The sequence below is a fragment of the Ahaetulla prasina genome, chromosome 6 (genome assembly GCF_028640845.1).
Source record: "Ahaetulla prasina isolate Xishuangbanna chromosome 6, ASM2864084v1, whole genome shotgun sequence".
NCBI classification, from domain to species: Eukaryota; Metazoa; Chordata; class Lepidosauria; order Squamata; family Colubridae; genus Ahaetulla; species Ahaetulla prasina.
This window is the reverse complement of record NC_080544.1, coordinates 78,539,914-78,612,002: the sequence shown is the minus strand read 5'-3', so window position 1 is coordinate 78,612,002 and position 72,089 is coordinate 78,539,914. Positions and strand designations below refer to the sequence as shown.

Here is a 72,089-nt window from a genome sequence, read left to right as displayed (position 1 = left end):
AATAAAAGAGGGTTTATGAAAAAGGTGTATGTCTGTCTGTCCTGAAAGTGAGAGGAAAAAAAGGTGTTATATAAGAGATGTGGAAAAATCTGGTCTCAGCTGAGCTATTCTTGAAGTTACACTTTTTGTAGTAGGCATATTTCTCTCAATCCATATTTCACCGTTATGTCAGTGTTTTCTCTGCTTTTGCAGATCCTAGAACACCGCATTAAAAAATACTGCATTAATGTAACGTGATATCTGTATCCTTTTTTTTAAATACAAGGAATTAAATCTTATCTTTGTGAAGTTTTAAGAGTTATGCTTTTGTTTTGTTTTTCCATACCATTCCTATGCTTAAATTAAAACTACATTTTTCACTGGATTCAGTAATTGACGCGATATAATAGAATAAAACTTGGCATTCCTATATCTTATTCACTACAGCACAGAGCTTAAGGAAGATAGCAAGAAAACTGTGCATAAAGTTTCTTCAGTATATTATGTTACTGAGATGCAACTGGTTATGTTTGTTTAATTTATAAAGAAAGAATGCTAGTAGCTCTGCTGAGGAATAGAAATTGACAATAGCTATTTAGTTAATGCCTCCCATGAAATACTACGGGAGAGTCTCATTTCTGGAATCATAATTATATAAATTAGAAAAATTGAATTCATATTGTATGTTTTAAGCTTTCTATGGGGAAATACGCTACAATTCCTTCCTACAGTATAGCTAACACAAAATGTCACATTGTGCATTTGGAGAAGGGACGAGTATAATAAATCCAGCTTCAATGATTGACAGAGCATGCTCTTAATGAAGTAAAAGTTGAGAATTATTTTTTTTCAGGATTTTAGATATCTATATTGCTAAATTGAGGAATACAGAAAAAATATTCTGTTTTTCTATTTATACTCCATAATTTAGGTATGCTATACTGGATTGTATTCTGTGATTTCTTTTAGATATGCCTAAAGGAACGTATTGCCTGAACTAGTGTTAAATTCTGTAAAATAAGGTTCCACTTTGATAATAAATGGGAACACTGTTGTTTTAAAGTTAAGGTAATATATATGTTGTGTATATTGCATATGGACAGAGCATCAGTGGCGGGTTGCTACCGGTTCGCCCTGAATTGAGTGAACTGGTAGCGGCAGCGGCAGGAGGCTCCGCCCATCTGCCTGGACACTTCTGTGCAAGGCAAGTGTTGCATGAGTGCATGAGCACACATGCATGCCCAAGCGAACTGGTAGAAAACTAAATTGAAACCCACTACTGCAGTGCATGATGGTCATTTTTCCAGAGTTTATAATTTGTCTGAGTTTATATGATGCGTTTGAAAATTCTGTCTTTAAATCTAGTAATGCCTTAATCACACATGCCACATGTATGTTGGGTTTTTTTTGTTGACAGGCTATGAATATATGTATGTGAATCAAACAGGTCATTATAAAATTTAGTGATATGTAAGTTTTAGATATAACATGGAAAACACTGTTTGCTGTGTAAATTGATTATTTTCTTTTTAATATTTTGTATTGTATATAATGTGTGCTGATTAGTGTACATTTAAAGTGACAATAAAGTTGTGTTGTGTTGTATTGTATTGCATTCCATTGCACTGCATTGTATTGCATTCCATTGCATTCCATTCCATTCTACTCTATTCCTAGTGAAAATTCTATGTGTAGATAGTGAAGCAGCCTTAGCAGCAGGGCAGAAGGTTATCTCCTCTATCAGCCAACAGTCCAGCAAAGCAACACTGTGCTACCCACAATCACTGTGCTACCCCTCATGCATTTAACGAGGCAGATGAATATAACTCATCTTCATCTGAAAAAATATATACCACCATTGAAATTTTGCCCTTATATATTTTTATAATGTTCTTTAGGTAAAGGTAAAGGTTCCCCTCGCACATACGTGCTAGTCGTTGCTGGCTCACACATTATACTTCTTTAATTGTATTTAAAGAGGTCTAAAGAAAAGATGCATCTCATATCAGAGAGATTGAAAGCTGTTTATAAATGTGCACAGAAGGTATACCAATACAAAGCAAACAAGCAATATGGTAAGTGATTAAACTATATAAGGATTCAAAGCTTCTTAACAGACAAATGAACTTTTCAGAAGATTAATTATCATTGTGGCATGATATGGCCTTCCTAATACTCTAGGCCCATGTCTACACAGAAGATTGTACAGAAAAAAAATGAATGTCTTATTCACTTTAATTGGATCACTTATTTACCCTATGTTTGGTTTAATCCTCACATTATTTGCAGACTTAACAGTTAAGTATGTGTATTTTACTCTGGCCTTTGTTAAAGTGTTTGAGGAAAGACAAATAGTGCAAATATTTAAAGAAACTACAGAGCTATTCAAAGTATTAAAAAGAGGAAAGGTAGATAATAATACATTTCCACAACTTTAAAAAATCTGTTTTCAACTTTTTAAAAAATGTAACAATAAATCCATAACCATATGTTTGTTTGTTTATTTATTTATTTATTTATTTATTTATTTATTTTGTCACAACAATATATGTAGGAATCATACAAAAGATTATATAGTATATAAACATATATGGGTAAATATAAGGAGGTATAAGCATATATATAGAAAGAAGAAAAGAAAAACAATAGGACAGGAACGGTAGGCACGTTTGTGCGCTTATGCACGCCCCTTATGGTCCTCTTAGGAATGGGGTGAGGTCAATAGTAGAAAGTTTTTGGATAAAGCTTTTAGGATTATGGGAAGAGACCACAGAGTCAGGTAAAGTGTTCCAAGCACTGATGATTCTGTTACAGAAGTCATATTTTCTGCAATCTAGATTAAAGCGGTTGACATTAAGTTTAAATCTATTAGTTGCTCTAGTATTATTGCAATTAAACCTGAAGTAGTCTTTAACCCTGAAGGACATTACAATAGATGATTCTGTGAGTTAAGCTTAGGTCTTGTCGAAGGCGACGGAGTTCCAAGTTTTCTAAGCCTAGGATTTCAAGTCTGGTGGGATAGGGTATTCTATTGTTTTCAGAGGAATGGAGAACTCTTCTTGTAAAATATTTCTGGACACGTTCAATTGTATTGATGTCAGAGATGTGGTGAGGGTTCCAAACAGGCGAGCTGTATTCTAGAATTGGTCTAGCAAATGTTTTATACGCACTGGTTAATAGTGTGGTGTTTTTGGAAAAGAAACTACGCAAGATTAGGTTTACAACTCTTAGAGCTTTTTTTGCTATGTAATTGCAGTGGGCTTTGGCACTTAGATCATTTGACATGAAAACTCCAAGGTCTTTAACGGGATGGGGGTCATCTGTAAGGTAATGTCCATCTAGTATATACTTAGTTTTTGGGTTCTTTTTTCCTATATGTAAGACTGAGCATTTGCTGGTTGAAATTTGGAGCTGCCAATTTTTAGACCAAGCGGTTAGATGATCAAGGTCGTTTTGAATGATAGAAGTATTGTCTGTGATGTTAAATAGTTTGACATCATCAGCAAAGAGAACACAATTACTTGAGATATGGTCACAAAGATCATTAATGTATAGTATAAAGAGTGTTGGTCCAAGAACACTGCCTTGAGGAATGCCACTCTTGACAGGAACAGGATTTGATAAAGCATTGCCAATTTTGACCACTTGTTGTGTGTAGTGCTAATTAGATAACAAACTCCAATTTCTTCAGAGAAATGGCATGGATAGGAATATATCATTGCTCTTGATTAAAGATTGTTAATAATTTTTTTTTAAAAAATAAACCATTTGAACCAAAAGCATTGTGTTTTGTATTAAGGCTAATGAAAGAAATATTTTGTGTTGGTATGATTTGATTGCTTATTTATACCCTATGACTAACATTGTTGTACCTTATGATTCTTGATGAACGTATCTTTTCTTTTATGTACACTGAGAGCATATGCACCAAGACAAATTCCTTGTGTGTCCAATCACACTTGGCCAATAAAGAATTCAATTCAATTCAATTCAATATTCTATCCTATCCTATCCTATCCTATCCTATCCTATCCTATCCTATCCTATCCTATCCTATCCTACCCTACCCTACCCTACCCTACCCTACCCTATCTCAGTAGGTATTAAGAACTGTATCTGAAGCTAAGCAGGGCTGGTGTAGTTACCATTGATCAGAGACTGTCAAAGGTTTCCAAAGAAATAAGCTATATTGGGAAGTTCGGAAAAAATCTGAAAGAAACTATTTTTGGTTACTATTTTTGTCCTCTTTGCCACGTCTACCCGCTTCCACAATCCAAAAAGCATAGCTATGTTAACAGGTCCTCAAGAGTCCATCTTGACTTTAGGATTTATTTTAGGTCCAAGCATAGATGGTTAAATAGGAACACCTTTAACTGATGTTCTATGTCAGAATCTTATCCAATGAGATAAAGAATACTGAACCTTTAAAATGTTACATGTGGCCCAATAGCATGCATCACCTTTTGGTTCTTTTAAAAGGAACACTAGAGATAGTCTGTCTTTCATCATAAGTCATATAGCAAATAATTTTGACCCAAGAATGTGGCTATTATGAAGTGCAAAAAATAGCCAGTATAAAGTCTGGGGTGTAGCTAAGAGTAGATCTCTGAACTTCATTGCAGAACTTGTTTTTAATTCTTACTTGGAAATGAATCAAACATTTTGTTTACAATTGTCCAATTCTCTGCAGAAAGCAAAACTACAAAAGGCACCGCAGCTAAAATATGAATTTATTACAAAATCATAGGAAGTGCGACCTGTGGCCAATGTTCTGATACTCTACTTTAGATTTTAACGAACATTTGATCCAGCTTTAGAAATGAGCTTTTTGAAACAAAGCTTTACGTGGAATATTGGCTGCTTATGATTCAAGAGGAAATAATTTCTATAGATTGCTACATTTAACATACATTTTACATACATGCAATATTAAATTGGTTACATTTTCGTGCTCTAATTTTTTAGCATGTATTTACTCTTTTGCATGACTCTAGTTATGATAAAGTGAAGTGCAAAAGTGAGGCAGGGCAGAAGAGTCCTTAGCTCTGTTGTCTATTATGTTTGCCTGAGATCCCAAGCAGTTATATTCATATATATAATTCTGTAATGGGTAGTAGAAATAACTTTGACAAACCGGAGGAAGGGCAGCAACCAAGGCAGGGGACGGGTAAAACAACTTCAACTCTCAGAAATATAAAGGCAGTGAGGGAAGGAGGGATGAAGCACATTCGGGTTTGCAGTTCTCTTGTTACTGTAACTGTACAATAAAACTAGTATAAGCATTCATAACTTTGGTTAGCATCTACCTCAAAAGGCTTACAGATTCTAAGAAAGCTGTGTCTCTTAAGAGTCCTGACCCCAACCCTACCATAATTTTGGGATACATTTATTCTGTATTATTTTATTGGCAGGAGAAACACATTGCTAAAGTTTATATATATATTTTAAAGTCTGTAAATTTGGAATAATTAAAATAAAATGGTTGCTTATAAAATATTTCCTATTTATGTTTGCACCAATTTTAGAAATTTACTCTGAGCCTAGACATTATAAACGATTCTGAAATATTCTTTATAATGCTTCTAAGCTGAATCTATTATCTCTTATAAACAGGTAGTTCTCAACTTACAACCACAATTGAACCAAACATTTCTGTCGTTCAGTGAAAAATTTGTTGAATGAGTTGAGTTTAAACGAGTTGCTCCATTTTATGATTTTCTTTGCCACAGTTGTTATATGAATCACTGAAGTTGTTAAGTTGGTAATATTGTTGTTAAGTGAGTCTGGATTCCCCACTGACTTTTCTTGTCAGAAGGTCAGAGAAGGTGATCACGTGATTCCAGGACAATGAAACTGTCATATATATGAGTCAATTGCCAAGCATTTGAATTTTGATCACAGGATCATTAGAATGTGGTAACAGTCATAAGTGTCAAAAATGGTCATAAGTCACTTTTTTCAATCCCTTTGTAACTTTGAACAGTCACCAAATGAACTGCTGTAAGTCAAGGACTACCTGTGCTTGTTTATGGAATATTTGGAGTGAGCGTTATCTTTTCACAAAAATGCCTTAATTCAAATTTAATTTTGCCATCAATAATTTTCATGCAAATTTAACATGCTGTAACTAATACAATTTAGATTTTAAAAGGTTTGTTTTTTTAAAAAAGTTAAATCTTGGAAAAGCATTAGAATATTATCAGTTTTATAAACTGAGCAGCTCTCTAACTGCACAAATACTTGGTTGATTAGACTTACCTAAGCAAACTTTACAGTGCAATTTCTCCCACTTAACTATGTGCATGTTTCTCGTTTTTTAAAACTTTGGCAGCATGGAAAATAGCAATGATCCCATAGGAAGCAGTAACAAACATTTTATCACCTCAAGAATGTAGCACAGAGGTATGTAAAAAGATCCAGCATATTGTGATGAGCTTTCTGTATGTCACAAATAAATATTCAGAAGTCTTAATGCTCTATTTTATAATTGCCAGCTGCTTTTACTTGCCCAATTGTTCTTCCTTTGTAGAGAAACTATTTTTCAATAATATTGTTAATGTCCCTTAATATATTCAGTTTATGTGGCTAATTAAAGTGAAAGAGTGGATATTTGAGTACTATAAGTTTAAAGTGGTTAGAATGCAGTATTGCAGGCAAACTCTACCCACAGCCCGGAGTTCAATCCTGATTGGCTCAAGGTTGTTTCAGCCTTCCATCCTTCCCAGATCAATAAAATGAGGACCCAGATTGTTGGAGGGAATATGTTAATTCTAAACTGCTCAAAGAGTGCTGTAAAGCACTATGGAGTGGTATATAAATCTAAGTGCTAATATTGCTATTAATACCTGGCAAGACAGGAAAAAGCACTTTAATTTTGAAATCTTTGCTAGTAGAAGTATAATGTGTCTGTAAAAATGTTATTTTGTCTTAGGGCTTCTTTTATAAATATATATTATTTTTTATGGAAAATTTATATAAAAAGACATTTCTGTATATTTCAAGTTATTTTTATATTATTAAAAGGTGAAATGAAGCATACAGAACAGAGCGTGTATTTGCATTTGACTGAAGTGAAAAGCATGCATATTCTGAGGAAAAATAATATCCAGCTGCTTGTGACTTGAGAAGTAAAACTAAACCGTACAGCGGAATAAAATAATTTAAAGACAACTGGGGTTGCTCTTGTTTTCAAGCAAAACACCATGGCAGAAGAAAGCAGTCAAAGGTTAGTGTTTGTTGCATGTGTTCTCCATCTCAGAAAATTATCTTACAGAGTAAACTACAGGGGAAATGGGGGTCAAGCCAAATTGATATTTTCAAAATAAATAGAAAGCTAAATTATTTTCAACACTTCATAAGCTCTTGCACACCATGCAATTGATTGTGGTTCTTAATTATGATTCCACTTCTCATTCCATTTTACATACCACTTGTAATTCAAATACAATAAAAATAGGATATTTTCTAAGAATTTAATTCTATTAATTTTTTACTTGAAATCAAGTCCTGCTGAGATTAGTGAGAAGTGTTCAGAAGTGCATTTGTGAGTGTAGCCAAAATAGATAACTTGGGTGAGAGCAATAAATATGCAAAAGTGAAATGCTCTAAGGATGAGTAAAATACGCCATTAAAAATGGTTGAATCATATAGTATTAATCCCATCTACACATTCTATTTGTTTGTTGATTTATGACCATAGTACTCAAGTTATGATCACAATTGGGACCAGAATCTCAATCGTTGAGCATCCATGTGATTGCTTGGCTCAACAACTGGAATCCCAACTCAGTTGTAGCCCTTAAGCCAATGGAGCAAAAGAGCTGCCTAGTGAAGGAGGGCAGAAGGGATCTCTTGTAATGTGCTATAGAAATCTCGTTAATCTCTTGTTAGGAGCTCTTGTAATGTGCTATATTTGTGCACCTCACCAGAGGAATTCATCTTCCCTTCATGTATGGAAGTGAGGACTGCAGTAACAGAGCTGGAATTGTCAGGATCTGAGTTCCATTTCTGGAACTCGATGGAGGAGTTCCCCTTTGGTCGGACCTTTCATTCTTGAAGGGATGCCCATGTCTGTGTGGGGGAGAGGGGAGGATATTAGCTTTATGCAGAGCTGAGATCCTCTCTTGGCTGAGATTCCCTCCTGGCAGGCAGCTCTTTCCATCTCAAAGAGAGGCTGCCAGGAGGGAATTTCAGCTCCACAACAGGTGGCATCTTCTCTTCTCCACTGACTTTCTGGGGAAGTCGGCAGCAATTACAAGTGGCAGTCACATGATCACAGGCTGCTTGGTAATTGTCATAAGTGCAGATTGCAACCACTTATATTGTGACCATGTGATCGGTGTGTGTGCTTGTTTTATGACAACCAAATGTGTTTTATGGGCCATAAAGCATCCTTTCCAAAGCTGTCATACTTTTGAACAGTCATAAAGTAACCAGTTGTAAGACAAGGACTACCTATAAGAAAGTCCATGTCTATGATCAAATATAAGGCAGCTCCTTTGTTGGAAGCTCCCATTGGATTATTCCTAAGAAGGAATTTTTGCGGTTTTGTTTGATCTGCTAATGAGAATTATAAAAATGATTTCTCAAATAACTATCATTTTTTTGGTGGTCTTTTAAATAAGTACAGTAAAAGTTCCATCTTGGTAAAAAGCAGTGCAAAAGTACAGGAACAGAAAATGAACAATACAATCCTAGATGTATTTTGGGCAGACTTTAGGCTTCATTTTTTGTGAGATCCTTGAATCCATCATGCAAACCTGGTGTAAAAGGCATAAATCTCTAACTTCCTTTTTCATTATTTTTAATTCTGAAGATGACAGTTGGAATGAACTACCAGCTCCAAGATATAAAATATTAAGTATATATTTCTTTTATTTAATTAACATAATTAACGAAGAAAAAATCATTTTAAACAGAAGTGGTAATCTTTGCTGATCAGCTTTTTGCTAGTCCCTATTGTACAACATACAGAAAATATATTATTGAATGGAAACATTAATTTTGAATATGAATTTAACTTTCACTAGCTTTTCTACAACCCATTTTGTGTGTGTGTGTGTGTGTGGTGTGTGTGTGTAAAATTTCATTCTTAGTGATCTGTGTTGTAGCTCTTCAGTTGCTCGGGGACTGTCAGTATAAGGCTGTTGCAAATAGTGAAAAGACTCCTTGTCTAACATATTAAAAATGACATATTGCCATTTTTAGCTGGCTAACAGCCGGTTAGCAACGTGTTGACCAAGTGAGGCTTTTTGCTCATAGAAAGGGATTAGTGCCATCAGACTGAGTCCTCTGAGTACATGTCAGTTTTGTATAACTACCCAAGCTTATGAAATAATTTCTGTTAAAAAGACTGATTTGCATCTATTTCATGCAAATAAGAACTGGGATAAATTTGTTTAGTTCCAGGGAAAATGGGAGTTGTATTCATCTTTATAGCAGCTGCATTCTTTTTGTCATATTATTTTGTAGGAAAGACTGCTGAATTTTGTATGTGGAATAATAGCTCAGCAAAAATGAATAGCAGTTCCATGGGTGCCCCCAAAATTGCAACACAATAAACACATAGAGATAAAAAGACAACAAATTAAGTAGAATTCACACTATAGAAATGTATTACTTCTGAATTTATATCTCAAAAATTCCTAGTGCAAAGTAAATACTAGCCAAATCTTTTTTTTTTAATCATCTTGTCAGTTTTGTTGTGTTGGTACAGACTAATGATTTATTAATTGCAATATCAAACAAAATGTTAGGTGCCACATTGAATAAAATATTTCTGGAAAAAGATATTTAACTGCAAGACATTTCTGGATTTTATACATGACTATGCCTGAAGTTACTATAAAATCCTTTCCGCAGATGGCAGCTGTACATATGAACTTTGATAATTCCTAAAGTTTGTGCAGTTGTACTTTTTTTTTAACGGAAGTGGTAGTCCCTATGAATGCTGAGAATGTCTAACATCCATTGCTAAACAATAAATACAAATCCTTTTATATTTCCCCTTCTGGGAATTCTTTTTTCTTTGTTTGGCAAATGCAAATACTGAAAAGCTATCATATTGTTTTATTTTAGTGAAAGGAAAGATATTCACTAAGCATGAAATGTGCAGGAAATGAGTCAGAAGACTTAGCTCTAATTAATGTATGCTTTGGGGAAATTGTTTGCCATTAATTTGACTACCCCTGCTCAGCACTACCTAACACTCTAGGCAAAAGCAGGTTATGACAATTATTGTAGCCGCTAGCATGGGCAAGTTAATTAGACACACTAAGAAACAGTTACCATAAGGGTGTGTACTTCCTGGAACATTCTGAAACCAGTACCAATTTAGGATTTACTTTAAAGTTTGATGCCAGAGAGTATGCCCCAACCTGTAGATACAGTTTTGGCTTTGGATACTGTACAATTACTCACACATACTCTAATTAAAAAGTCAAAATTACTGTCTTCAGAGATGGGGATTTATTATTGTGATAATGGAAATTGCATGTGCATTTTGTCATAAAATATTTGCTATAGAGTCTTTTTTAAAATGTGCATCATTTTAATACCTTGTTAGGGAGGGGAGAAAGGAAAAACACTCATCTAAAATTGATTACCTATTGTAGACTTTGTAGCTTTGAATTTACTAGAAATTCATGGAATAAAGACTGTAATGCTGGGAAAAGTGGAAAGTAAAAATGCAAGAGTGAAGGGAAGGGAGAGGGGAAGGGAAGCGAGGGAGGAAGGAAGGGACAACCAACAGCAAGGTGAATGGACCTGTGGTGATGCGTACACCCTTGGAACAGATCTTCCAGAAGACAAGGTTAAGGATAGAGGATCATGAAGAAAAATCGATGCAGTCACTACTGGTAGTAGTTGACAATGACATAGCACTTAATTAGACAATCACTCAAAGGTTCATTGCCTTAAAATATTGATACATGTAGCCAAAATAGCTAAAGCACTATTCTCCTTTGAAAATCTCTTAATTTTTTTTTAAAAGGATCAGGAAATCAATAACTGAAAATCTTATCAATGTTGTCTTATCTGTCTGGGGTTGTTTTGTTTTTACTTCGTTTAGAGGAGGATAATCATGAACAGCTTACCTTTGCTAGCAGTTATTGAAAAAAAATCACAACTGCTAGAACTAAAGTTTTGTCTATGTTGATTCAGGACTTGAGGATTCAAATGATTTAAAAAGTTGTTTTGAATATTTTTTTCTTCATGTGGCCTATGATTCCAACATTCAAGGAAACTCATGTCTAATAAACATGGGCAGCTTCCAAGTTTTAATTACTCACTAAAATGCTCTATCATCCATTCAGGCAAAGCAACATAGACTTACATTTTTCATTTTTCCTTGTGCATTTTTCATTCACAATCTGTTGAGAAACATTTTCATGTCATTTTCTCTAGGTTGGTTGTACATCTTTTACTATCTTTTGTACTATGTTCTAGTTTTGTCAGAAAAAGATAAAAATAATGTAGAAAAGTACATATAAACAGAGGCAACAAATAAAGCAGAATTCACAATACTGATTCAAACATTAGCATGCAAATACTTGGGAACAGGGCCAGAAGGATATGGCACTTGAATTGGAGGGGGGGGAGTACATTACTGCAAGGCGTTTATGTCTAATACAATAAATTGGGGTCCCCCAAACACTTTTTTCTAATAGCAGGATGAAACATTTTTGCCTTTATATTTTTGCTGGAATAAATTTGTTGTCCAGAACTAATAAGGTGCGGTAAATAAAAGGGTTCAGTGGTGCTGAGTCATCATAATACCAGGTGATCTAAGCCACAAATCTGGCTACACTTTAAGGAACAAAGCAGAGTTGTAAAACAATAGCCTCTTGTCTGGTCAAGTTTCTATCATGCCGCTAAATTGTTTTCTTTCCTTCCTAGATGAGAACATGTTATTATAGGTTTTTTGTCTGATTATATTTCATCCTCTTTCCTTCAGCATACTTTGACTCATTTGAGATGAATCTTAAGGGCTTCTATATATTTTTTAAAAAAATCTGGCAATGGAATTCTGTACCAAAAAAAATGGCTTTTATATACAGTAATGAACAGAAGATAAAAAACTAAAATGAACAGACTGCTTAGAATAGGGTAATGCATTCTTAATATGATTTGGAGTAAGAGCTTGGGCTCTTCTGTGAATTCGGAACAGTTCTGTTAGTCACTAAAGCTCTCCTTTCTGAGGGAAGCATGAAAAAGTATATCCGTTTTAAGACTGGTACAGTTGCTGGACTCATTTGCAAGATTCAGATAACTAATTTTGAACTTCTTTTCAAAGCAACTCCTTTCTCCCATTAGCTGAAAATGCTTTCATTGCATCAAAGAAAGCAAGTACTGCAACCATATACTTGGTGGGAAAGTCTTATAGATTTTCTGATCTGATCTGATCCTGATCTTTGGGGAGAAATATTGACAGCACTCCCTCATGCTGTGGGATACAAGAGGGAAATTTGCCTTTGTATGTATTAGCATAATGATGACATCTAGTTAAATCAATATTTACATCAAATCCAAGTAGACTGATAATCTATTAACAGCCATTTGTTTTCTTAGTAAATAGAAGTGATATGGCTTACTTTCTTAAATAAATGCATGAATACAGAACCAGAAAGAGGGCTGGGAAAATATCTAGACCCCTCACATCTAGACATAAACTGGACATGAACTGTTTCAACTTCTTCCCTCAAAATCTATAGGGCATTGCCTGCCAAAACAACTAGGACAGTTTTCCTCCATGCCAACTCTGCTAAACAACTACCATATTTTTCAGAGTATAAGACGCGCTCCCCCCACCAAAAAAGTGGGTGGAAATGTCTGTGCGTCTTATACAGCGAATATTGCCGAAGTCTCGCCCACCCTTTGGCCTCTGCCTCCCAGCAATTTGCCTCCTTGCAGCAAACAGTGTGGTCAGCTTCAGCACAGCCTGATTTATCATGAGCAGCTGATTGGCAGTTGGATCTGCCTCCCAGAATACCTCCTATCAGCTGTTATAGGCTGTGGGGATAGGCAGTGGCAGTGGCAATCCCTGCCGCCTGGAACAGGCAGAAAATGGGGCATGTGTAGGCTGAAAATGGGATGCGTGGAGACTGAAAAAGGGGCACGCGGAGGTGGCGATAGGTGGCAGCGGTGATGGATGGCACCGGCACCAATGGGCGATGGCAGTCCCTGCAGCCTGGAACAGCTGATAGGAGGTATTCCGGGAGGCAGATCCAACTGCCAATCAACTGCTCGTGCTAAATCAGGCTGTACTGAAACTGACCATGCTGTTTGCTGCAAGGAGGCAAATTGCTGGGAGGTAGAGGCAGATCTTTTTTCTTGTTTTCCTCCCCAAAAGCTAGGTGCGTCTTATACTTCAGAGCGTCTTATAGTCCGAAAAATACAGTAATTCCCACAACATTGTCTTATGTCCTGGGATGTCAAACCACCTAGAAGGGCTGCATTATTATCTTTCTCATCTTTCCTATTATCAATTTCCTTAGTTTATGAGTATAACTTTGTTCTTTGTATCTTATAATTTATGTCAATTGCTTTTATTAGTATCCTATTATGGTTTATGTTGATTGCTTATTTGGTATCCTATGACTATCACTGATTTATAATTGTACTTTATCATTATGATTTATCACTTTTTGTTTGTATGTACACTGACAGCCTATGCACCAGAGACAAATTCCTTGTGTGTCCAGTCACACTTGGTTCTATTCTATTCTGTTGCTGCCCATTTAACCAATGGAACGCTGGGGAACAGTGAAAACCTGATATAAGTAGGATGCAAAAATATTCTTTAGCATCCATTTGGGCTAGTGCAACATCATATTTATAAGTGTTTTTCTTCAATAGCCAAATAGAAAGAAATGTAAACAATAAGACTAAGCAGCCAATAATTTACGACACACATAAACCTTAAAAATCTACAATTTTTTTTTTTGTTTACATTTATACCCCGCCCTTCTCCGAAGACTCAGGGCGGCTTACAATGTATAAGGCAATAGTCTCATTCTATTTGTATATTTTTTTTTTTACAAAGTCAACTTATTGCCCCCCCAACAATCTGGGTTCTCATTTTACCTACCTTATAAAGGGTGGAAGGCTGAGTCAACCTTGGGCCGGGCTCGAACCTGCAGTAATTGCAGGCTTTGTGTTCTAATAACAGGCTTCTCTATTGCCTGAGCTATCCCGGCCCAACTGTCTAACTATTGTATACAATACTATACAACAGTTAGACAATTGTGCAAAAATGTGTAAATTAAGAACACTTTTTGAAGAAACTTAACAAGCTCCTTCAAAAATTGTGTGCAAATTACCTAGAAGAATTGATGTTGTTTTGAAGGCAAAGGGTGCTCACACCTAATATTTATTTGATTTGGATTTCTCTTCTGTTCATTTACTTTCTATTTTGCTAACTGATAAAAATAAACTACTAACACTTCTATTTCTAAAAGCATTAATTTACAGCATTTCTACACAACTTCCTAACACTTTTGCACAGTACTGTTAGCACACTGACATCTTAACAGCAGCAGTAACCGTTAATTAAATTGGTCTTGCATTTAACAGCTGCAGTTGAAGAAGATGCCACTCTCTTATTTTAAGTCTAAAATGGAATCAGACTTACTGATAAGTTTTTGTGCTGTAGTTTCACCATGAAAATTTGTTTTGGTGTGACTTATATTACCAGCAAAATCACCCTGGAAATTGAAATCTGACCAAAAATGGTTAGGGAAGTTTTCAGGAACGCTACAACATAAAACTGTTAAGATTGAAAAGTAGATTTGTTTATCTTCAGTCCCAAGAACAAGTTCCTGCTTAGTTTCAGTAACTGTACTAGCACAGTACAGAATAAGTTGCTTCAGTGCAGCCCTAAAAGAAAAGACATTTGTACTGGTGTGCAAAAACATTTCAAATTCAAAATGTTTCAAAAACTGTTCTGTCTAAACTGCTCTGACCATTCTGGAAGTCTTCCAAGCTCAGAACAGCGTCAGAACATTTCTGGTAAAGTTGGAACAACTTTGTTGTAGTTTCTTACCTAATGACAGGCATAGTGTATGCTATTTTCAATCCCTATTTTTTCTTTCTAAAAAGTGTATCTCTGATATCTGATTATCACAAAAATTGCATAAGGATCAATATTAAGATTTTAGCAGTAATTCTAGAACAGGGCTCCTTGGCAGCAAATTCTAGAAAAAGAATAGTTAACAATATACATATATTTAGTCAATTACAAATGGCCAAACTTAGAAATATCAGCATAAGAGATAATTTTATAGGAAAAGGCATTGAAGAACTTACATTTACACTTACACTTTTATAAAAACATAGAAAGTGTAAAAGAGGGTATTTTCACAGTGCCATGTGTTCTGGAGAGGACAGACCATAAAAGATGGCAGAAACAAGTTAAATTTGTTTCACAATCTTCCTTAAAGTTTTAAAAAAGATTCGAATGTTTTAAAAGTCTTGGAAACTTACTGACACCTATTTCCATGCAATGTAATATTCTGATTTATAACTAATTCCTATCAAGCAAGTAGTATTAACTTAACTCCATGTTCCATATGTCTTTAAGAAGATGCAACCCTCTTACACAAATAATCAGTGCAAATTTATTTAATTCCAAAGAGGACATGTTGGAAAACTGGCTTTTAAATATTTTAAAATCTTTTTTTCTGTTGAGGTTTTTTATAGAAAATATAAATAAGTAATGACAGAAAAAAATCCACTGGAGATAGTCAGGAATATCCTTTTAAAACTATCCAAGAATCTAGAGATTTCAAAATAGCTTTTGTTTTATTATCATTATAATTGCAAATGTGTGTGTCAATATGCATCTGTCCCATGTTCGAGACCCATAGCAATTTGAAACTGGCATTTATTTAACTTATTCAACTTGATTTGATTACTGTGTTCTACAAATGCAATTGTACATCTGCTGTGACTCTTCTCTCACTTCACAAACATTGGTGCACCTAATCAATGAATTAACCTTGATAATTAATGAAAATTATAAACTGCCTCTGGCAACTACTAGATTTGCTCTTCAAGGATGTGTTACTAAGTTTTCCATCACCAAGCTGCCCAATGAAGCAAGATCTGATCAGAACCAGTCAGCCAAATAAAACTGCTTTGTTCAGCCCTGTTTATTTCATAGCAGCAATTGTTAATCTTGGGATGAAGGAGAATTTAAAATATGGAGAAATTCTTAAAAAGTTTGCCAGTTGTTCCAGAGCAAGACTAATGCAATTGTATTTAAAGACAAGTTAGAAATTCTGTCTGTTTTTGCATTAAAAACATCATCGTATTCTCCCATATTTTTTTTAACTTACTCTCAGAAGGATGGCATTCACCTGATGTTTGCTCCGATGGAAATTTTCATGCAAGAAACACAGGAAAGTCTCCTGCTGTTATTTTCCACAAATTACAAATAAAACATGAAGAGAACTGAATGCCATCTGTGATTGTGTTCATATGACACCCTGAACCAAAATAATCAATGACACTTCTGCTCAACAAGTTGTGTAAACATAGCCTAGGTAGTTTAGGTGTCATACAGACTTAATGAATAAAATAAAGGCTAAGTAAAACAAAAGGTTAACATGTTATGTGAATAGTTTATGAGTCAAAGTGGTGTTACTATAGTTTTGTCTAGAAACTCCCACATTGTTCCCATCTGAAGTATGATTGACAGTGCACAAAAATAAGCATATATTCAATTTTTCTTTATAAAAATGTTCTCCAAGCTTGACAACAAACAGAACTTTTAGTCAGCTCAAACATAACTCAAAATACTTCAAGTATCATTAAAGTAGAAGTGGTAAAATTCCATGCTGAATGTTTATCACTTGATCTACAGAAACGCTGACCAACTTGCTAAACTTTAAACAATTAAAAAACATCACCTACAAAACTGCAAGATGCCTCCCCATAAGCAACAATAATGGAGTCCCTTCCTATGATACTACAAAATAATTTTTCACTAGTTCCATGAGGGTTCTTACAGTATATGCACATGCAGGTTTTTTTTGCAACTGAGAAGTTTTTTGAAAAAGAAAACCCATAACAGTCAGAGAATTCAGAGGGAAAGTAGCATTTCATATAATTACCGTATAGCAAGGGATTTTAAAAACCACAATAAACTTGCCTTCCATCAGGTAGAAGTCTGACTTATATTCAAAATTATTATGACTCATTGAAGAGATACTTAACTGACTCTCCCCTACCCAACCCCACCCAGCTCTCCTCTGAACTAGTGCCAGCCCATATGCTAGCAACAATGTAATCTTTGCTCATTGGCTAATGAACTCTCAATGGCTTGGAGAAAATAAAGGAAAAGCAAACAAGTCAATTACAGGATGTCAAAATACTTGAAACAACAAAAATTCCATTGTGTCTTAAGACTGGTACAAAAAATCAGAACAAGTGTCTGTTCCAAGCTTAAAACAAATGAAACAGCCATTTTGTGTTTGAAATGCTTTGCTCAGACTTTATAAAGGGTTCTGCAGATTAGCAAAACATGTATCTTTTCATGGAATTGCCACTGTATTATTCTAAGGACAGAAGAACATTCACAATTCTATTTTATCGCTTTAACTGCTATAAGCAATTCTTTAGAGCCTTGTAGAAAGCATTTTGGTCTCATGATTCAGTATGTATCAAGAAGACATCACATTTTTTTTTTACAATTCTTTAAAACAGAGAACCCAACACTTATGTGAAAAGTTTCGCTGACACATTTAACATGAATCAAGATCCAACTTGAATGAAAATTTATTTCCTAAGGCAGAATACCAACTAATTCTCCATAACTCAAGTTACATCATATTTTGACACTTGAGGTCAAAACTGTGTCCCATTCCTTCCATACTCTTACTCCCAAAGAGACACCATGCGTCTCATTCATGGTTTTAGAAAGCAGTTGAATAAATTGATAGGGAGCAGGTCTATCCAAGGCTATTAGACTTCAGTGAACTGGAATCACCATGCCTCTGAGTATTAGTTACAGTGGCACAAAAGCAGGAACTCCCTCCATATCCTGCTTGTGAGTGTACTGGAGAATTTAGCTATAATGGGAAAGGAAGTGCTGGACTGAGACAGGCTTTGGTCTGATCCAGCAAATTTCTAAAGTTCACCTGTCCACCTTGCAAGAGTATTTACTTCTTTTACACATATGACCTTTGAGGGGAACATGGTCTTTCAGGCAATAGTGAACTCATCCCTTATTCCTTTCTTGCCCCTGAGAAATACCAACTTTGCCCACGTTTGTGACTCCCCAATGCCACATCTTTTCAAAGACTTTACGTGCTATATTCTAAGCAGCCAGTTAGTTAAATTCATAACCAGAATTCTTTTGCTAGCCTTACCAGCATCTTGATTCAACTTATCTCCTATTTAAGTACTTTCTGTTATTTCAAAAAGCAGAAGTATTTAAAATATTACCTTTGAATAAAAATTCAAACCATATCTCAAGCTTCACTCTTTTTTCCTAATGCTTGACCTGCTCAAGCCTATGGCTATAGTACAGTGATGGCAAACCTATGGTACATGTGCCAGAAGTGGCACGCAGAGCCATTTCTCTGGGCACGGGAACTGTCGCCCATTGTTCTTCTGGGTTCCGTCGCACCAGCCATCTGTCTTCACGCACCCGGGAGCACTGGAAACTGGAAGAGCAGCTGCCTGGTGTGCATGCATGCACTGGGAACATGAGCTTCTGGTTTCCGCCACACACATGTGCACTGGCCACCTGGTCTTCTGGCGTGCATGCACGCGCAAAGACCAGCTGACTGGTGTGCGTGCGCACACAGGAAACTGGAAGATTGAAAAATTTCAGTTATGCAATAGAATTAGAGAAATGGCAACAACTATGGGAAAGGAATTATAACTTGACAATGGCAACTGCATATAAAGAAAACTTATATAAAATGTTTTATAGATGGCACATGCCACCAGAAAGACTAGCAAAAATGTTTAAAGATAAATCAGCTAAATGTTGAAAATGCTCACATTTGCTGGGATCATATTATCGTATGTGTTGGACATGTACAAAAGCAAAAAACTATTAGTTTAGAATACAGACATGGTTAAAGGAAATGTTACAAAAATCTATAAAATTAAAGCCAGAAAATTTTTTATTGGGTATTTTGCCAGAGATATAGTAAAGAAGATATGTACTTAATTATACACGTAATAACAGCAGCAAGAATTGTATTTATGCAAAATTGGAAGATAGAGAGAATTCCGTCAGAAGGTGAAGTAATAAAAAAGATTTTAGACTGTGCGGAAATGAATAGATTAACTCTAAGAATAAAAGATAAAGAGGAATCAGTATATTTCAAGACATGGGAAAGATTCTATGTATGGTTAGAAAAAAGATATGAATAAAAGACGATAGATAGAAAAACAATGTTAATAATGGAAAATTAAATGAGGGAAATGACAAAAAAGAAATAGAAATCCAGATAGGGCCAGAGTAAATGGAAAAGGGGGTTTGGGGGGAAGAAAGAAGATTATAAATATAAATGTACAATTATGAAATGATAGATTGGGTAAAATGGAAAAGAAACTGAAAAGAAAATATATAATATTAGAAAATTGGAGTTGCTCGGTTACCAAATAAGGGAAATATTATACAACAAAGGAGAAAGAAAAAAGAGAGGAATAGAGGGTAATATAGAGGAGGTGAAGGAGAGAGAGGGATGGAAGAAAGGGGAAGGAGAGGAAGATAGGATAGGGGATAAGAGTAGGTGAGAAGGTGAGAAAGAAGGGAAAGAGGAAAGGAGTGGGGGAGAGGAAGGGGAAGTAGGAAGGAGGGAAAGGAGGAGAAAGAAGGTAGGAAAGGCGAGGAGGGAAGGAGGAAAAAGAGGAGAAGAAGATTTGTTGTGAAATGAAGGGAAAGAAAGGGTAGAAGAGCAACCCCAAATGTAATTAAAGTGTTTTATCTTTGTGCTTTTAGAAAAAATATGTATGATTATTTACGGACAAGAGAATGTCTTATATACAATATGTATATAAGAAAAGAAAAAATAAAAAACTTTTTTTCAAAAAAAGGAAACTGGAAGATCATCTTCCAAGTACATGCATGCGCACTGGGAGGCTGCTTTTCTGGTTTCAGGTGCACAACTGGTCTAGATCATTTTCCTGGCGTGACCATATGCACCAGTCAGCTGCTCTTGTTTCCAGCATCTGCACCCTCCCGTTTCGCCACTCGGTGCCGAAAAGGTTTACCAACACTGCTATAGTAGAACCAATGATAGTTTTTACAACACAGATAAAAGTTCTAACAGGCCAAGTATAGCAAATATAGCATTAGAATCCTATTTAAAAAAAACAAAACACCAATAGCAAGTCATGCAGCATTGTGGCTCCTCAACTGCAAGAGAATTTTATTTCTTTTTGCTATTCTCTAGCTTATTTCATTCAGATTCACCAGGTCCAAATTCATACGTGTAATCTTTCTAGATCGGTTCTACCTTCATTGAACGCCTTTTCTAGCTACTTTGGATATGCTCAATATGGATCTTAAATATTTAAAACAATTCTAAACTTTTCCTCTCAGAACTTGTTCTATTGTTAATAGAGTTGTTCTTACTGTTACGTTCTTTTTTAAAAAACGAATAATTGCATAAAAGTTCATTGTGTATTTTAATGCACATTCTGAACCACTTATTTTTGGTTCTTAAATTGCCTGGAGTGAAGAGAAAAGAAGAAAGAAACATCAATAACAGATCCTGGAATATAGAGAGGTGTTTAAAATACATCTTGAAATGCAGACGATATTAATCTTTAATAGAAAGAATGCTTAATAGAAAAAAACCCAAATTTTAAATATTACTTACAGAGTACAAAATTCATCTGAAACGATATAAATTAAACAAAGGAATGTTTAATCGGGACAGTCCTTACTGAGTTTTAAAATGTTTAAACAGACATTTCTCCATTCTGGAATATTTTTTAATTGGAAATTGTACATCTAGTCTCATATTGTGAGGTCTTTTTTTTTATTTCAAGCAGCTTTGTAATATGACTGTTACCAAATCTCTAAACCATACACATTGTAAAGGACTTGTTTTATATTGATAATTCTCAATTAAAAAGTTTTAAAAAGTGACATTGTATTGGTTTTATCTGTGCTCCATGTAATAGCAATTAACACAATTTTGCAACTGAAATATCAAATCTAGACCAAACATTGCATGTACACACAATACTTGCACAATAAGCACAACATCTACTTCAGTATTTAAATAATGTCAAAAATCAATGCTAACACTTAAAATCCACATGAAGCTCCCCACTACCTCCCACCCGATACAGGATTTAAGGCATCTCTGCACAAACTTAATTCATGGTGTTGGATTGAATAGTCTGAAATATTTTACTTCTCATTCTAAGACTGTTGGTATTGATATGATAGTTAACCAGTGTTAAACCAATACAATATTTACATAGCACAGCACGTAAATTACAGACACTCACTTGGGGATAAAGCCCACATTTTGAACAGGTCAAAGACCACCATGATTACATGTCTGGAATCTATTTACAGGTCACTAAAATGATTATATCTGTACAGTGGTCCAATAGGCAAAAACATGATGGGCAGGTACATTGTGACAAATTGAAATCATGATTTGGAAGCACATTATGCTACCCTGAATGCCTTGTTCCACTCTAGGTTTCTTATGGATGGTCTCATCTTTCAGAATGGCAGGTCCTGCTGATAAGGTTGACTTTTTGGCGATATTGGTGACTTTTATTCAGATATCTGAAATTTGAATGAAACCCGTCCCAGAAATTTGTCTCGCTCATTGTCATTTTTTAAGTTGGGTGCTCCCATGATCTTGCATTCAATGGTTACGTCTTCTTTGGCACTGGTTGTATTAAATGCTAGCTGAATAGCCACTAGCGGCTGTAAGTAGTCAGGCTGGTTCAAAAGAGGCAGAAATAAAAATTGATTTTTTTTCAATACAAAAGTAGATTTAATATAACTGAAACAAGCTGTAATTGTTTGGTTAAAAACCAGGCATTTTAATTATACCAAATGCATATTAGTTCCATATAATTTAAGTAAACATGTATAAATACTACTTTCAAGTATTAACTCTGAGAAAATTATTAAAGCTATGGCAAAAGACAAGGAAGAAAGTAAAGGAAACCATCAGCCTTCCTAAAAAGCTAATGGCTTCTTCTCCAGAAAAGCCATTTAACCATTTTTGTGTTCAAGTAAGCTAGGATCTTTGTAATATTAAGAATATGGCTCATAAGTCTTCCCATTTTCTTTTTTTGCCATCCTTTTTTCTTCGTGCACTGCTCACAAGTCATCCCTAAGAATAGGAGTTTTGCAAGTTGTACTAGGAACCTTTTCAACCGAAACATAGGATGTAACTATTTTAAATAAATAGAAATATAAAATGAAAACAAGTATGTACTATTTAACTTTTTCCTACACTTTTGACTGTCAAAAGACTTTTCTAGAAAGATGCATCAAATTTAGTATCTGATTCCAAAAAAACTTAGTCTAATGGGGGTACATAAGGAATTATTTTTCAGGTTAAATGTATACATGAAAAAGAACACTTGTAAAATGTTTCTAAAGCGATCATCTTTGTAATCATATATGCTTGCATGCTTCTAGAGTGATTTGGAAAGGGTCTCTGTAATTACTGTTCTCTGATCTTGTAAAGATTAAGAGGAACACAATCCACATCACTTCTATGCCCAGTTGGATGATAGGGATCACTTTCTCTGTCATGTTTACAGCCTGCTCCGTTGCACACCAAGCCAGGCTCAGATCCCCATTAGGAATAGGAGCTATTGCTGCTTCTTTGCTAGAGCCTAGTTGTGCCTGCACCAGTGCAGCAGCAACAAAAGCTCTATGCCCTCTAACTCGCACAAGCTAATGCATAAGGTATCCTTATGAAAATCCTGCTGATGTATTTATTAGGTAAGAAGAGAAGGCAAGATAGGTCAACCAGATAAAAGTGGTTTTTCTTTTAAAGAAATCATTCAAAAGCTAAGGCTTCTCTATAGGAATAAAGACTAGGAGCTCCAGCAAAACTGGATTGCTTTGCTAACAAAGTAGAAGCTGGGAATTGGGCCAGCCCCCCACCCCCCCGGCCTTCTTTGCTCCAGAAGGACGGAGCATCCCACAGCCGCACATACTAATTTTTAGAAGAATGTAGTTGAGTAGAATGACACTATTAACAATGAACATGAACAAAGCAAATTCACAGATGCAGAATTAAGACAAACTCACATGTAGCTGTTTTCCAAAATATGGGAAATACATCAAATCAATTGTTCCATTAGCAGGAAAATAACTTATTGTAGCCTTGCCTTCTTCCTATAAAGGAAAAAAATTGTCAAAGATAAATGTAACATTTAAAAAAAAAATTCTTGTGGAATACATGGACAAATGTATAATAAGAATTTTAAGAGCCAATTGCCAATTCAAACTATAATAAAGTGAACTCTGAATTAGCATTACTAGAGAAAGGTCTGTATGTGTCATATAAAAATAAATAATAATCAGTTAATCAGCAAAAACCCCTTTTAACAGCATTACATCAATACCTTAAACTGTATACAAAAATAAATAGGAAATATGTTACTATTACAATAATATAATTTTGCCATACTGATTTGTAAAGTATTGTCTCGGAATATTTTAAAGTCTGTTCCAATTTCTTTAGGAACTTCTCATCTTAAACTCAAATTGACTAAAAGAGATCTGTTAGAAGAAAATATGCTTCATATTTGTCATCCTTCAAATATGAAAGGAAATCTACTCCTAACAACTGCAAATTCACACATATTTATTTATTTATTTTGTTGAATACATATTAAATAATATATATAAGTATAAACATGAATTGAATACATAAAATGAATACAATTAAAGGGAACATAGAACATATAAGAAAAACTAGGTGTGTTTTACACTGGAGGCAATGGAGAGTTTCACGTTTACTATCTAACTTGCTAAATTTGAAAATCTTTGGATTAGGATCCAAATGCTTTTCTAGAAAATTAGAAAAATGTCATTTAAGAGCCCAATTCATAACTTGGTGATACTTTTAATATCAAATATCACAGAATAGATAATCAAAACACCAGGTATTAAAAACCTGAAATACAATTTTAATCAAAACCAAAGACAAAACCATTCTCTTCTTCAAATAGGATGATTTGAAACCTCCAGTTATCAACCTTAATGTGCCAAAATAGGGATACACAGCACCTTATAAAAGTGTTCAACCAGATTCCTCACTTTTGAGCATCTGTATATGAAATCTTATAGCAGTTATCGATGAAAAAGTAAATACCACTATTAATATAACAAGCATTAATGTAGCCATAATAGGCAATTTGCAGTTTTTTAAAAAAACATGAATTTTAAAATTTCGGAGAGATTTTGACAGAATCATTAATTGATTTAATTTTTATAGTTAATTATTTTAATAAAAAGCCTGACCTTTATTTATTAAGCAAATTTATTTACCAGCTAGCTCACTAAGTAACTCTGGGCAGTTTACAAGTAAAACAAGTTCTGTTCAAGAGACATTAACTTGACTTTGGGAGGTAAAGCTATAAGAACAAGTAGTCCTTGTAAGTTTATTGATCATTCAATGTTACAATGGCAATGAAAAAAGTGACTTATGACCATTTTTCACACTTACGAGCATTGCAGCATGGTCAAGTGATAAAAATTCAGATGCTTGGCAAACGGTTCATATTTATGACAGTTGCAGCGTCCCAGGGTCATGTGATCATACCTTTCGCAACCTTCTGCCAATCAAAATCAATGGGGAAGCCAGATTCACTTAACAACTATTTTACTAACTTAACAACTGCACTGATTCACTTAACAATTGCAAAAAAAAACCCCATAAAATGGGGCAAAACTCACTCAGCAACAGAAATTTTTGGCTCGGTTGTGTTCATAAATTTAGGATTTTTCTGTATAGTAAGTTAAATTAAAAACAAAATTGTATATTTTGATGTGTAATTCTAGGACTACTATTCATAATTAAATTACATTACCATTTTTCCTGAATTGTTCAAGCACAAATAGATTTTAAATATTTGGATAAATGAATCGTTTTATATTGAATAATGGAACAAATGCAAATTATGCCTCCAAAGTGTTTGTGTTAATTGGGCTGACAAAATTTGACATTCAAAACAAATGAGATTGCTTACATTTGAAATAAGAAGATTCTAAGAATAATTATAAAAATGCTGCATTGAAATATAATACGTTACTAAATCTGATAAAATATTCTCAAAGAATACTCAAAGCAGTTTGGATTATAGGAGCAAATGAAAGGTTTATATGTAATAATAAACATTCAATAATAATATTTAAAACTCTTTAATAAATTAATTAGGATGCATAAAATTTAACAGTAGATATTAAAAATGCCAAATTGAAATATCCTCAGCTATAATAAAAGTTTAAAGAGTGTAACCTCAAGCTGTTTATATCTATATTTTATGATTGAAAGTTCAAGAATACAAAAAATTCTATCAGAAAGAATTTTGATCAACAGGAGCTATATACTAGCCAGATCACATGGAGTAGATGTCATACTTCAAAATAAGAATTTCATAAAAACTGACGCCATAAACTATGAGCAATGTTATGGCAATTATACATGTATTAGTGAAAAGCTCTACTGGCATTTAGCTGAAGAAGTTAGATACAATCCCAGGGGCAGGCATTTTTTGAGGAGGGTTTAATACAATGGGCTAAGCCTAATGACAGGTGTTCTTTATGGGGGGCTTTCTTCCTTTAGAAGAGCTTCTCCCAAACAAGGATGATTTGTACGGGGATTCTGAAGGGTGGAAAAAGATGCTGGTTATAGCATTATTTTGGTTTTGGTTTAATAAATGTAAGTACAGAAGAAATTTTTTTAAAAATAGTACAAGAATATTTCAGTATATAAGCAAAAGATGCATTTTGATTTAGGTATCATATGCATGTATGACAAGATTTAATACATCTTTTCAGCTTATTTTAATAAAAATAAAATTTAACTAAAATAAATTTTATTGACTAAATAAAATTTAGTCAACAGATGTGATTCAAACCACTTAATTTTGGTTTTCATAATTTGATTACAACAGATGATTACTGTACATGCACCCTACACTCACTTGCCTTTTATCAGTTTTGGTACTGTATGACCTCAGAGTTCAAATTAAAATAAAACTAGCTTGATATTAAATTGAACATCTTCATCTTAATATAGTTTGGCAAATATTACAACAATTCTAATGGGACATATGTGGAAAGCATCAGTGTGTGCTCTTGAAATCCAAATTCATTCAAATATAGACATTATATAAATTGGAAAACTGCCCAGAATCATGCAAGTATGATAGGCAATTTAGGAATTTGATAATAAAAATATTTTTTCTTAAAAAATATAGAAGTATATGGTAAAATCAACTATATAAAGGGAAACATTTTAAAACATATAACTTTTATAATGAATCAGTTTTGAAAATAATGGAATGCTTACAAGTGAACAATTTCACAATGCAAACACTAAGATTTCATATTCTGCTTCAGTGCTCATTTTCTTACCCATCCTACAAATATTGTGTAAGATGCATTTGCAGCATGGAGAGAAAAACAAAATGCGGGTTATGAAATGAAACAAAACAAAAAGCAAGTAATAATGAAGAAACCATATAGTTTTAAAATGGAGACCGTAACATAAAATTTTTAAATTAGTGAGCAGAAATCTAAAATACAGGGAAGTATCACAATTAAGGCTAATTTGTATTAAACCACTTGCTCTTTTAATAACATAAAAGTGGGCATATTTTTATTTTAAAATGCTTACCTTAGAATTACACTTTATGTATGGTTTACCATCAGGCTTTAATCCAATTATCTGAAATATAGAAAAAATGTTATACAACTTGGATTGGAATAAATAATAACAACAATTTAAATAAAGTAGCACTTTCTAATAGTCCAAATTTTTAATTTTAATATAATTAAAATATAGTTCATTATATAATTATTTCTGTGGTTTAACTTTACCCAGAAATTACTGTGTCCCATATTAGAAATCAATATATTCAAAATATAAGATAATGGTAAAAAAAGCATTTTTCAACCACATAAAAGTTTTTTATTTTCAGTACACGAATGGCTATCCATAATATTCATATATGTATGTCCTGTGGCTACTAAAAATATATATGCTGAACATATATACAAAACTTGAATTCTACAACAATCTCCACTGAGATACCCATTCAGTTTGAACGGTTTTGTAAGATATAACACAAATATACACCTTATCCATTAATTATGTTGTGTCTGCATTTGTTGGTAGGCAGAAAGTTCTCAGCAAGGAAGGAAAATAATTATCGGAATGCAGATGTATGTGTTTTAACATAATCCTGTTTTAAAATACACTCACAAAAGTATTCAAGAACGTTTCACTTCCATGTGATGATTCCAGCAACAGCCATTCATTATTTCAAATTAGACACACAACATTAATGGCTGAATTCAGAAGGCATATACAAATAACATGTCACATAACACATAATTAATTAATTAGAAAAAGAAATACTTAACTATAACTGTCCATCAGAAATTTTTAAGGAATCAAATTAAACCCTATTTTTTTTGGCAAAAATATACAGTATACTGTGTTTTCTTGTGATGAACATTTCTGATCAGTAGATAAACTCTTGCATGACATATACTTATGTGAGTTGTTCTTTACTGGCTATAATATTATTTGTTCAGACCAAAAACATACAACTGGAATTTTTCTTTTATAAGCAAAAATGTAACAATTTCTAAGCAATTGGAAATGATAAAATGCCATCCAACTTTAACATGAAAGGGCTGAATTAGAAACTCTAACACAGGCAGACAAAATCTTTTCCATGAGCTCCTATCTTCAACATAAAAATCAGTAAAGATCAGAAAAGAAGGAATTCTAAGAGCATCAAGAAACATACACAGAAATTTACCTTCAAGCAAGTACTATCCAGCTACAAATTTTGAACAACAGTTTTCCACAGGAAAAACTGAAAGCCTTATGAAATCCAAAAGAGTAACTGAACTTACTCTATTCATTTTTATAATAACACATGGTGTTCCTTTGTCATAACCAAAATTTTCATCTTGTAGTCCAGAGCAAGGTCCCAGGCTATCACGATTAAACTGGCACGCTGATTTATTTACAGATTTCTGGTCAAAGAGCTTTCCTGGAGAACACCGAATGTTTCTGGTTTGCTTTGATTCATTATATGCTAGAAAAAACAATTCAGTGCATGACATTAACTATTTAATAAATATACAGACTAAAGAATCATTTAGCAGGTGAAAATCTTTGGAGAATATTCATTTCCAAATTTTGAGAAAACATTACTGAGCAGAGGTGTTCAATTTGTCAAGAGCTGGGAACCATTTGAAGCGTGAACACAAACCCAATTCCAAGATTCATGCATTTAAGGGAATTACCAATGAGAAAAAAGCAATTCAAAGTGTTGCAAAATAGACCGTTATAACCAGATTAACTTCCAAACACTGCACAGTATTTGCCTTAATGACTACACTAACTGAAAGTTTCTGAAAAATCAATTTTTTTTCTTTCAATGTTTGATTCATTGTACTTTCTGGAATACAGTGAATGCTTTCTGGATATGATTTTTTTTTGGTTCATAATAAAATATGCTATTAAATCTGTCCTTAATTTTATTTGGCATAGAATACATGCTCTAAGATAAGTTGAACTTATATTTAATATAACAGAAGTGATCATAGCATCACTTACCATCTTTTTATTAACAGAAATCCAAATCAGTAAATTTTATTCCTGAATTTACAACTTTAATCTTGTGCCATAAATTCATAGAAGTTAAAGAGTCGAAAACATTTCTCTTCAATTAATCTCAGACTTCAGTATGTCTAAATCCACACTGTAAGCAAATTTACTCCATTTCATATCTTCACACAAACTTTGGTATAAAGGTATCAAACTGCTCCATATGTTGCATTACTTCTCCTTTGTGAAATTGTTCCAGCATTTTCTTGAACAGAAAAATTCTTATACAACCAAGAAGTATGACATTTCTCTGTATATCGATACATTAACAACTAAACCTGTTTGCAAGGTATACTTGTTTCAAAACCAGAACTTGTCAAATAAAAAAAAATAACCAATGGTTTGTTTCACCCAAGAAATCTTAAAATTAATATTTAAAATATTAAAATTATAAGAAATCTTAAAATTATGAACATTAATGTTAATATTAAAAATCCATTTGTTTCTATATTTGATTGTGATTATCTGTTTCAAATAGTTCTCTATTTATGAAGCTAATAAATCTATTTTACATTTAATAGTACTGAGCAAAGTAAATCAATAAAAAAAATTTAGAATGAAATTTCCTCAAAATTATTAGCTGACATAATTTTGGCAACCAATCTTTCTTTTTCTGAAATATATCTTAACTATGCAAGAATAATACAGTAATCTTCCTTTAATATACATTTGTTCAGTGGCCATTTGAAGTTATGATAACACTAAACAACGGGACTTATTACCTGTCCTTGAAGTTCCATCTGCTGCTACATCGTCCTAGTCATGTGAATAAAATTCAGACCCATGGGCTTTTATGATCACATTTTGGTCATCCACCTACCTTGCTGCCACTACTGCCTCTTGTTGCACTGCATTACTGTACCAGCTGGTACAGCTGGGTTTTCTTTATGCATCAGCCAGTATCTCTGTTTGCACCCTGCTGAGGTTCTCCTTTTGCCCCCTCCCTCCCGCCTTTCCTTCTTTCAAAAAGAAGGGCACAAATGGAGGCCCTGTTCAGGATGCTAAAGGAGGCCCTGGCCAGCAGGCAAGAAAAGCGCTGGCTACATTGGTGGAAAAGAAGGCAACATGAAAGAACACTGCCTACTGATACAGTGTGGTGTGTGATGTGTTGGGCATCATGGTTGACTCAGCCTTCCATCCTTTATAAGGTAGGTAAAATGAGGACCCAGATTGTTGGGGGCAATAAAAGCTGACTTTGTATATAATATACAAATGGATGAAGACTATTGCTTAACACAATGTAAGCCGCCCTGAGTCTTCAAAGAATTTTTTTTAAAATTTTTTTAAAAATGGTGGCAAGGGCAGCTGGTAGCAGGTGACCAAAATGCAAAGACTGGGGAGGAGATAAGGGAATGGGATAAGCTGAGGTGGAGGCAACCCTTATATTTTTCCAAAAATGGTTTGGATCTGGATAGGTCTTTATTTAACAACTGTGTAGGATTCACACAGTGACAGCAACTATGATTGCTAGAACTGCCATCCCTTAGCAGATATTATGTTTTGCTTAATGACTGTATTGCATAGCAATGGAGTTGTTGGTCAATTGGGTCATTAAGTAAGAACTATCCAGACACAATATTTATTGATTATTTTTAATGCATTACAAATGCTTTAGTTTTTATATGCTGACTATTTAGCGCAGGCATATTCAACCTGCAACTGTGGTCAGCCAGCTGTGGCCCCACAAGACAATAAAAAAATATTAAAAAACAAAGGAAGTTTGTCTTTACATACGTTAACTATATTGTATGTTTTATATGTGGCCCAATTCCTCTTCACTCAATGCAGTTTAGGAAGCCAAAAGGCTGGCACCCATGATCTATGGCCTGAAATCATTGAAAGTGTTCTCAGATATTTTTACCTGTGGTATTCAACAAAAATTCAGATTTCAATTTTGAAACCATTACTATATATTTCAGTATCCATATTAATTGCAGTTTGCAATATAAACCTCTTGAGTTTAGTTCAATTGTTCATTTTTTTCCACATGAGAATGTAGAGTTCTGCCACTTTTTAACTGTGGATTCTAGTGGATTTATGAAGTTGTAAAATACAGCAATTTTCATGCAAATCTCAAGGTTCCATCTATATTTTTTCTTTAAAAGCTTTTTATAGCTAGAGTGCTACCTTAACAGCTTTTGTGGTTTCAATATTTGAAATGTCATATTTGCCAATGTCTAATGTAGAACTCACATTGTGGCCTTGGCAATCTACTTCTTCCAGCACAAGTAATCCTGTACTTAATGGCAATTAAAGAAGTATTTTCACATTTGCACTTTCTTACCAAAAAGGCACCTGCAACCACTGAAATCTATTTCAGTTCACTTTTTTTTAGTTTGCTTTCTTTCCTCTATCTTCTTTTTCTTTAACTTTTTTCTCTCGTTTACCTTCTAGTCATCTTGTCTTTCACCTTCATCCTGCCACCGCCTTTGCCACTTTTGTTCATTTTTTCTGAATTTTATTCTCTTTTTTCCCACTTTGTCACCTTTCCTTGCCCTCTGACTTTCCTCTACCCTCTTACTTTCTCATGCCTGCAACATGTAAAATACAAAATATGAGGGTGCTCGAACAAATTAAGTTAATTGCAGCCGAATTATCTGTTTTCAATGAAGTTCTGACCCAGATTTTTGATGCTGATTCTCATACATGCTTTCCTTGCTCTTTCAACGTTTTCCTATGTTCCCTTTTCACCTAAATGCTGCAGTTAGTTTCAGCTCTCTGCACATTTATTTAAAGTAGGCTCCTCTGAACAGTGTGTAATTAACTTTTCCATAAATCTGCATAGGAAACAGTGACACTATTACCTGAGAAAGAATTCTACAGAAAAGCTTACTATCTTATCTATGCATGCTTTTGGTTAAACTGATCAAATGCCTGCTGCATAATAAAGCCCTTGTACAGCTTACAAAGGCCTGTAATATGGAAGGGATGAATGTGATTTTATTATCTTAATTGCCCTTTTTTCTTTCTTCCCTTTCTTTAAATGTTTAACAAACTGAATATATATAGATATATAGATATTCCTAAGTAGAGCAAAAAACAATATCACATTTCCACATCAAGCCATAAGCTAATAAATATTCATCTCAGCAAATTGAATAATATTAATAATAGTCAATCTAACTAATCTTCCAAAAGTTCCCAAAAGAATTTATTTTTTTTAGCAGAATATAAACAAATGTGGCCACATTTTAAATTCAGGATCTTTACTTGTTCACAAAAAAAAATTGCTTTTCAAGTGTCAGTAAGCCTGACAATCTTTTAAAAATTTCCTAGTCATCACAAAAATAGCAGCTTTTACCAACAATTATTATTAGTGCTAGAAAAACATAACAAGGATCCTTAGTACTTTATATAAATTTCTTGGAAAAAAGAGAAAGTATACATACCTCCTAGAAATTTATGAAGGGCTTCTACATAACGATTATAATTATAGTTTCCTGAGTTATTTTTGCTTATTGAAAATTCCAGTGCAGTTTCTGGTTTTGGTGAAATCATTAGTCCTACAAAAATAAAAAAACAAATTGTTTATCCAAAGTATCCCTCAAAAATCGTAATTTCTAAATGTATAAAAATAGTTTGAAGAAATAGTTTGAAGAAATAGTTTGAGCTGGGTTTTACATGACTACATAAGATTAAATAGCTGAATCTTGTCATTATTTTACATTAAATTATCCACTGTTACATCACTGAATTAGCAATACTAAAATTATTTAACACTTACCCTACCTAACAAAGCACAATTTACTTTTACTTACCTATTTGTATGGTAAGTATGGTTGCTCAAGCAATACACAATTCTGAACAGTTAAAAAACAATAAAATAACTATCCTCACAATTAAAAATCAGGCTTATTCAATACAGGCTCAAACCTCAAAATAAAATTGGAGGTTTTATTATCTTATGGAAGGCCAGCAAGGTCAGAATCATCCATAGAGCAAGTGCCGTGACAAAGAAAGTGTATTTCTTGGATCCAGGCACTGTTTAATAAAAAGGACCCAAAAGGTATCTATGCCAATTATGCAGCCATAATTGGAGATCAGAAGTCCCACAAATAATCCATCCCTGATCCTATAGCTTTAAGGGCTTTAGAAGATGGCTAGCATCTTGAATTGTGTCCAGAAGTGCACTGGAGTCCACTTTCAGTGTATATTGTTCTATATTTTTGCATGAGATATAGCAAATTTATCCAAGAACATTCTTAATCCATTAATAACAAGTAGGATATTTTACTGGATAAATTGTACCTTATGGCTCAAGTAGCAGGGCATGGCTATTTTAGAGACAGTCTGATATCTGTCATAGCACATGACTGTCATATATAGAACTATATTTACAATAGACATCTATCTTTTGTTGACATTACCTATATGAAGAAGTGGACAATTGAAGACAGAGAAAAGGATGCTGAAGTTACTAAATTATAAATTTTATTATGAAATAAGGGAATCATTAAATCAATTGCGTGAGTGTAATCATATTAATATTATTTAACTGAAATCAACTTTGGCTTTTGTCATGATTCTATCCATTATTTTTGAGAATACAGTCTTCAGGAGGTAGCTCAAAACCCAACATGACTCTCAGCATGAAGAAAGTTGCTTGTGTGACATATTCGATAATCCAGATTTTATTTTAAATCAGTCCATTAATAATATATTCATCTTTAGCTCTGGTTTATAATTTCAGTTAAGGATTGATTAGTTTTTTAAAACTTTGCCCATCTGCGCATGCAAACTGTAAATGCCTGTAACACGTTATATTCTGTAGAGACTGTCTGTCAATTAAACAAAGTTCATTTGAACTATGTAATTAATTTGCACTAGCCACCTCAAAGAGAAAGCTGAAAGGGTTTTGTATTAATTCCATGATAAACATATATTAAGAAGTCAAATCTTAATGATCCATTCAAAAATGTTTTTAAATGTAGAATATGCACTGAAGACCTACATTAATCACAAATACACTCAAACAATTAAATTACTACAACAATGGGTAGTATAGAATGACAAGAACTGTGATGGCGAATCTATGGCACGCGTGCCACAGGTGGCAGACGTAGCCCTTTCAGTGGCATGCGCGCTCAGCTCCAGCGCACATGTGCGTGCCGGCCAGCTGATTTTCGGGCCTTCTGGGTCCACCAGAAGTAGGCTGTTTACTGCATCTGGAGGGCCTCGGGTGGGGGTGGGAAGGCCCATTCTTCTCTCACACCTGGCTCCAGACCCGCTCTAGGTTTCTGGGGGGCCCCTGAAAATGGCCTTCTCCACCCCCACCCCTCTGGTAGGACCAGAAGGCCTATTTTTTGCTGTCCCCAGCCTCCAGGGCCTCTCTAGGAGACTGGAGAGGGTGAAAACAGCCTTCCCCACTGCCCTGGAGGACCTCCAGAGGCTGAAAACAGCCCATTTGCCAACTTCTGGTCCCACCGGAAGTTGGCAAATAGGCTGTTTTCGGCCTCCAGAGAACCTCCGGGGGGGGGGGAAGGCTGTTTTCGCTCCCCTGACTCCTAGAAACGCTCTGGAGCCAGGTGAGAGAGAAAAACAGGCCTACAGGGCCATCATGTACCAGGAGCGGGAGTGGTCGTGGTTGTGCACGCATGTGGGGGTGAGGCGCATAGGATTATGGGTGTGGGCACACATGCTCGCAACCCCTCCCACCCCCCCTTCTGGCACGCAATGGCAAAAAGGTTAGCCATCACTGCACTAGAATGAAACTCCAGTTTCCTTCCTTTACATACCACCAAATCTACAAAACATGTATTTTCTGCAACAGCTCCGTGCTTTGTGCAACATCCTGCCCCAGGGATTCCACACGCCCCATCCTTTGGCTCTCTGGAACACCATAATAGCTGGCTCTTACACCAACCGTTGGAATAGGGCGAGATTGGAGTTGGAGATTGTATCATTGAATTTTATTGGAGAATGCTACTTGAAGTGCCCTGTTTGGTTATACTAGTTTCTATATTTTTGTAAGCCATGCAGTTATATTTGAGAAAGAACTAGAAATTAATTATTATGATTACATGGTAAATGTTGAGAAAATTAACATAAGTAAAATACCTTTTCTATTAATTTATATTGATAATTTCATTTGGACATACTTACCTGGACTAAAAATCCGGTCACGATACTTGGGTATATCACTTCTTAATGTCTGGAGCATAACCCACATTGTGAATGAGAAAAGTGCAGCTAAGAAGCCATAGAAGACGAGATAAAATAGCAAAATTAAGCCTAAAAAAATAAAAAATGTAAAAAATGTGAACAAAACATACATTGAATAATTTAATTTAGTCACTTACATTGCAAAGACTGACATTCAACTGAAATCTGACATAATATGAGACTCAATATTATTTTAAATAACATTAATACTATTTAGCCAAATATTTCAACTGGTTTATCTTCTAAATAATACTAGCTTCTAAAAGGATAGTCATGGTAACCTTCTGTACAAGACAGAGAATTTTGTCATACTTTCAAAATTCAACATATTTGATTATTATACATGGTGAAATCTGATATAATAAAAAAAACTGATTATTATTGAGGTTGCTCAAAATCTTTTGAGCAACCTCAATAATGGTTTTGAGCAAAAATGTTTTAAAAACAAAAGTCCAGATATTTTTTCCCTCACAGGTACAAAATAAATAATACACAAACCCTGTTGATTAAGTGACCCTATTTCCAAGGTATGAATTTTGGAAGACAAGTTATAATTAAATCTGCTTGTGTCAGCAGAACACAACTAACCTGGCACAGCAAAATAATTATATTGTATATGACTGTTATATCAAAGGCATGAAAAAGGAACGTAGAGCTAATTTGCATTTTATGGCTTTCACAACTGTTCTTCCCACTGCCTGTATCAAAATAATTAATATTATGTGATTAGTATCTCTGTTAAGGATGTAAAACAGTTTCAATAAAGAGGTAAGAAGGAAACAATATGTGCATCAAAGAACTCCAGCCCTAACATTTCATCATAGCTGTTTTTAAACCTAGAAAATATTGAGCTTGTCTAATTTGCTGCTGAAAATCAAATATGCATATTCTAACAATATTCCTATGTGGGCGGATGTGGGGCACCTGGGAGAAGTATGGTGAACTCTGCAAAAACGGAGCTGACAACTGCCACAAAGACCAAAGAATGGTCAGTAAAGACTTGCAAGAGCCTTCCCAGATAAATCAGACCAGGAAAACTTAATTAAATGTACTAATTCTACTTCATTGTAAGACTACATTAGCAGAATCTTGCAAGTCTAAAAGTCCCACTGCCGCTAACTGCTTGATCTATTAGGGCACATCCTTCCTAAGTTTCTTCCTCCAACTGTAAAGCCACTGGGACTCCTGATTCTCTTGCCTGATTGTCTCCTAGGGAGCATCTCTTTTCCTCATTCCCCAAGGTCATCCACACATTCCTTGACAGTTCCTGATCAGTAATTGCTGGGATTTCCAAAATGTAGTAATATCAGAAATATTAAAGAGGCTCTTTGAAGAATGGAGCCAGAGATACGTCAGTAATGATTTTTCTATGGGTAGACTATCTCCAAAAGATGTCGATAAAAGAATGACAGATGTGGAACAAATTTTATCTGGTAAAACAGATAAGTACTCAAACTGGAACTACAAATGACAGACCAAAAGAATGATTTCAAAATGATGTTGTACTGGCTACACAAAACAAATTGGCTGAAGATTTAAAATTAAAAGAGAAATACAAATGATAAACCAAGAGAATGACCTTGAAAATGTTTTTATTGGGTCTATAAAAGAAGCTTGTTGAAGCCTTGAAGAAATTTGTGATGGGATAAAAAATTCATGCAAAAGAGAAGTGAAATTAAACCATACAAAAATATTTGATTGGATTAAAGATTAGAACTAGAGGTTAAACGAAGCAATATAAAGTTGGTTTATTTGATCAAGATAAAAATAAGACCTTTTTTTGCAAATTTCTGGCAATCCTTTATGGACTTTTTGCTGACACCAGGATTTAAAAATTGATGTGTTATTCTGCTTAACAACTGCATTGGAAAGTAAGGTTGGAGGTCATTAAGTAGGTGATCATGTGGTCACCTCACTTAACAACTGTAATGACTTGTGACTGTAATGGGCAAGTTATCTATACATCCTTCCATCTTCTCTTTTGCATGAAATTATTCATGCTAACAAAAGTGCAGAAAGTCGAGCACAATAGAGCTAGAACTCTAGCAAGGAATTCAGTCATTTAATTTTGGTCACTGACCAGCAAATTCTGAAATAACTATCAGTAACTGGGCCGCGGTGTGGCTCAGGCTGTAAGAAGCCTGTTATTAAAACACAGCTGCCTGCAATTACTGCAGGTTCTAGTCCCACCAGGTCCAAGGTTGACTCAGCCTTCCATCCTTTATAAGGTAGGTAAAATGAGGACCCAGATTGTTGGGGGCAATAAGTTGACTTTGTATATAATATACAAATGGATGAAGACTATTGCCTTACACACTGTAAGCCGCCCTGAGTCTTCGGAGAAGGGCGGGATATAAATGTAAAAAAAAATAAAATACACTGCACATATAAAAGAAGTATGCTTCTAAGTGGCAAACTTTGCTCTTGCATTTAATTGTATCTTTATTCTACTTTTCTGTAACATATTAATAATATTAGTAAATTAGAGTGGCTAAAATTTTGGACTAGAACAGAAAGATCAATATTCAATTCCATTCGTAGCCATGGAAATTCAGAGTGACTTTGGGTTAATCATCATTTCTCAAGTCAACGTTATTTCAGGAGAATGTACATGTGTGCCCTATGGCTCCTGGACAAAAGATGGCATTGCAATCAAATTAATAAATATTAATAAATAAAGCATCATAAAATACTAACAGTATGTTAACTAAACAAAATAATGCAAATACATTATAATAGTATCAGCAGACAAAATATTAAAAAGTGTACATTAGATTTTCTTAAACCTAAAGGACACTAAAAAGCAAAAAAAAAAACAAAAAAAACTCCTGTCAAACCATTTGTTTTTCCTGTGGTGGTAGAAACTGAACTAAAGGCTTCTGAGAAAGCTCTTAATACAAGTCAAGCAGAGAAAGCAATTTTTCTGGTAATTGTTCAAGACTTTTGCCATCTACTCCTAAACTCCACAAATTGTTCCTAATCTGCATGTATTCATTATTACATGTAGCTTCTCCGATTTTAAACAGTGTGAGAACTTGTTCCAGATATTTAAATGCTGCATAAGAATTGTTTATTGATAAGGTAGATACCTTATCTTTATTTCTTACATATGATGACATGAATATAGTCTCAAGGACAAGAATTGCAGTATTTAGCCAATCTTAGTTGGGCCCTGAAGATAAGTGAGGTGATTAGTATTTGGTTTGGAAACCATTTTGGAATTCCAGACTACTTAGGTAGGCTGGATAGTTGAAAATATCTCAGAGGAAACCAGTACACACAATGTCCATAATACCGCCAAGAGAACTGCATGGATGCAATCACCAAAAGTTGATCTAAACATAAGTGGTACTTTTATTTTATGAATACTTATCCATTTCATTCAAAGTTAGTAATTCAAAATCATAGCTTCAGCACAAGAATTCTGACAGTATGCATAATATTGTTGTGAGGTGAATGCTAATTCATTTGTCACATTCTTTCAAAGTAGCATGAAAATGATCTTACTTTTTCTGAATTAGCAAGACTTTCAACTTTCTTCACCCATCTCAGACCACACAGAAAGAAGCAGGATATCAAGCTACCTCACTGCCAAAATGATAGAAAATTCCCTTAAGTTGATGAAATCTTATTTTGCTTCATAATCTAATTGTGATCTATAAATCGGGATACAATAATCATGTTCCTCTTTTCCCAGTGTTAGAGATGATTCTTGATGAGAGAATCTCATTATTATGATTGCTATCCCACAACTTTGGAAGAATTAGAAGTATTTCTTTGCTTTCTTAATAATTCTTAATAATATTCACAATTCTTATCAACTATCTATCTATCTATCTATCTTTATGTCAATTCTTAATAATAATGGAAGCTAAATGAAAAAGCTGCCTTTGCTCCAGTTTGTTTTTGCCTCAGATGTTGAATACTTTCAAAATTAATGAAGCTCAGAATAAAGAAGCCACGGAACCTTTCCAGATGAATTTTATAGCACAAGGAAGACTTATAATTTTCGCCATATTAGGAAAATTTTCCTTGTGCATCAACAGTAGAGAAATTTAAGTGCTTCTACAATCAAATCTATGTTTCAAAGTCACAATTCTACATCACTCGAGATAAGTCTCGCTATACTAAAATGTACTTTAACTTAAATAGGGCCTCTGTGGCTCAGACTGGTAAGACAGTCTGTTATTAACAGCAGCTGCTTGCAATTACTGCAGGTTCAAGCCCCACCAGGCCCAAGGTTGACTCAGCCTTCCATCCTTTATAACAGTGGTTCCCAACCTTTTCTTGTTTGAGGCACAACCTTTTCTTGTTTGAGGCACCCTTGGAAAGCCTTTCAAAAGTTCCCGGCACCCTTATAAGGAAATAGATATTTAAAATCTCCGTAGCTCAAAAGTTCCCGGCACCCTCAAAAGATCTCACGGCACCCCTTAGTGCCGCGGCACACTGGTTGGGAACCACTGCTTTATAAGGTAGGTAAAATGAGGACCCAGATTGTTGGGGGCAATAAGTTGACTTTGTATATAATATACAAATGGATGAAGACTATTGCTTGACACAGTGTAAGCCGCCCTGAGTCTTCGGAGAAGGGCGGGATATAAATGCAAATAAAAAAAAAATAGGCATATGCAGTGATAATAGGAGATAATCCAAAAATAGCGCTAACATGTTTTTTCCCAAGCAATATTTTATTTGCTTGGAGATGACCGTTTGGGGCTTAAGGATATTCAGTTCCTAGGGAAACTCTCCAGAGGTCTATGATTGAAGACTGATTTAATGTTGGTCAATGGTGAAGACATTATTTATTTTGAAATTTCAGAATTCAATGTTTAAATTACTTTTGTGTTTCTTTGTTGTTAATGTTTTATTGTTTTTATTGTTTTATAGCAGGTCTGTGGACTGACACCAGGCCATGGCATGCCAGAAACCAGGCCATGCAAACAAGCGAAGCCCCATTCATTGGAGGCAGGCAGCATGCGAAACCATGCCCCCTCCGGTCTGCAGAAAAACCTCTCTCCACGGAACCGGTCCCTAATGCCCAAAAGGTTGAGGGCCACTGTTTTACAGTGTTTTGAGCTATCTCAAAACATATGACATGGCAGGTTACAAATGGGAAAAAAATAAAAAATGAGAAAAAGGCATTAAACAGGAACAGCTGAAAGCTATTGCTTAGCACACATAAATACTCATATGTGAGAGAAACCATAGCTCACTGGTTTTATACAAGTTTCCTCAGCTTACAATTGAAATTGAATCTGTAATTGTAAGCTATTGCAGTAGTAAGTGAGGGCTTCAAGTGACTGGATTTTAAGTTATGACTCTTTTATATGAGTGTTTAAGAGACTATTTTCTTCAGTGGACATTTTTTTCCAGAAACCAGAAGTAAATGCCAGAAACAGGCACAAAACACTACAATTCATGGTCACATGACCTCAGGATGCTGCAAAAATATATAAAGACGAGTTGGTTGCTAAGTCCCAGAATGTAATCTCGTAACTTCAATGTGTATGTGTGTGGCTGTCGTAACTTTGAATTATCATCAAGTGACTGGTAATAAGTCAAGAATGTACAATAAAATGTAGCATTCACCTTTGCATTATCTATAATTTATATGCTTTCTAACACTTATTTTCTGGCTTCCAGCCTGAGGGCAATAAGATATCTGCATTATCAGTAAGTATCTTTTCCTATATAGGTCTCCTAAAATCTCCAGGAATCACAGTTTAAGTATATAGGCAGTTAGTTAGAACAGGCCCTGATCTGCAGCCCAGTGCTGGGCCACAGCCCATTCAGAACTGCATTTATGAAAATGGCACACTTGCGTGCGTGAAACCATTTCCTCTACCCACCATTGCTGTCGCTGCCGCTGCCTCCACCAGTCTGCCAAGTTGAAAGGTTGGCGATTGTTGGGTTAAAATATTATGTGTTATTTAAATTGAGCATGTTAAAAGGTCATGTAATTAGCAGGCATAAAGTTTAAGTAAGAAATCACCCACTAGGTAGGATCCTAAACAACTATTGAAACGTATCTTAGAAAATCAGGATCCTGGTTTCATGAATAGTAACTTACTGTGGATGTGCAAAATTTGTCAATTCAAAAACTGACTCTTTCCCTCTAGAACATTCTGTTCTAGGGATAGTTCAGTAGTTTCTACAAATATATCCTTCAAACCAGAAAAGGTTTGAGGGCATTCTGGTCAAAACAGGCCTGCAGGACTTTCTATCCTTGGAACACCTCAAGCAATTTCTGGTTCAAAAGATTTATTTGCAAAAGCTATTGAATGGCATGGTCCAGGAGTTGTATGTAGCAAAGCGTAGAGAAAATGTAACACTCGGATCTCAAAGAATTTTGTATGTATTAAATGAAATTTGGCATTTCACCATTCCTTAAAATTTCTCAAAAATAATTGGCAATGGTCAGGTTATTTCCTTCAGTACCATAAGATGCCATTCAGTTGACCATGTTTTTGTTTATCAACATCAAGTTTCAACCCGCTTCATCCTGCTCTTTCTTTCCAATTTCTTTTGAATGTATATAGAGAAATCTTTAGATACGTTATTCTTAGTAATTCTTCCAACCTCAGCTTCTTCTGAACTTTTCCTCTCCTGACACATGTAAGGTTGTGGGCCTACCTGTATGTCCGCTTCCTTTTTCTATTTTGCATCTTATATTCTTTTTTGACTCAGATATCCACTATATTACAGTCACACTTGTTTTAGTTTATTCTGACGGTTTTTTTTTTCTACATTACAATTATTTGCAGGTATGCTTTTAGTCTCTCTCTCTTTTTTTTAGGCATTTCAACTCATCTTGAGCCAGTTTTGTCCATTAGTTTGAAACATTCCTAGCCTTGGAATTCTAATTATCACTGTTAAGAGTTTATTAATTTTTTTTGGGAGTCCTATCTTGATTTTGATAATACATATAGACCTCGACTTTCAATAATTGAGCCCAAAATTTCTATTGCTATGCAACAGTTATTAAATGAGTTTTGCCCTTTCTTGCCTGAATCACTGCAGTTAAGTTAGTAACATTGTTAAATTGACTATGCTTGTCACAAGGTAGCAAAAAGTGATCACATGACCTGGGACACTGCAACTGTCCTAAATACACGCCAGTTGCCAAGCATCCAAATTTTGTAACTTTGAACTCTAAACGAATGGTTGTAACTTGAGGACTATCTGTATCACAGCAAGCTTTAACAGGTAAGTAGAACATTCTGCCAAACCACTGTGCCCACTCTAGATCAACATTTTTATAGACTGAATTCCAATAAGAATTGAAATGATGTAATAATAAAATCATATATTTTTATTACAACACAGTTATAAGAATCTTTTTCAAGGATATTAAAATATTGTTTGTGGATAATCTTGACTATCATTAAAGAAAACAAAGTTTTATAAATCAGTTCATACTATTAACCACAATTTAAATGAATTAGCTTATTGAGTCTGAATAATAATATAAACCCTCTTCATGGCAATACTAAAAGCAGAAGAGAAGCATAAAAATGCAAGGGTCAATGACAAAATAGTGTTTTCCATATATTTTCAACTAGAATTCTTATATTCATTACAACTCACATTGTCTCGGGCTGATATGAACATGTAAGTAAAGGAAGGCATATGAAACAGATTGCGGCACTCCAGCATGAAATAGATGACATATACAGGTAGTCCTCAACTTATGACAACAATTGAGCCCAGAATTTATGTTGCTAAGTGAGAAATTTGTTGAGTTTTGTCCAATTTTACATCTTTTCTTGCCATACTTGTTAAGTCAATCACTGCAGTTGTTAAGTTAGTAACACAGTTTGTTCAGTGAATCTGCCTTCCCCACTGACTTTGTTTGTCAAAAGGTCACAAAAGATGATCACATGGACCCAGGGACATTGCAACCATCATAAATATGAACCAGCTGTCAAGCATCTGAATATAAATCACGTGACCATGGGGATGCTGCAATGGTCGTAAGTGTGAAAAATGGTCATAAGCCACTTTTTTCAGTGCTGTTGTAACTTCGATCACTAAATGAACTGTTGTAAGTCGAGGACTGCGTGTACTACACTTTCTGTAAAAGGCAACTATTAAACATTCAATGCATTTTAAGCTTCCTTATGATCCAAATTTAACTTAACATTATTTTTCTTTTATCTAGACTGGTGTAGAAGAATCTGAAATCATCATATAGTTCTATGATGCTTGGTAAACAGATCTATACTTAATGGTTTGGTTTTCCAAAAACAAACATATTATTCTAGTGTGGGAAAAAACAGATGAATTTTCTGTATAATAGATTATAGGAGGGAAGTTCCCTCTCCTGATTCAGGAATCGTATCAGATCGGGCAGCCCCACTAATTCAGAGTAAATCAGGTTATATCTAAAGCTCAAGATCCAGACCTAAAATCAAAATGATTGCCTTCTCAATCATCCTAACAATAAATTGATGGAGCTAATTATTTAGGATATTCTCTCCTAGATACAAACTTCATAGGGAACTGTATAATCAGTTTGCCCTAACGACCTGCTTTCGATGAAGTTGATTACTCTTTGGAAGGTAAGAGCTGAATAACATTTAGAAACAGGTAAACAAAAGAGAAAAATGTTCTCTTAATGTTCTCTGATTAAACATGGTAGACCTACTTTCAAATGTTTATGGATTCATATATTTCATGATGGCATATTGTTTATAAATTTAAAGACCAGAAAAGAGGGGGGGAGATGTTTTCCCCCCAGGCGTTTTAAATCTTTCATGCTTCTAAAGCATATACACTTACTTTCAAGTAAGACTATTACATTGGGATTTACTTTTAAATAGACATATACCAGTAGAAGATTGTACAAGTTGTTTTTTTTTCATAGTGAGAGTAAAATGCTTTTAAATAACCATGTAATTAAGTTGAGACAATCTAAAAGTATTGAAGCTACAAATAACACAGAGAAGTAAGAACTATCATAGATCCTAAAGGCAAAACAGATTTCATAATATGTGTATCTGCTTTGTTCTCAATTTTTTTTCTTTAGCCTCTATAAAAAAACATTCCTTTGAGATTTCATTTCATAGCCAAAGCAGTAAATATCTCTCTACAACTAAATTTTATTCACTTCATGTATAAAATAATTTATACATGAAAAATATAGTGGCTCCATTTAAAAAATAATTGCTTACAATTTAGCAAGCTTTTAAAACAAACTAAATTCAAATGGTTTATTTGTTCATAGAATGTACATTAAGCATGAAGAACAATATCACACCCAAAGTAAGGTGGCATGTCAATTAGCAAATCATACCATATTACCATAAGGATATGCATTAAAAAAAGTTTACTGCACTTTAATACCCTTTAGAAAACCCATTCTCATCATTATTTTTATTTAAAAAAATAAAATATTCAAAGATTTAATTCATTACAGTTTTAAAATATTTATCTGTACCAGATTTATTTTTTCTTGAAAAAGATATCCATTCCATTGGGAATAATCAAAGGAAATCCCATTTATCTTACTTTGATATACATACATAACAAATAATTCAAATGGTAAAGAACATTGCACCATTTATCAATATACATATATTCCTCTATATTCCTTGTTAACATTCACTTGTGAGCACATACACTTTTAAGGTAAACCAGGGAAATCATTAGGGCAGAATGGAAATTTCCTTTCTAGTCCTCAATTAAAAAAAAGAGAGAAAAGAATCCCATTTCTGTATGAATGAAGAAAAATTTACAGCACAGTAAACAGATGTGACAGATGGTCTTGGCAATAGAATACACATGTGTGTTCTGTTTTCAATTATTCGACATCATTTTGACCATGTGCCTAAAGCACAAAAAGAGCAAAAATAAAAAATAAATATCTCACTGCACTGAAGCTGCAAATTATTCTTCAGGCAAGCGCGTCTTTTAATTCCATGCTTCTACTGTACTGGCATATTTCTGTAACTTCCCCATGTTACCCTTCCCCTCGATGAACTAATGTAATTGAAAGCAACACCCACGCACCAATTTAAAGTTTCCACGGCAAACCGCGATTCAAAACTTGTCACATTGAAACACTTCTATTAAGTAGACCATGGCTGGTAAATTCAAAGCATCGTGTCCAAAACATTACACGAGGGGAGGGGGGGAAAGAAAGAAAAAAAAGAGAAAAAAAAGGCTTGAAAACGAACGATGGGGATGAAAAGAAAAACGGGCTGTAGCAAAAACAACGAACGCCCCGTTGAGCTTTAAGGGTTTCTCCTCCATCCGTGCTGCTTCCAATAGCCAAGACCGAGCGAGGCATCTTCGAACTGTGTAGCACGTGGCAAGCAACAGCTCCCTAAAGGCGAAGCAGGCGAGGGGAGAGTCTTCTCCCTGCATAGCATGGGGGGGGGAGACACTGCCCCCCCCGCGCGCGCACTGACGCAGCTGCCAAAAGGGAGGAGCCTGCGGGTGGCAGGGGGTGGTCCCTTTGTAACCCCGACAGGGGAGTGGGACCAGCAGGAAGAGGAAGGCGGGCAGTCAGATGGGGACACGCGTTAAGAAAACACCCTCCTTTCCTTCAACTCGCATCTGCCGAGGCACTGCCCAGACGGTTTTCCCGTCCCCTCCCTGCAGAACTGGGAGGGGAGGGCCAAACTACCCCTCCGGCGAGGGGGGGTGTCTTCCAGCCACCTTCTCCCCCTCCCGCCTCCCTCAGCTTCGCGCTGTCACGCTTGAGCTATTTTTAGCTCGGCGCTCGCGGCACTTCCCGGCCCGCCGCTCGCCTCGTGGTCCCCCGTCAGTCCGGGGCTACCCAAAACGGCTGGGGTTCCAGATCGACCCAAGCCGGTTCCGCCGCCCCGTCCTCTGGGCTTCCGCCACTCGCCCTTACCCCAGCTCTTGGCCGTGCGCCCCAGAAACTCTCCGCTGTTTCGGTTGTAGATGAATTGCCGCCACTCGGCCATAGACTGGCGGAACGGTTTCTTCTCCTTCTTGGCCATAGCTGGCAGAAGCCAAAATGCGAGGGAGAGATGGGCAGGATGGAGCGGCTGCTTCCCGGGCACCCGAGCGGCGACGGCGGAGATCCGTTGCCGAACGAGAGCGGATCTTCCGAACCGCTAAGAAACTACCCCTCAGGCGCCCGGCGGGAGAGCAGAAGAGAGGAAAGGAAAGAGGGGCTGGGCCAGTCACACGCACTGAACAGCTCTCCTCGCCCCGCCTCTCCCCACCCCGACAGAGACGTCAATTCCTGGAGGAGCCAATCGCTGCCCGCGTCGTCTAATGGGTCTGATCAGCCAGAGTGCCCTCTACTGGAGGAATGGAAGGCGGTCGAAGGCGAGAGTTATTCTACTTCAGAGCGAATCTTGAAAGGAGAAGCGAGGAAGGGGAGGAGAGATGGCCAGTTGTTACCAACCTCTCTCGTTTTTTCTTCCCACCCTGGTGTGTGTGTGTGTGGGGGGGGGAGGTGGGCTCTCTGCATGCGGTGGGTCGCAGTGCAGCCGAGGTTATAAGTTCCAAGGGACAAAACTGAAGGCTAGTAGGTGAAGGCATCGCTCTGCCCTTTATCACGCTTGTAAGCCATATATGGCATGAAATGCTGCAGGACTTACCCCGAAAAGATTATAGTTAAGCACACACTCTCTTCTATGTCTAAACTCGGCATATTAGAACTAAAGTAAGAAATGTAACCAACGGAACAATATTCAAATAAACTTACAAAGGGCTTTCATGCATTCAGTGTTTTATTAATATACTTTCAAGTAATTTTTCATGTGCAGAGTTCTCAGTTGAAAAGCAAAATCAGTTCTGGAATCCTGACAGTTTTTGCATATGCAAAAATTGGACCGTTTCCTTACTAAACATAATTTGCCTGTACATGCAGGTGTAAATGGAGCTCAGTTGCAAAACAAAAGTTGGCAAGACTACAGTGGTTGTGTAACCAATCATTAGGAGGCAATTCATTCCAGGCTATGACCAACACAAGAGAGTTTGTCATGTTCCTGCCTATATCAAAGCTAAACACCCATTACATTTTTACATATCCATGCTACAATGAGGAGAATGCTATCTTTGCCTTGCTAAAAAATAAAGCAAAACATAACCATGCCACCATTGAAATGGTAAGGTAAAAATGCCATAGACATTCAAACTGCCTTACTTCAGGCTACTTTTAAGTTTGTAATGTTCCCCCAATTATTCCCAGTGTTATCTCGGGAATTTGCTGATTCAAGTGGAGTATGAAATGCTTCAGTGCTAAAGCTATTACTTTAAAACTCTTGTTTCTCCATTTGAACATCACTTTCTTCCTCTTAAGTTTGACTTTTTGACATAGCTACTTCATCTTGTTGCCTGACACAGCCAGCCCCAGCTTTTTGCAATATGTCATGGCAAAAGAGGAACTTTATCATATAACCAGGTTTCCATTTTCACGAGTTTGCTATGAGATAGTGCTTACTGCATAACAAGAAAAACAACCAAGTAGCAGATTGGAATATCTTAGATCAAATGTTTTCTCACTAAACATAGCAACATTAAGATTCAGAGAGGTGGCCTTCTACTTACAGCATCATAACCCAAAATGGAATAAATGCAGTTTCTCCTTTTTTTGTAGCATAAAATTAAGTCAGTAAGTGTGAATTGTAGACTTCTTTAAAAAGAAAATACAGTATGTGATAAGGTAAAGGTTCCCCTCGCACATATGTGCTAGTCATTCCCGACTCTAGGGGGCGGTGCTCATCTCTGTTTCAAAGCTGAAGGGCCAGCGCTGTCTGAAAACGTCTCCGTGGTCATGTGGCCGGCATGACTAAACACCAAAGGTGCACGGAACGCTGTTACCTTCCCACCAAAGGTGGTCCCTATTTTTCTACTTGCATTTTTTACGTGCTTTCAAACGGCTAGGTTGGCAGAAGCTGGGACAAGTAATGGGAGCTCACCCCGTTACGCAGCACTAGGGATCCAAACCGCTGAACTGCCAACCTTTCGATCAACAAGCTCAGCATCTTAGCCACTAAGCCACCCTTATGTGATACAAATGTATATATTGGGATCTTTATCCGCCAGTAGGAGGTACAAATAGAATTATTTTGTCTGATCTGTTAAATGAGCTAAGAAAAGAAATTAGTAACACATTATGGTTGCTTAGTGCAGGATAGCAGGATAGGTTCCCAGTATTTGTCACTTCCATTTTGTAGGGACAAAGACTAGAACAAATGAGCTTGCCAGCTCTCAGAGGAAAAGTATTCTACAGAATAGAGGCAGCTACAAAGAATGTGGATCTTCTAGGTCCCAGCAGAAGATAATATTAAGGGAAGGGACCAGGAATATACCCACCCTAATTGAATTGGGCAGGTAACATCAGGGAAGGCAGTCCTACACATAATCTGGTCTGTGCCATTCAAACCTTTAAAGCAGGCATGTCCAACCTGCAGCCCACGGTCCACACATGGCCTTGGACAGGTAGTAATGTGAAGTTGTGAACCCAGACCATTGTAAACCTTTTAACATTATTATGTGATTTATACTCATTAACCATATTATATATTTTATACGCAGCCCAAGACAATCCCTCTTCACTCTGTGCAACCTGGCAAGCACTCATGAACACTCATGCTTTAAAGGTAACTACCATTACCTTGAATTGTAAGAAGAAGAAACTGGAAGCCAATGCAAGTCATGCAGCAGCAGTGTAATATAAGTAATTGTATAGGTTTGTGTGATGATTATAACATGTTATAGAATTCCCATTTCCCCAGGGACATTCCACAGCTTGACATAATCAAAAACTTTTCTCAAGTCAGCAAAGCCAAATTTGCACTTACTTTTTGAATCTGAACATCCACTTCCTGATAATCTTTCTTCACACTTGTACATTGGTGGTATTGGAATTTATGGATAAATTAGTGGTAATTGGGGTATGTCACAATTCATAGAAATAGCACTTATCAAGGAAGCCCTTGATGGTTTTAATTCTTGTAGTAATTATGGTTATGAACAATAGAAACAATAGTTTTTCTTGTTGAGGCCTTGAACAAAAACATTGTCCAAAGCCTGAACATTATCTTGCTAGTGCCAATATAATTGAGGTAATAGCAGAAATAGCCCTGAACACATTGAAAAGAAATCTTCTCTGAAACTACCATGATTCTGAATTTTAGAGAGAAAGAAAACATTCATGAAAAAGTTGACTGATACAAATGCCTTTTTCAAAAAGAAGTAGTAAATCAAGCAAGCAGGGTGCTTTATGGAGCCATTGCTAGGTGAGGTTATTCTACTGGTGAGCTGTCTATTTGCTGGATAAACCATGGACCATGCTGAGAAAATTTATTTTTGCCATATTATCATACGGAGTAAACAGTTGGAAGACTAAAGCAAAGGTGATAGAACACAATAAATTCAGACATGAAAATTATACAGTTGGACAAGGTTGTTGTATCTGATTGTGTGAAATGGAGTTTGTTGATTCAAAAAATAGAGCCTGCGCCTGCAAGAAAATGCTAGGATGATAATGAAGAAGTAGATCAGATGGAATAATAGCAGAGCAAAATTACTAATGTTGGGACTACAGATGCTAGCCAACTGGATGATGAGAGACATGCCATCTTCAAAAAGCAGATTTGTCTGAGAAAGACAACATTAAGCTCCATAAACTATATAAGCCACCCCAAACCCCCAGTCATTGGATATGAAATGGGAGGCAAATAAATTTTATAAATGAATAAAGAAACAAATAAATAAATAAATTTCTGTGCTGCAGAGATTTTTAAGACCGATCTTACAAAATGAAACTGAAAAGAACAAACTAGATCTCATTTATTGGCCAAAGGAATTTCAACCATTTCTGACATTGCTGGCACTATCATCTTCATTAACACATGTGAATAATGCAAAAGGTCCAAATGATGTAACTACACATTGCAGGGGGGAAAATACTAAACTTTTGCTAAACAAAATGAAGTAGCATCAGGACCTATCACTCTGAAATGATCACAGTACCCTTTTATACAGGGGTGTACCTATTGTAGACTTTGTGTAAAGCATTGCAACTTTTCTAAGAACAGCAAAGCTAAAGTTGAGATGTATTTAGTAGTGCTATAGCTATTGTAAATGTCCCAGCATCTGTTTAGTTCTGCATCATTAAAGATCAACCAGTAAGGTTAAAAATGTGTTTTAATTTGTCTTTACTTCTGTCATCCTCTTTTTTTGAGTACTTGTTCAATTCTGTACCCACACTGTTGGTCAGAACCTTTTGGAGCTTCTCAGGATAAAAACAGCCCTTTACAGGCTTAGATTTGTAATCTTTTAATCTGTATATCATTCTTCACCCTTATCCCTTAACTTTTCAGACTAATATATCCCCCATATGGGTTTGCTAATAGCCGTTTTCAAATCTCCAATTCAGTCTCCATATTCTGATATGAATACTATGGAAATAAATGCTATTACATCCCTGAAAAATATACCAATAAATGTTTCTAGATATAAAATATCAATGTATTCACTTGTCAAATAAAGAAGTATCCGAAGTTTATTTTGATCACCAATAAGGAGGAGCATTTTTTGTGTTTCTTTGGAAACATTTTGTAATATCTATGATATCACACTGTTAGAAATAATCTAGGCAGAACATAGTATTTTATTTCTAGGGAACTGACCCTTGGGATTTATCAAGACTATAAGCCTCTTGTCCTGAAAGCTAGGTCTTGACCTGTTTATTCGGCAGCTTTTTATCATGTTTTCTTCTGTCTTGAAATAAGGAATTTCCACACCCCATAATTTCTTACGTGGCCAGGTATATAATAAATGTTTAGTTTCATAGTTCAATGTAACTGAAAGGCTATGTGGAAATGATCACTTATCTGCTTAAAAACGTATTATTAAATGTAAAAAATATTAAGATCAGAAGAGTATTTCTGATACTAGATGAAGTCCCCTGATAATTATCACCTTTTTCCAAAGAAATTAGATTACACACCAGTTTATAATATGCACCCCTTTGTAGCCTCTCCATAACCTCAAAATCAAACCTGCAATCATAAGCAAGCCAGTTTTCACTTGAATTACAGCACTTCGGACCACGGTCAAAATACATCAGCCTCTCTGATAGAATTGAACTACAGTCACATTCCAGACCTGAAAAATCCTTGTGATTTCTGACAACAACAGTCAGCACAGCAATATAAATGCACTCTCCTTTGAACTGCAGGCTTTCTAGATAATGTTAATTTAAAGACTGCAAAATATTTAAAAAATCTTTTAAGGTGAATACCAACCAACGGTACAGGTAGTCCTTGACTTACAACAGTTCATCTAGTGAGTGTTCAAAGTTACAACAGCACTGAAAAAGTGTCTTATGACTGCTCTTCACACTTACCACAGTTGCAACTTCCCTATGGTCACGTGATCAGAATTCAAACACTTGGCAACTGGCATGTCTTTATGATGGTTGCAGTGTCCTAGGATCATGTAATCATCTTTTGCAACCTTCTGGCTTCTCCATTGACTTGGGTGTAGGAAGCCAGCAAAGAAAGTCACAAATGTTGATTATGTGACTGCAGAGAAGCTTATTAGCAAGGATCGTCTGTATTTGGATATTTGCCTGAGCATTACAAATGTGTAAATGTGTACAATTAAAGCAGCATATAATAACTGTATCAGGATACAGGTAGTCCTTGACTTACAAGAATTCATTTGGTGACCCTTCAAAGTTACAACAGCACTGAAAAAAAGTTAGTCACGACCATCTTTCACAGTTTTTTCTAAATTTGAATTTATATCCCGCCCTTCTCCGAAGACTCAGGGCAGCTTACAACCTTTGTAGCATCTCCATGATCATGTGATCAAAATTCAGATGCTTGGCAACTGGTTCATACTTACGACCATTGCTGTATCCCAAGGTCACTTGATCACCTGTTGCAACCATTTGACAAGCAAAGTCAATGAGGAAATCAGATTCACTTAATTACCGTATTACTAACGTAACAACTGTAGTGATTCACTTAACAACTGTGGCAAGAAAGGTTGTAAAATGGAGCAAAATTCACTTAAAACTGTCTCACTTAGCAACAGAAATTTGGGGCTCAGTTGTAGTCTATATTCATGTAAGAAGTAAAACCAACCACTTACCTATCAGAGGTCCTTTACAGTAGCATAAAGGGGGCTGTTCACTATTTCAAAGACTGTCTGATAAGTACTGTATTATATTGTTCTCATGTTCTGCTACTGTTTCATGAAAATCGCTTATGGTAGACAAAGATCTGGGTGAAAAATCAACATTTCTATTTATCAAAATACTGATATTAGATTTCATAAGGGATGGTCAGCATTTGATATTCTTTTCATGGAGGCTGCACCTGGATACTGAAGAATATCTCCAATGATATAAAAAGAGTTGTAGAATGTTAAGCTCTTTTGTAATAGTCATGGGTTGCCAACATCAAAATTATAGCCTTTTATAATTCAAAAGCATGTGGGACTTTAAAAAGTCAAAGTCAAATATGATCTCTGCAAGTGTACCAGGCCACATAAAGCATGCTCCCTTCACTAAGTGACATTTTACCTTTCCAGGATATGTTCTGTATATGCATAGTGTATTTACTTTGAATGTGCTCAGACACATAACAAGCCTTCTCTTGCAGAACATGCTTTGGGCATGCCAAGAATATTTGTGCTGGACATGCCCAGACCCATAGTAAATCTTCTTTTGCATTTTTTCATTGTTTGCTGAAGGGTTGGAAGAATCTGCATTTCCAATTAAATTTTTGCAAATTTTTGCAAAAAGATTTGCCTTTAATATATGCGATTGAATGAAAAATAATGCTTCCAATGTTAAAAGTCTTATGCTTTCCCCAAATGAAAGGAATGCAGCACCCAATACATACACATACATACTATTGATACAGTGGACAAAATTTTGGTGAGCTTTTCAGAATGAGGAAAGATTGCCAGAACAGAAATTAAATATGTCCATAAGTCTTGTTCATTGCATATTTTTAACCAATACATGCTATTAGAAAATGCATACATTAATATCTAATCTGAAATATTTTTTCTTGTAGCAAGTAATCCTAGTCGAACAGTTATTTGTGTTATACCAGAAGCTTATTTTCTGATGGAAAAACACTGACGGTCCTGTTCTGTTACAATTGGTTTTTTTTTCTTTTCTTCTCCCTCCCTTCTTTCCTCCCTACCCACCTGCCTACCTACTTTCTTCCTTCTTTACTCCTCTTTCCTTACCCTTTCCCTTCGGGAGTGTTTGCCGAGCAGTCCCGACATTACACCATTCCAACTTGTTTAATTCTACCATTATTCCTGTACAATGGCAACCAATCAATTTATAGTCTTCCCCTTCCCCGCCTCATTCCCCCCCCCCCCCCGAGACTTCCCAGAACAGAATACAGGGTATTGTAACTAACAAACATAATCTAAAATATAACATAAAACATATTCCATTTCACACCATCACACTATCAATTCCCTTCTTTCTTAAACTAATACATAATAATTCCTAACTTCACTCAAAAACTAATTGATATTTTTTAATCTGATACTTATTTTGAATATAATCAATCCACTTCCTCCATTCCAAAATATATTTTTCTTGTGTACAGTCTTTCAAGTAGGCAGAAATTTTTGCCATTTCTGCTAAATTTGATACTTTACTAATCCATTCTCCAATTGTAGGTAAGTCTTCTTTCTTCCAATATTGTGCAATCAATAATCTTGCAGCAGTTATTAAATTCAGAATCAGTTTTGTCTCTATAACAGTGCAATCTGAGATTATTCCTAATAAAAGAACTGTGGAACAAACTTGATCTTCTTTTTCAAAATGTTCTGCATAATCCACCATATTTTAATCCAAAAGGCTTTAACTTTTTTGCAAGTCCACCATATATGATAATAGGTAGCATCCTCACAATCACATCTCCAACATTTTGCTTTCACATTTGGATACATACATGACAGTTTTTTAGGATCTAAATGCCATCTATAAAACATTTTATAAAATTTTCTCTTAAATTTTGTGCTTATGTGAATTTAACGTTCCTCACCCAAATTTTTCCCATGTCTCTAACATTATAGGTTGTTGAAAATTTTGTGCCCATTTTACCATACAATCTTTAACCAACTCCATTTCTGAATCAATTTCAACCAATACATTATATAATCTCTTTATATGCTGTTGACCTTGATCTTTTATTTGTTTTACCAGATTATCATCACTTTGCCTTATACCAATTTTCTGATCTATTTTCCATCTAGATTGCAATTGTCCATACTGGAACCATGTATAATTTCTTCCTTCATCCTCAATTTCTCCCTAGATTTTAACTGTAATTCCCTTTTCCATAGTCAAAAGCTCTTTGTAAGTGATAACTTCCATTTTTTGTAATATATTTATATTCTCTATCATATGTCTGGGGATGGTCCATATTGGTATCTTTCCATCTAACTTATATTGATATTTTTTCCAAATCCTCAACAACGCACTTCTGACCATATTATTCTTAAATGTCTTATCAATTTTCTTGTCATATATTACATATGCATGCCATCCATATAACAAACCATAACCTTCTATATTCAAAATCCTTTCCTCTGTTAAATTAATCCAATCAGAAATTAAAGTTAAAACAACTGCATCATAGTACAATTTCAAGTTAGGCATTTTTAAACCCCCTCTTTCCCTAACGTCTTGCATTATTTTTAACTTTATCCTCGGTTTTTTACCCTTCCATACAAAATTATTAATCCCTTTTTGCCATTCTTGTAAATTTGCATCTTTCTTCAATATTGGAATCATTTGAAACAAAAATAAAAATCTAGGCAAAACATTCATTTTTATAGCTGCCACTCTTCCCAACAATGATAATTGTAACTTCTTCCATTTCTCCATTTCTTTAATTACTTTTCCCCACAATACCTCATAATTATTTTTATATAATTTTACATTCGATGCTGTAATGTATACTCCTAAGTATTTAACCTTTTTAACTACTTCATATCCAGTTATTCTTTCTAATTCTTCCCTCTGATGTGTATTCATATTTTTAATTATCATTTTTGTCTTCTGTTGATTCACTTTAAACCCAGATACCTTACTATACTGATCAATTGTCTCCATCAAATATACAGCTGAATGTATTGGTTGAGATAAAGAAACAACCAAATCATCTGCAAACGCTCTTAATTTATAATCTTGATTTTTAATTCTAATTCCTTTTATTCGATCTAAACCACATATCTTACTCAATAATATTTCCAAAGTTAGAATGAATAATAATGGTGACAAGGGACATCCTTGTCTAGTCCCTTTCTCAATCTTGAAAGATTCTGTTAATCCACCATTTACTATTATTTGTGTTCTGTTACAATTGTTAATCTCACCTTTTGCTATCCCTTCTGCCCCAGCCCTCTTCTGTAAAACAAATGTTATAAGATATAAAATATGAAAACAAATGTTGTTTATAGTGGGGAACACATATGACAATATTCCCAGAAATAATAATAATAATAATAATAATAATAATAATAATAATAATAATAATAATAATTTATTTGATTTTTATACCGCCCTTCTCCCGAAGGACTCAGGGCGGTGTACAGGCAAAATAAAACAAACAATACAAAGTACAATTTAAAATGCAATTTAAAAAACTTATTTAAATTAGCCTGAAAATTTAAAATTTACCATACACTAAAAACCCCATTTAAAATTAATAAAAATTTGACATTTAAAATTCAATTCAAGCCAGCTCCGCGCGGATGAAAAGGTGTGTCTTCAGTTCGTGGCGGAAAGTCCGAAGGTCAGGTATTTGGCGTAAACCCAGGGGAAGCTCGTTCCAGAGTGTGGGAGCCCCCACAGAGAAGGACCTTCCCCTGGGGGCCGCCAGCCGACATTGTTTGGCGGACGGCACCCTGAGAAGTCCCTCTCTGTGAGAGCGTACGGGTCGGTGGGAGGCATGTGGTAACAGCAGGCGGTAAGCCATGGAGCGCTTTAAAGGTCGTAACCAACACCTTAAAATGCACTCGAAAGGCCACAGGTAGCCAGTGCAGTCTGCGCAGGAGCGGTGTTACATGGGAGCTACGCGTAGCTCCCTCTATCACCCGCGCAGCTGCATTCTGGACTAACTGAAGCCTCCGAGTGCACTTCAAGGGGAGCCCCATGTAAAAAGCATTACAATAATCCAAGCGAGAGGTAACGAGCGCATGAGTGACTGTGCACAAGGCATCCCGATCAAGGAAGGGGCGCAACTGCCGAACCAGGCGGACCTGGTGGAAGGCCCTCCTGGAGACAGCCGTCAAATGATCTTCAAAAGACAGCCGATCATCCAGGAGGACACCTAAGTTGCGCACCCTGTCCTTTGGGGCCAGTAACTCGCTTCCAACAGCCAGCCGCGGCTGCAGCTGACTGAATCGGGATGCCGGCATCCACAGCCACTCCGTCTTGGAGGGATTAAGCTTGAGCCTGTTTCTCCCCATCCAGACCCGTACGGCTTCCAAACACCGGGACGGCACTTCAACAACTTCATTGGGGTGGCCCGGGGTGGAAAAGTACAGCTGGGTGTCATCAGCGTACTGTTGGTATCTCACCCCGAAGCCACTGATGATCTCACCCAACGGCTTCATGTAGATGTTGAACAGCAGGGGCGAGAGAATCGACCCCTGCGGCACCCCACAAGTGAGGCACCTCGTGGCCGACCTCTGCCCCCCTGTCAACACCGTCTGTGACCGGTCGGAGAGATAGGAGGAGAACCACCGATACACAGTGCCTCCCACTCCCAATCCCCCCAACCGGCGCAGCAAGATACCATGGTCGATGGTATCAAAAGCCGCTGAGAGATCTAATAGGACCAGGGCAGAGGAATTCCCCCTGTCCCTGGCCCGCCAGAGATCATCCACCAATGCGACCAAAGCTGTCTCCGTGCTGTATCCGGGTCAAAAGCCGGACTGGAACGGGTCTAGATAGATGGCTTCATCCAGGTATTGGGGTAGCTGTCGCGCCACAGCACTCTCTACAACCTTCACAACGAAGCGAAGGTTGGAGACTGGATGATAATTACCCAAAATAGCTGGGTCCAGGGAGGGCTTCTTGAGGAGGGGTCTCACCACCGCCTCTTTCAAGGCGGCAGGGAAAACCCCTTCCAACAAAGAAGCGTTGATAATCCTCTGGAGCCAGCCTCGTGTCACCTCCTGAGTGGCCAGTACCAGCCAGGAAGGACACGGGTCCAGTAAACATGTCGTGGCGTGAAGCCTCCCCAACAACCTGTCCACATCCTCGGGAGCCACAGGGTCAAACTCATCCCAAACCGGCTCAACAAGATGTGTCTCCTCTCCCTCGCTTGGATCATCCCAATTTCGGTCCAGACCATCCCAGAGCTGAGCGATTTTATCGTATAGATAACCACTAAACTCCTCGGCTCGTCCCTGCAAAGGGTCATCCCGCACCTCCTGATGAAGGAGGGAGCGGGTCACCCGAAACAGGGCGGCCGGGCGGTTATCTGCCGACGCAATGAGGGTGGAGGCGTAAGAACGCCTCGCCTCCCTCATTGCCACTAGGTAGGTCCTAGAATAGGACCTAACTAGTGTCCGATCAGCTTCAGAACGACTGGACCTCCAGGTGCTCTCTAGGCGTCTTCTCCGGCATTTCATCTCCCTCAGCCCCTCGGAGAACCAAGGTGCTGGACGAGATCTGCGCCGGGTCAGAGGCCGCAAAGGCACGACACGGTCCAAGGCCCCAGCCGCGGCCTGTTCCCAGGCCACGACTAGTTCCTCAGTCATGCCGTGGGCCAGATCCTCAGGAAATGGCCCAAGCTCCGTCAGGAACCTCTCGGGGTCCATCAGGCGCCTGGGACGGAACCAACGTACAGGTTCCGTCTCCCTGCGATGGTGAGTGGCGAAGGAGAAAATGATCGGACCATGACATTGGTTCTGTTACTAAATCATCTAGTTCCAGATCATTTAACCACTGTCCAGAGATATAAATCAGTTCCAGCGTGCCTCCCCCCATGTGCGTAGGGCCATCGTTTACTCGAATCAAGTCCAAGGCCGTCATGGAAGCCTGGAACTCCCGAGCTGCCGTCGATAACAAGCCAGCTGATGGAAGGTTGAAATCCCCCATGACTATAAGTCTGGGGGTCTCAACCGCCACAGCGGCAAGTACCTCCAACAGCTCAGGCAGGGCTGTGGTCACGCAGCAAGGAGCCAGGTACGTGATCAACAAGCACAACTGATTCCTATGGCCCCACCGCACATAGAGGGATTCACAGCCGGCAATCTGAGGAATAGTGGCCTCCCTCGGCTCTAGATCTTCCTTAATAACAACCGCCACCCCCCCACCCCTACCTTGGGCCCTCGGCTGATGAAATGCTCGGAAACCTGGAGGGCACAGCTCAACAAGGGGAACCCCCCCCTCTGGACCCAACCAGGTCTCCGTAATGCCCATCAGGTCCGCGGACTCCCCCTGAATAAGATCGCAAATCAGGAGAGCTTTATTAGCCCCGGACCGGGCATTATTTTCAGTCTATAGTTGCATCCATAAATGCCTGGCAATGGTTCTTTGTTTTTTTAAAAAAAAATCTGCTTTACTGGAACCTACTGTGTCTTCAGAAAGCAGAAAACATTATTAGGTCCTTTCCTGATTCTTTCTTTATAGTAGTGTGTATATTTCTGTATGTGTCTTTATATTCTTTCCATAGCCTTCATATGTTTTCCTATGAAATATTTAGCAGCAGAAAGATTAAGGCCTAAATAAGGTATATCCGAATTGAATCCTTCTTAGCATTTTCTTGCTGCTACTGTCATATGGAACATTTGCATTTTACTGAAACTGAAATAATAAGGATCCCAGGATATAAGGCTTACTATATTCCATAGAATTGCTTCTGAGAAGACATGGATGGGCTTTTCTTTTGTAAAAAATCAATGGCCTAAAGGGAACATAGGTTTACAGATCCAGGCAACTGGCAGACTTAAATTCTAGCCCTGGGATTGCAGGAGGACACATGCATCCAGGGGTTAAAGCATGAGTTAAAAATAGAAGGTGGTCTCCCCCAATTCTTGGCAAGGAACTCTTCTTGCAAAATCCCTTGGTCTCCTTTCTAGAAAGAGTGCACATTTTTAACCAATGATACCCAAACATATTTTGTTATGTTGCATATCACTTAATTATGAATTTTCTTATTACGAAAATGGAAAACTGGTTTTAAAAGATCTTAACATCTTAGCCAAACTATATTTATAGGTGCTATAAAATTTAGCCATCACCTGTCAAAAAGATCTTAAACCTCTTTAATAGATTCAGCTGGATCAACCCATGACAGGTACTTTCCCAAGCTTTAGGGAAATCTCTGGTCGACCTTCTTCCTCCTCTTCTTTCTCATACATTCCAGACACAGTGCAGTGTAACTTCTAATCAGAGGTTCAGGGCGGGTCTACACTTCCAGCTTATTCTTGCACAAGCACACCCTACATATCATTTCTCAAGGACACAAATGAATAACCTGGTCCTCCACCACCTTCCATCTAGATTTTCCTGCTCCACATCATAAATAATCTTTTCAGTTGTTGTATTTTACAAAATTTACCAATGAAATGGTGAATGAAAAGCTGGGTATTTTGTTAGTTAGTTAGTTTGTTTGTTTCTTTTAAAAATTCACTTTTAGAACAATGGGGTTCACTTTTAGAACAATGGGATTCACTTTTAGAACAATAGACCTGTCTTGTTTTTTTATTGTGTACCTAGTTGAAAATGATAAGAATTCTGCCACTTGCCCCTTTTAGACGAAATAATTGCTTTCTTTTCTTTCTACCTGCCTCCAGAAAGGGGAAAGGATATGGAAAACCAAGCCTAAACACCAAGCCATCGCCAAAGCAAAGGAAAGTGTTGAAATCCAGAAACAGATTCCTTAAAGCTGGCTTCATTTCCAGCCAGTTTATACATGGGAAGGGAAGTAGCTGAAGAGTGCACTATGGAAAAGTCCTTAGTAAGATATAAGTATTTTAGAACTTATCCATTAACATATCGTGGTCACTAGCCACGGTCATCCCTGTCTTCAAAAAAGGAGACCTCAGCTTAGTTGAAAATTATAGACCAATCTCTCTATGCTGCGTCACCTGTAAAGTTATGGAATCTATCATCAACCAATCCATTACCCTCCACCTAGAAACAAACAATCTACTCTCTAATAAACAATTTGGTTTCAGAAAAAAATTATCATGTAACTTACAACTTCTTCACTGCAAAAACATATAGACTACAAATCTTGATCAAGGCAAAACAATAGATGCAATTTATATAGACTTCTGTAAAGCTTTTGACTCAGTGGTACGTGACAACCTTCTCCTAAAACTAAAATCCTACGGCATCTTCGGACCCCTCCACAAATGGATAACACCGTTCCTGTCAAACAGACAACAAGTGGTCAAAATAGGCAGTGCCCTATCAAATCCTGTTCCTGTCAATAGCGGTGTTCCCCAAGGCAGTGTTCTTGGACCAACACTCTTCATATTATACATTAATGATCTCTGTGACCATATTAAAAGTAATTGTGTTCTTTTCGCTGACGATGTCAAACTATTTAACACTACCAACAATACGGCTACCCTTCAAAAAGACCTTGACTTTGTGTCAGAATGGTCAAAAACTTGGCAACTCCAAATCTCAACCAGCAAATGCTCTGTCTTACACATTGGAAAAAAGAATCTAAACACTAAATACAAACTCGATGGCCATTACCTTACAGATGACCCCCACCCTGTTAAAGACTTTGGAGTTTTCATATCCAATGATCTAAGCGCCAAAGCCCATTGCAACTACATCGGAAAAAAGGCTTTAAGAGTTGTAAACCTAATCTTATGTAGTTTCTTCTCCAGAAACACTACACTACTAACCAGAGCTTATAAAACATTTGCTAGACCAATTCTTGAATACAGCTCGCCTGTCTGGAACCCATACCACATATCAGACATCAATACAATTGAATGTGTCCAGAAATATTTTACAAGAAGAGTTCTCCACTCCTCTGAATATAACAAAATACCTTATGCCACCAGACTTGAAATCTTGGGTTTAGAAAACTTAGAACTCTGCTGCCTTCGACAGGACCTAAGTTTAACTCATCGAATCATCTATTGCAATGTCTTTCCTGTTGAAGACTACTTCAGCTTCAATCACAACAATACAAGAGCAAACAATAGATTTAAACTTAATATTAAGCACTTCAATCTTGATTGCAGAAAATATGACTTCTGTAATAGAGTTATTAATGCTAGGAACACACTACCTGACTCTGTGGTCTCTTCCCAAAATCCCCAAAGCTTTAACAAAAAAATGTCTACTATTGACCTCATCCCATTCCTAAGAGGTCTGTAATGGGTGTGCATAAGAGCACAAACATGCCTACCGTTCCTGTCCTATTGTTTCCTTTCATTATATCCAATCAATATAGTTACTACATACTTATGCTTATAAGTGTATAAATCTGTATATAAATCTGTCATTTGCACCTCTATAACTGTCTGGTTCGATTCTGCAACCCAACAAGAAAGACACAGACTTCAGAGGATAATTAGAACTGCAGAAAAAATAATTGCTACCAACCTGTCTTCCATTGAGGACCTGTATACTGCACAAATCAAGAAGAGGGCCGTGAAAATATTTACAGATCCCTCACATCCAGGACATAAACTGTTTCAACTCCTACCCTCAGAACTACGCTATAGAGCACTGCACACCAGAACAACAATACACAAGAACAGTTTTTTCCCGAAGGCCATCACTCTGCTAAACAAATAGTTCCCTCAACACTGTCAAACTATTTACTAAATCTGCACTACTATTAATCTTCTCATCGTTCCCATCACCAATCTCTTTCCACTTATGACTGTATGACTGTAACTTTGTTGCTGGCAATCCTTATGATTTATATTTATATATTGACCATCATTTGTGCTGTAAATGACGTACCTTGATGAACGTATCTTTTCTTTTATGTACACTTAGAGCATATGCATCAAGACAAATTCCTTGTGTGTCCAATCACACTTGGCCAATAAAAAATTCTATTCTATTCTATATATATGCTAATATGCTATATAGTTATTTTCATGCTTATGCTTATAGATACTGTTGTGACAAAATAAATAAATAAAAATAAATATTCCATGGACTTCTCATAATCTGTGAACTCTATCTGTGAATAGAATGAGTCAAAGGTTAATAAGTGATAAAAATAATAATATAAATAGCAAGGCCAAAGAATCAGCATTAGAAATAACAACAGGAGGAAGGAGATGTGTACTGCAATTTATAATAGGATGTTCCTGTCAAGTTATTTGCTTCTAACAATGTTTTCCAAGGATTATTGATTCTTAGCAGTTTTGAATCCTGCAAAAAGACTTACGTCATATAATATTTTTATATTGCAATAGCATATATGGCTCACATGTAGATATTATATGTAAATCATAACATTTGTTTTTTTTATTCATGCAAAATAAGTGATGCATAAATGTAGTTATTATGAAATACATTAATAGTAGTAGTTTCTTCAGAGCAACATTTTACATTTATAGATTTTGTAATGCATGAAGTTGATTTTAATATTTAAACTTCTGATGTCAGTATTTAGCTTTGTCCTCTTTTAACAAAGCGTCAAAGAAATGTAAGAGAGAAAGCAAATAGAAGAAGGGTTAGAAAATTATGAAAAAAACATTTTCTGTTGTATATAAAAAAAGTGGCACAAGTTACAAGACAACATACATCTACAAACTATCCACAACAATGTGAAAGACTTCCCACTCTAAAGCAAGGATGAAAACCTCTGTGTCATTGTAAAAGAAAAGGTCTGGCAGGCTGCCACTGAATCAGATGAGTAGTGCTTAGCAAAATGGAATCATTGTATAAATTCCCGTAAATACTCCCTACGCACCAAGGCGAGGTCCTGTTCTGACATCAGAACAATGGTGAGAAAACCAAGCAACCAACAGGGGGGAAAATTGATTCAAAAGCTCAGTTAAGTGTGATAGCAATTCTGTTCTAAAATAGTTATTTCATTTATATTTATGGTTGTAAATTGTGACTTTCACTAGCCCTACTGCTTTTGGATGGATGGATGGATGGATGGATGGATGGATGGATGGATGGAAGTAAGTAAGGATGGATAGATGAATGCATGGATTCATGAATGGCTAGATGTATAAAACTTATTATTATTTATATAGTTATACCAGCACTATGTTGCATTTTAAGCAACTGTTTGTGTAGTATACTTTATATGTTGTATCCTTTATAAAACTTATAGTAAGTATATACTAAAGTATGCTTTATAACTTAAACTTGTGGTGATGGAGAAATACATTTCCAAAAAGTTATAATTTTATAAATACTTTCATAAATAGTAAGACTAGCTGATATATCATGCTTCTAAATCAACCTACTCTTTTACAACATTCCTGTAAAACTCAGTTAGGAGCAAACATGTTATGCAAACATAACTTGTTGGGTTTATTAGTTTAACAGGACGGAGTTTTTAACAACATGATCTAGTGGCTCTAAATGAACACTTATGAATCATAAGGGACTTTTAATATAACCTGCATGCATTGATTCCTAACAAGGACTTAATTGATGGAGATAGCTTTGTATAGCTTCAAAAGAAAGATAAATTATCTTTCATTGAGGTGAGTTATTTCCTATCAGATTTATTTATTTAACTCTACTATCAGATGTTTATCACAATCTACCCACATAGTACAGTAAAGTAAATTTGCTACACAATGGTAATTGGGATTGTAATTTGTCACTAAGTGCTGTGGTTGTAAAACACAATGTCATGTGACCATGCTGCTTAGCAGTGGACATTAGTATTTCCAATTGCCATTGCTAATAGAATCACCTCCGGTTGTGGAAGGAGGATTTAATTTAATCACCTTTTGTGATCTCCCACTGGCTTCTCCATTGACTTGGATGTAGGAAGCTAGCAAAGGTCACAAATATTGATCATGTGACTGTAGAGAAGCTTATTAGCAAGGATCGCCTGTATTTGGATATTTGCCTGAGCATTGCAAATGTGTAATGTGTAAAATTAAAGCAGCATATAATAACTGTATCAGGATACAGGTAGTCCTTGACTTACAAAAGTTCATTTAGTGACCCTTCAACGTTACAACAGCACTGAAAAAAAGTGACTCACAACCATTTTTCACAGTTACAACCTTTGTAGCATCTCCATGATCATGTGATCAAAATTCAGATGCTTGGCACCTGGTTCATACTTATGACCATTGCTGTGTCCCAAGGTCACTCGATCACCTGTTGCAACCATTTTGACAAGCAAAGTCAATGGGGAAACCAGAATCACTTAATAACCAGGTTGCTAACTTATCAACTGCAATGATTCATTTAACAACTGCGTCAAGAAAGGTCGCAAAATGGGGCAATATCTGCTTCACAAATGTCTCGTTTAACAACAGAAAGATTGGGCTCAATTGTGTTCATAAGTCAAGGACTACCTGTATTGATTTAGTTAATCTAGTTAATATGGATGCTGATTTACTTTTAGTTTTCTAAGTCAGTTAACTGCAGGTTAATGGAAAGAATGCTTATGAAGAAAGATTCAGCTATCTGTGAATTCCTGATGCATTTTCACAAACATAAATAAAATCAGTATTTCAGTAGCAGCATCTATGAAATATAAAAGAAAAAGTTTATTTTATGAAATCAAAAAGGACAGTATAAATGGAAGAAAGAGAAGATAATTGCTGTGTCATTTAACTAATGGAAAGAAAATCAGTAGAATAGAATAGAATAGAATTTTATTGGCCAAGTGTGATTGGACACACAAGGAATTTGTCTTGGTGCATATGCTCTCAGTGTACATAAAAGAAAAGATACGTTCATCAAGGTACAACATTTACAACACAATTGATGATCAATATATCAATATAAATCATAAGGATTGCCATGGATAAAAGAACCAGTAAGATATTAGTGATGACCACTATTTTACTATATTTTCAGAATATTCAAATATCTCCACCCATCTGACTTTCAAAATGGGAATGGCAAAGATAACTACTAGAAGGCAAAAATTATAGATGGAAAACATGGCTGGTTCTCAAAATTCAGAACAAAATGTCAAAAGAATAAGCGATGCAGGATTTTCTTCCCTCCCTGAATATTTTTTGTTAGATACCAACAAATGTCTCTTGTTTAGTTATCTGGTGCCTGACTCTAGGGTTCTTTCTTATTTTGATTTCAGTCCAACATTAGATGTTATTTCTCTTAAACACTATGATAGCCAAGCATTGCTTTTCTGGTCAATGAATGGGCCAAATTAATTAATTTCTCACTTTGATTTTATTCCTGAATATAGGTAGGCAGCTTCCTAGTGTTAGAAGACTATATTTCTCTTCTGCTCTCCAGTTGAAAGGAAATGTGGAAAAAAGAAGCAGCAGATCTAAGATGCTAAGATCGTGGAAGTCACATAAGAGAGCTTGCATTAGGGAAAGTAAACTTAACTTAGGCCTATATACAATTAAAAGCATAACAAAGCAGCATGTAATTCTGTGTGGGTTTATTCAATCATGTTTGTATATTCTGAATTTGTTTCACTGAAGAAAATGATATGCACACATGAACTTTGAGCTTTGTTTTTACCTCAGTTCTTATTCCACATTGACTTCTACTGCTGTCAAACATATACTAATCAGACATCAACAATATACAGTAATCCAAAAACAAAATAGCACCATATGTATTAAATTTTAAAAAAAACATTGATGAAAAGAGAAACTTGTGTTACTTTTAAAATCTCCCTATAACCATCCATCATTTTCCAATCCTCTTCACTACACTTATAGCTGAATTCAGCCATTGATCTAAACTGATATTGAAGGAAATTAGTAAGTCTGCTATCATAGATCTGGAGCTGGCTCACGGAATAAGTACACTTTCTGAGAGAGTGGAGTTCCAGAAACTACAGTAAGTGTTACGGAAAGCCAGATGAACTAAGTCAGCACCGGGAGGGAGGGAGAGAGAGAAAGGGAAAAAGTGAGAAGCCATTATCTGGTAAGTGACTTATAGTTTCTTTATGAAGTCTCTCAGCCATCATTAAATGAAATAAAACTGTCCCATACTGTTATTTTGGCACAACTATAGTTGGATGACTCTTAAATATGCTATAAATCACAGCGGATAATTATAAGTTTTTGTGTATTTTTCATTTCAAATAACAAGACATTGTACACTGGTTTTTCCCCCAGCACTTGTTCTATGGCATCTATACAATTACTAAAAAGATTGAATTTATTATCCACGCAATGTTTGTCCTATCTAGGATATCCGAAAGGATATTTCTGTAAATCTTAACTGGTTGGGGAACAAAGAAGTTGTTCAGAAGCACAGATCTTAGAAATCATAAGACAAGAATATATTCAAGTATATAAACAAAATGAATGGCCTCCAAACTAAGCATCTTTGCAAACATTAGTAATACTTTGCAGATTGATTTCTGGTAGCATTTTTTCCCTCTGTGGGTATTTTAATGGCTCTTCTGGTGCTACCATCTTTGTCATTCCTCATCTTTTATTAATTTACTAAATGGGTTTTTAGAAAACAATTTAAGAAGAACACTGAAAGTGTTCTTTCATCTAAAGTGAAAAGTGTAATGTCTCAGTGTCAAATCTACTTTAAAACTAGATTGGTACTTTGGTAGATGCTTTTGTTGGTTCCTATTGAACCATCTTTTTAATAGCAGCAATACATATCACTGCATTAACTGACCATAATCCTAGCTACTATTTGGTTGAGATATGCTGTACGTAGGTGGCAAGTTACTATATTGTAACTGCTAAGAGATGTTACTTCTTAACCAGCAGCTTCATTATGAGTTTGCTTCAAAAAGGGATTGGATAAATTCATGTACAATAAAGCTAATATTAACTGTTTGTCATGGTGACTAAATCTTAGCTCCAGGACTGGAATAAATCAGTGTTTGAATATCAGAGGTTGGGGAACATAAATGGGAGGGAATGGCACTCCATACATAGGACAATTCTACATCTCCTTGCCACTCTAAGATACCAACTCCAGCACAACATACAATGTTGCCAGGTTCTATGCAGATGCACTTAAATTTTGTCAGAAGATAACCATTTTTAAGGAGCACCCAGTATGTCATTATAGAATGCTCTATATTATGATAGATTTATCATACATTTCATGAACTGGAGGCTAAAACATATAAAGAACTGTTTCTGGAATTGGGTATGACTAGTTTAATGAAAACAAGGCTTAGGAGTGACATGATAGCATCTCAGAGGTTGCCACAAAGAAGAGGGAATCACCTATTCTCCAAAGCACCTGAAGGCAGGACTAGCAACAATGGGTGGAAACTAATCAAGGAGAAAAGCAAACTAGAACTAAGAATACATTTCCTGACAATTAGAATAATTAATCAGTGGAACAACTTGCCTCCAGTAGTTGTGAATGCTCCAGCACTGGAAGTCTTTAAGAAGAGATTGGACAACCATTTGTCTGAAATGGTATAGGGTTTCCTGTCTGAGCAGACGGTTGGACTAGAAGACCTCCAAGATCTCTACCAACTCTTCTCTTCTCTTCTCTTCTCTTCTCTTCTCTTCTCTTCTCTTCTCTTCTCTTCTCTTCTCTTCTCTTCTCCTCTCCTCTCCTCTCCTCTCCTCTCCTCTCCTCTCCTCTCCTCCCTTCCCCTCCCTTCCCTTCCCTTCCATTCCATTCCATTCCATTCCATTCTTCATTTACATATCCCATCCCTTCTTTTAAACTCCTTTTTGATCTTCATCTTTATTTTAGCTTTTTATTTCTCATTTATACCTTTATTTCTAATTTTATGTCTTTTAATTTCTTGTACCCACCCGCCTTATGCTGGTCTTTGACCATAATAAAGATTTGTTTCGAGATATGATGATATAGCAGTCTGCTTGAATATAGGCCCTGTCATTATGATCCATCACCTGTATCCCAAGTGCACACAGAGAGGATCAGATATAATGACTTTATAGAGAACTCTTAGAGCAACCACTGATCATGTAATAGCTATTTGTGGAGTCAGGAAGGGTAAGCACTTGCAAAATCAGCTTCTCTTCCTCTAAAATCCGAAGCTCCAAGCCCAGAAGATCTTCTGCTTCAACTTTGAAGGCAGAAGTTCCTGTTGGCTGCCACTCTTAATTTCAACAAGCTCTGACTTGAGGAAGAGTAGAAAATGTTAAATAGCTACATCTTAGAGATACTGAATAGATTTCTAGTCATACTGTCTCTGACCTTCTTTTTAAAAATTCTATTCTAATTCATCTCCTCACACTTGCCCACAAAAATGTCTGATGTCTCTTTTACCAATGAGATTGGGATGCTCACAAGGAAGGGTCTGTTAATTAATTAGCCCCTCACACACAAATGCAGTAGGCTTCATCTTCTCATCAGCAGAGGTGGTATTCAGCAGGTTCTGACCAGTTCTGGAGAACCGGTAGCAGAAATTTTGAATAGTTGGGAGAACTGGTAAATATCACCTCTGACTGGCCCCGCCACCATCTATTCTCTGCCTCCCCAGTCCCAGCTGATCAGGAGGAAATGGGGATTTTGCAGTAACCTTCCCCTGCCACGCCCACCAAGCCATCCCCCGCCCAACCAAGCCACACCCACAGAACTGGTAGTAAAAAAATTTGAATCCCACCACTGCCCATCAGTAATAGAAATTACTGTTTATAGCATTCTACACCTTTACTCAATTTCCTCTGGAGAGGATTCCAACTGCAGTCACCAAATTCCAAAGTCCTGTAGGAAAAAGAGGAATGAAATATTTTTTATGTGAATGATGCTGAATCTTGCCCATATCAGATATTCAGCTTTCTGAATATGAAGGAAAGAGTGAGAGGTACAAGAAAGAAGCTTCAACTCTGACTTGGACTTATGTATGAATCTGCAAGTTTATGTGTATGTGAATAATTTTATGTAGATGTGTTCATTCTGTCTGCATTGTTTATATGTTATTATAACTGGTAATGTCACTGAACAGTACCGACCACCAATCATCTGTGAAGTTTACTGCTTGTACTAATGGCTCTAAATTCTGTATTGTTTTTACTGACACAGGAAAGAGCTGGTGAAAGCAGTAAAAATATTTATCTGAAAATAGTTTTAAGTTGAAATAAATTCTCTATATTTTTTTATTTGTTTATTAGATTTTTATCTGACCTTTTTTACTTTAGAAGTAACTCAAGTGTGTGTACATACTGAATACTTCTTCCTCGTATTTTCCCCACAGCAGCAGTCCTGTAAGGTGAGTTGGACTGAGGAAGGTTGGCCCAAGGGCACCCTGCTGGCTTTCATGCCTACGGTGGGCCTAGAACTCACAGCTAGCCACAACTCTTGCCTCAAAAAACAAAAAAAACCAAACCTTTGATGGATTCTTCATTTTTACTTAATGGCTAATGTAGATAATGATGGTGTTTTATGATAATGTACTTTTTGGCTATGATCCTGCAATAGAGTCATTAAAAATCAGTGGTGAGAGTCTTACAGTGCTATTCTGATCATTCCATTCCACAGTAGACTGAGCATGAAATACAAACATATCCATCCCCTATTATTTAATTAGAAATGGTTAGTTATTTAGAAATGAAAATAATGGAATCTAGATACTTTCCTGAATAAATTGAAGATAGGAATTCTTTAAACATTTATTGCAATATTTCCAGTCACGATATATTTCCTGTTAAATAATACTTCCTTTCTAGTACTGATCCGGTACAATTAGATTTTTTCATTGTTCTTTGGAACAAATAGGATAGCTGCTGTTATTAAGCAAGCAGGAAAATCTAGAGCCTAATAGATAATTAAAAACCTATTTTTATAAACAATGACTGGATTTGCGGATACCTTAAGAGACAATGAAATTTGAAGGTCTCTAACATATTTGCTTGATTTATAGCAACCTTTTTCAATCTGGTGCTTTGGACTGTAATATAGCTAAGGTCTTACTTTCTTTGTAAACTAGAAAATAATAATTGTAATAACAACCACAAATGTTTTTAAATGTCACAGTGAGTTACATACCTTATCTTGAAAACTATTACAACAGACCTATAAAGAGGGGTAACAGGGCTCCTTATAGCTAAGGCATTTTAATGGCATGGTGCCCTCACATAATATCTCAGAGGCCTACACATGCATATTTTTTTGTGTTATCCATCAGCATGTTATGAAGTATGGAGAACAGCTAAGACAATGTCAGGATGTAGTTTTGGCACTCATTCTTTGGCCAGATGAAGACAATGGTACTGTTCAACTAACTTCAGGGATGACAGATAACTTGCTTCCCATCTGCTCTTGTTCGGCTTTGCTGGAGAAAAAACATGAATTAAAAGAAAATTATTTCCCCAATAATATGGACAACACAATTGAATGGAAATACATGAATCTGCTTATCCCTATATTTCATTTATTTATTTTAGAATATATATCGAACAGATCCGCTTCTTGGATTAATTCATACAACATATCTACCAAATGGGTGTGTTCTTGTAAGGCTAGTTGACGTTAAGCATTTATAATGAGTCAGCTACTTAAAGAGTAGCTTATTTAAAAAGGAAAAGCATTGTACTAAAGGTATCCACACTTCTCAAAAAAAAAATATGTTAGATTTCTTGCAGAAAAGAAAGCAAGTCAGAGAAGCGTTAGAAATAAAAGATGTTGAGACTCTAGAAAGAGTGCAGAGAAGAGCAACAAAGATGATTAGGGGACTGGAGGCTAAAACATGTGAAGAATGGTTGCAGGAGCTGGGTACGTCTAGTTTAATAAAAAGAAGGACTAGGGGAGACATGATAGCTGTGTTCCAATATCTCAGGGGTTGCCACAAAGAAGAGGGAGTCGGGCTGTTCTCCAAAGCACCTGAGGGTAGAACAAGAAGCAATGGGTGGAAACTGATCAAAGAAAGAAGCAACTTAGAACTAAGGAGAAATTTCCTGACAGTTAGAACAATTAATAAGTGGAACAACTTGCCTGCAGAAGTTGTGAATGTTCCAACACTGGAAATTTTTAAGAAAATGTTGGATAACCATCCGACTGAGATGGTGTAGGGTTTCCTGCCTGGGCAGGGGGTTGGACTAGAAGGCCTCCAAGGTCCCTTCCAACTCTGTTGTTATATTATATTATATTATATTATATTATATTATATTATATTATATTATATTATATTATATTATATTATATTATATTATATTATATTATATTATATTATATTATATTATATTATATTATATTATATATTAATATTCAGATTCCAAATCTGGATGACCACTAAATGGCAGCAAAGTAATGCAGGAATTTGCTGACATCTAGCCCTCGTTTATACTTTTGCAGGTCAGATCTTATAGCTGTCATTCAGGAGGGTCACAAAAAGAACAATGTTGTTCTTACTTTCTGCAAAATGTAAATGAATGAATCATGGTATTTTAACACTAAATACATGGTCTGGAAACAATCTTAGAACAGAGAAACAATAGATATGAAAATTGTTGTATTTTGGCAGCAATGTTCCAGTCAATTAGGTACAAAGTTATCACATGGAACAGTCTCCATATGCTTTAGATTCCACTGCCTTATCTTGGTCAGGGGCCCTGCCCTGCTACCCTGCAGTTGCTTTGAACCACACTTCCTGTAACGCAATTCTAAGGGCCATACTGGCTGGAGCTTATGAAGTCTACAGTTTCCAGCACCTGCAGGGCATCTAATTATTTTTTCCCCTCACTACAGTGCTTGTTCATAAGAAATGAGCCTGAAAGACCTGAGCCAAGAGATTCAGATTTTTTTCTTGCACGTTTTCTTGCATGTTTCCTGCATTTTTGAGTTTTGCAACTCATTGCTTCTAGACAGGAGATTGCTTGTTTTGTTTGTTTTAAGCAAAGGGTCTCCATTTTGTATTATATTGTGGCAGGGGTGAAATGCTCCCGGTTCGTTCCGGATCGCGCAATCCAGTAGCGATGGGGGCGGGTAGTTTAGAGAACCGGTAGCAAAAATCCCTGCCCCCCCCACTGCCCACGCCTTGCTGTTCCTCTTCTCTGTTTCTGAAGCTCTCGGTG

At 36.1% G+C, this 72,089-nt stretch overlaps 1 protein-coding gene across 1 annotated transcript; it reads right to left on the bottom strand.

The window, feature by feature from the left end:
- Positions 1 to 20,846: 20,846 nt before the first annotated feature.
- On the bottom strand, positions 20,847 to 46,152 carry ATP1B3 (ATPase Na+/K+ transporting subunit beta 3). Its single transcript, XM_058187704.1, has 7 exons — positions 45,871 to 46,152; positions 34,950 to 35,078; positions 32,237 to 32,350; positions 28,088 to 28,272; positions 26,838 to 26,888; positions 23,240 to 23,326; positions 20,847 to 21,907 (listed from the first exon to the last, which is right to left on the bottom strand). Exons 1-7 carry the CDS (start codon positions 45,977 to 45,979, stop codon positions 21,737 to 21,739), a joined length of 846 nt encoding a protein of 281 aa, XP_058043687.1. The 5' UTR covers positions 45,980 to 46,152; the 3' UTR covers positions 20,847 to 21,736.
- Between the last annotated feature and the right edge of the window lie 25,937 nt (positions 46,153 to 72,089).

What these genes read in the sequence shown, in the direction of transcription:
- ATP1B3 (XM_058187704.1), bottom strand. Translation starts at nt 45,979, where the DNA reads ATGGCCAAGAAGGAGAAGAAACCGTTCCGCCAGTCTATGGCCGAGTGG. An exon ending in CCTTCATAAATTTCTAGGAG is followed by an intron (nt 28,273 to 32,236) that starts GTATGTATACTT and finishes TGTTTTTTCTAG; the next exon opens with CATATAATGAATCAAAGCAA. An exon ending in ACATAAAGTGTAATTCTAAG is followed by an intron (nt 23,327 to 26,837) that starts GTAAGCATTTTA and finishes TTTCCTTTATAG; the next exon opens with GAAGAAGGCAAGGCTACAAT.